Source organism: Perissodus microlepis, chromosome 11 (genome assembly GCF_051167445.1).
Source record: "Perissodus microlepis isolate ML-2025 ecotype Zambia chromosome 11, ASM5116744v1, whole genome shotgun sequence".
NCBI classification, from domain to species: Eukaryota; Metazoa; Chordata; class Actinopteri; order Cichliformes; family Cichlidae; genus Perissodus; species Perissodus microlepis.
In genome coordinates, this window is record NC_140471.1 from 31,509,251 (window position 1) to 31,568,586 (window position 59,336).

At 40.2% G+C, this 59,336-nt stretch overlaps 4 protein-coding genes across 4 annotated transcripts; 3 read left to right on the forward strand and 1 right to left on the reverse strand.

Annotated features, from left to right (window-relative positions):
• Positions 1-4,915: 4,915 nt before the first annotated feature.
• LOC146378227 (uncharacterized) lies at positions 4,916-22,397 on the forward strand. The gene is made up of 14 exons (XM_084942653.1): positions 4,916-4,949; positions 8,554-8,925; positions 9,728-10,072; positions 10,212-10,306; positions 15,435-15,833; positions 16,018-16,619; positions 17,291-17,519; positions 17,600-17,672; positions 17,780-17,956; positions 18,367-18,810; positions 19,942-20,313; positions 21,587-21,935; positions 22,060-22,153; positions 22,302-22,397. Exons 1-14 carry the CDS (start codon positions 4,916-4,918, stop codon positions 22,395-22,397), a joined length of 3,681 nt encoding a protein of 1,226 aa, XP_084798779.1.
• Positions 22,398-35,287: 12,890 nt separating this feature from the next.
• On the forward strand, positions 35,288-38,326 carry LOC146378228 (C-type mannose receptor 2-like). Its single transcript, XM_084944878.1, has 6 exons — positions 35,288-35,403; positions 35,620-35,649; positions 35,834-36,190; positions 36,276-36,629; positions 36,748-36,842; positions 37,435-38,326. Exons 1-6 carry the CDS (start codon positions 35,385-35,387, stop codon positions 37,516-37,518), a joined length of 939 nt encoding a protein of 312 aa, XP_084801004.1. The 5' UTR covers positions 35,288-35,384; the 3' UTR covers positions 37,519-38,326.
• Positions 38,327-46,375: 8,049 nt separating this feature from the next.
• On the forward strand, positions 46,376-52,158 carry ankmy2a (ankyrin repeat and MYND domain containing 2a). The gene is made up of 10 exons (XM_084944725.1): positions 46,376-46,595; positions 47,033-47,097; positions 47,905-48,043; positions 48,150-48,248; positions 48,660-48,820; positions 49,210-49,424; positions 49,818-49,953; positions 50,149-50,277; positions 50,476-50,605; positions 51,224-52,158. The coding sequence occupies exons 1-10, from the start codon at positions 46,529-46,531 to the stop codon at positions 51,361-51,363; spliced, it is 1,281 nt and encodes a 426-aa protein (XP_084800851.1). The 5' UTR covers positions 46,376-46,528; the 3' UTR covers positions 51,364-52,158.
• A 97-nt stretch (positions 52,159-52,255) lies between these two features.
• On the reverse strand, positions 52,256-55,822 carry lrrc72 (leucine rich repeat containing 72). The gene is made up of 7 exons (XM_084944726.1): positions 55,317-55,822; positions 55,150-55,223; positions 54,980-55,049; positions 54,822-54,903; positions 53,990-54,103; positions 53,774-53,863; positions 52,256-53,691 (listed from the first exon to the last, which is right to left on the reverse strand). Exons 1-7 carry the CDS (start codon positions 55,329-55,331, stop codon positions 53,591-53,593), a joined length of 546 nt encoding a protein of 181 aa, XP_084800852.1. The 5' UTR covers positions 55,332-55,822; the 3' UTR covers positions 52,256-53,590.
• Positions 55,823-59,336: the final 3,514 nt, after the last annotated feature.

Sequence of the window (59,336 nt, forward strand, 5' to 3'; positions counted from 1 at the left end):
TTTTGTCTGCTTTGGCTTCAAATTGCACTGTAAATAAAGTTATTTCGGCTGTATTATTAATTTGAGTTGGTTGGCACACTTATAAGAATTCATGACATTAATTGACATTAATTGATGTGGACATGTACAGAGACAGGAAGAAGAAGCAAGGAGGAAAGGCCAAGGGACACTGGAGACATCCAGGTACTATGACAGTTATGTATATTTGTTACATTTTAGGTTCAAATAATATTGATGGTTATTAGGGAAACTTGAATACGTAAAATTAATCATTTTTTGTCATGGTCTGGGTCTTGCACCCATGGTTTTGTGTTTAAAGTGTTGATTTGATTTGAGTTTTGATTCGATTGTTTTGATTTCTGTGTCTGTCGGGTTTCCAGTTTCATTTGGATAGTCCCTTGTTTCTTGTGTATTACGCTATATCCAATTTGATCCTGTGTTTGCCAGCTGTCTCTATTCCCCAAATCACCTGCTTGTGTATATATTGTCTCACTCTGCCCTTGTTCTTTGTTGGAATGTCTGTCAGGTTTCATGTTTTTTTGTTGTTGTTTTTTTTGTATTTTCCAATATATCTGTGACAGACATATTGCCGTACATTTTGGGAGGAACACCCTTCAACTGGTGCGGGAGTATGAAAGGGAATCAAGGAAACTAGCGGATTATAGGAACCATCTCCGTTTCAACCTAAGATGTAGACAAAGCAGAGTTGTTCCTAAGAGCCTGTGCCTTGGATCCACTGTCAGGGGATACAGAGCAGACTTGATTCTACAGAGAGCACAAAATCACCTTTTAAGTGAAAGGATAAGACAGGTCCATTTCACCATAGATGCCCTCCAGATCAAGATCAGCCAGACCCTGCAGGAACTGGAAATCCTTCTACCCTCTCCAATCTTAGAAGAGGTTTACAAGTTTGTGGACAAGGCTCAGCGGGCCCAACACTCTAAAGGAAAAGAAAGACAACGCAGGAAATTTCACACCTTGCTTTCAAAAACACACACTCCTCATCCTGAACCTACACAACCCAGAGAAGAAAACACACCTGAAGTCAGTAAGGAGAAATGGGCTAAGAACTTTTCAGACAGGATTCTCACTGAACCTGAAAAGAGAGTATTAGCCAAAGGACTCAATTTTGCCATTTCTCCACAACAGTTGCCCATAGTGGACCTCATCACAGCCACAGAATCTACCATACGGATTAATAAATTATCACAGACAGAAGCAGAGCAAATCAGGATGAAAGTCTCAGCCACGCTCTCCAGTGCCAAAGTCCCTCCATCCAACCTCACAATACAGGAAAAGAAGGCTGTCGCTTCCCTGAGCAAAGACCACAACATCACTGTTTTACCAGCTGATAAGGGAAGATGCACCATGGTCCTAAACACTACAGATTACCATACAAAGATCACTACTCTCCTCAGTGACAACAATACCTACGAAGCCTTAAAGCGAGACCCCACAAGCAGCTACAAAAAGAAAGTTATAGTTTGCCTTCAAGACTTTGAAAAGGACAAAATTATTGACCGCCTTACATATCACCGCCTTTACCCAGGGGATGCCATACCCTGCATCTACGGACTTCCTAAAATCCACAAGGAAGCTGTCCCACTCAGACCCATAGTCAGTAGCATAAACTCAGGCACTTATAACATTGCTAAACACCTTGCTACCATCCTTGCTCCTCTTGTGGGGAACACCCCACACCACATCAAGAACTCCACCGACTTCACCGACAAGGTCCAGAAACTTACCCTGGATCCAGATGAAACCATGGTGTCCTTTGATGTAGTCTCTCTCTTCACTTGCATACCCACCACGGAGGCCGTGGAGACTGTCAGAAAACGACTACAAGAAGACAGCTCCTTGGAGGACAGGACCAACTTCACACCCGATCAGATTTGCACACTGTTAGACCTCTGCCTCACCACTACATATTTCAAATACAACGAAGGCTTTTACAGACAAAAACATGGCTGTGCCATGGGCTCCCCCGTGTCACCTATTGTAGCCAACCTTTACATGGAGGAAGTGGAAAGGAAGGCTCTTGGCTCTTTCAAAGGAAGAGTACCCAGCCACTGGTACAGATATGTGGACGACACCTGGGTCAAAATCAAGACACAAGAAGTGGAATCCTTCACTGCGCACATTAACGCCGTGGATAAAAACATCAAGTTCACCAGGGAAGACACAAAGGACAACTGTTTGCCTTTCCTGGACTGCGCTGTGCACATTGAAGAGAACGGCAAACTCAACATCGAAGTTTACCGGAAGCCCACACACACGGACCAGTACCTCCTCTTTGACTCCCATCACCCTTTGGAACACAAACTTGGAGTAATTAGGACCCTACACCACCGGGTAGAACATGTTCCCTCTAAGCCTGAAGGAAAAAAGAAGGAACACACACATGTAAAGGAAGCACTCAAAACGTGCGGCTATCCTAAATGGGCGTTCTTAAAGTCAGCAAAGAGGCACAGAAAAGAAGACCAGACACCAACGAGGGAGGATAAGAAGGACAGACGCAACAACATTGTCATCCCCTATGTAGCCGGTGTATCAGAAAAACTTAGGAGAGTTTTCTCCAAGCATGACATCCCGGTGCATTTCAGACCCAGCAACACGCTCAGACAAAAACTGGTTCACCCGAAAGACAAAACGCCAAAACACAGACTTAACAATGTGGTGTATGCTGTACAGTGCAGCGAGGAATGCCCAGACCTCTACATTGGAGAGACCAAACAGCCACTTCACAAGCGCATGGCACAACACAGAAGAGCCACCTCCACAGGACAAGACTCAGCAGTCCATCTGCATCTTAAGGATAAAGGACACTCTTTCGAGGATGCCAATGTTCACATTTTGGACAGAGAGGACAGATGGTTTGAAAGAGGAGTGAAAGAAGCCATCTATGTCCACTGTGAGCGACCATCTTTGAACAGAGGCGGGGGTTTACGACACCAACTCTCTGCCATCTATAATCCAGTTTTGAGATCCCTTCCCAGACGCCTTAACGCCCACTCACATCCTGGGCCATCTGACCTCAGGAATTCGCATGATAAGGTGGGGCCAGGTTTCACAATGAACACACCCGAAACTCTGGCTGATTGGGACCCACACCCAGTTTCACACCTTGGCTCAGGCGATTAGAAGATCATCAGGGGGTCCTTTTGTCCCTCTGTGGGGGGATACTCCCACTAGGTTTATATCTGGGACTCTCCACCATTTGACCTTAGAACTGAAGAAGCTTCTCGGATGAGAGGTGAAACGTCTTCAAGTAAACTTAAAGAAGTCCAGACGCTTTTCTTTGCAAGCTCCTTTGACTATTTTCCAATATAGGTGTTCTGTTGCATTTTGGTTTTTGTTGTTTTGTGTCAGCCTTAATAAACTGCTTGCTTATGTTAACTAGTTCCTGTCCTCCTGCCTCCTTTGCATTTGGGTCCTCTTTCTGTTTCAAGTTATCTGCGGTCTGCAAATACTGACACTTTTCAAATGATTAAAGTTATTAATTGATGTCATTATGCATCCAGAAATTAAGTATGTACCTGGTTTTATAGTATGCCATTCTGCCAGACAAACACCATCTAGGAATCATACTTTTGTACTGACCATGTAAATTTATTTACTAAATTAACATATTTCCACATAGTATGTTATTAGTATTATCATTTAATATAGTAGTATATAGTCTTCATAAAATTCTCCAGTGAGGGAAGGAAATTAGATGAATGCTAAACGATAATTTTTTGTGACCTGGTAGCATCAGCGACAAAAGCTCCACCCTTTGTCACTGATGGGGACACTGCAATTACCTTGACATAAACAAAGAAAACAAGGTTGTTTTACATTCGGTATGAGTAACATTTACATGATCAGGATCTGAAAAGCAAAAGTGCGTAACTAATATAGTATCTAGTGCAGAGAAAATGACAGAAACCTCAGCAGAACACTTTTCAGGAGAATGGCAACTATGGCAGGAATTGAAATGTCTAGCTATTCATAAAATGTATACACTCTGAATAATAAATGTCAGAATAGCTTTTCAAAATGATTATTGGCAGTGTGTCAGTATTGCAGACAGCTAGACATTTCAAATTCACATTTGCCATTCATGTACACAATATCAATGTCAATACCATATGGCAATTAAGATATCAACAATCAAATTCAACAACACAGGAAATCATTCCTACCTGTGGCTGTCTCCCCGTACAACTCCTCCATCTAATGTACACAGTGCAATAGTTAGACCCTTCTGCACATGCTCTACAGTGCAAATAACAAAGTTTACAGTTTAGAGTAAAATGCACCATATATATCTCTGTAATATTCAATTATACTTTATAATTGAGTTCTTTATATATATTAGAGCAATTTCTTATATTTTGTAAACTTTGTATTATGTTGTATTATTTAATTTAATTCAGTCTGTTACTATTTCTATTGTCTTGGAGCAACTATAACCACATACTTTCCTTAGGGAAGAATAAATTATCCTTATTCTGATTTTGTAGTATGAACCTATGTATTATAAGTCCTGCTGCATTAACACCATCTGGGAATCATAGTTATGTACTGAAAATTAAAAATTGTAATGAATTAACATGTTAGCATGTAACACAGTATTAGTATAGTAATGTATGGTATTTAAATAAAATCCTCCAATGAGAGAAAGAAAAATATATTCTTGGTGAACTAGGAGCATTTCCATCAGTAACAAAGTCTCCACCCTGTATAATGCTGTAATTACCTTGACATTAAATTAACCAAAGAACAGGGTTGTTTTGCATTCTAGATGAGAAACATTTACATGATCGGGATCAGAAATGCAAACTAGCACAAAGAATGTAGTATCTGGTGGAAACATATATCTACATATAACAGGAACCTTCAGCAGAACTTTGTCAGAAGAATAGCAACTATGGCGGGGATCATGCATCTTCTGCTGCTGTCAGGTTAGTGTTGTAAAATAATGTTAAAAGTTTTGTCAACCTTTCAAACAGCTTTAGCTTAGTGTATAGTGCATTTCAGTAAAAGTAGCTTTTTTTTTTTTTTTTTTTTTTAGCATTTTCTATTAAAGCTCAGTAATGAAGTGGTAATAGTAGGGTAACAAGGCAGAAACAAGACCGTACAAACAAACGTACCATGTAATAACCTGTTAATTAATATCCAAGAAATATCATGGTAGCAGCAGTGGTTACCCTGTGAAGAGGTTGCTGTGAAACTGACAGGAGCTACTTAGCAGCTGGATGCCAGTAACATAATGTAAATACAAATTTCAGTAATCTTACTGTATATTTTATTTACAGTATTGTTTTACTTTCCTTTACAGTATCTTTAGTGTTTTTCCATTTACAGCATTACTGTAATTCCTTTTACAGTAGTTCTACTGTGATCTCATTCACTTAATTTTTACTGGAATGTCTTGTGCAGCACTTTTTCTGTATTATCCATTTACAGTATTACCGTTGTTATTTCTACTGTTATTGTTTATGGTACTTAGATTGTAGTCTTTCTTAAAGTGCTTTTGTTGTATATTCATTTACAGTACAGTATTTTCATTAAATACTGTAAAACTGTGACACACTGTGAACAGCACTGTAAACTTAAAACGTAACTGTAAAAGTGAGATACTCAATTAAGTTTGGCCTTTAAAAATGCCTTAAATTGATTGTAGAACATTAAAATTAAAACTTTTTTGGAAATTCAGTCTTCAACTTGTGGGTCTCAATAGTCTATTATATTAAAGCACTTTAAAAAGAAAATTATTACAAATTTTATAATATACCAAACTGACTCTGGAAATCACAACATCTGACATTAACCTCTGTGAAAATCTTGCCTCGTGAAAGCTAAAAAACCTGGGCATCAAGAAAAATAAAAATACAATTTTGGCAAAAATATAATTTAATATTTAATAAATATAATTAAATATAATTAATTCAGCCTGCCTCTGGACCCTCTTTACAGACTTTTGGCTGATCTGTGACTTTGACGGGCATTTGGTTCCATCAGTATTCGTATGATTTGTAGAAGATACAGACAGAATGATAGAATGAACCTGCTATCATCTCTCTTCTTCTCCTCCCTTCCTCTCCTGTTGCTACTTCAATCATGAAACTGATCAATGATCAGCTGATCGGCTTTTCTCTCTTGTTTATTTATTGCCCACTTGGCGCCAGAAAGAGGAAACCAGCGGATGTTGCGCTAAACAACAGCAGCACGTTTAAGCTTGATCAGCTGTTGTTAGAATTTATTTAATATTCATTTCTAGTATCAGCTGATGTTTGCTGGAGCCACAGCCGTAAAAGCTGCTGGTCATGATATCGGTTTGGATATGTGGTGAGAGGGAAACATGCAGATGAAACCAGGAGATGTCCTTACTGAATCATCAGAGCTGAACAGGTGATGGAGAAACAGGTTTACCTTTTAGGTGACAGGAATGAGTTGAAGGGAAGTTATCAACTGTTTCTGAGAGACAAATAACACCAGGATCCTTTTCTACGCAGCTGACAGCTGGTAACTGTGCAGGGGCGGGTCTAGCAAAGTTTTGCCAGGGGGGCCAGGTAGGGCATTAACAGGGAAAGGGGGGCACAAAGATATACTTTTCCTTGTTATTCTCATTTAAAATGTCTCGCTTTTATTAAATAATTATCTGAATCTTGCGAACAAAGTTTTTATCTGACGTAAAATGTATAGAAATCATACATATACCAAAAAGACAGTGTACATCACTGTCACAACAGCGTTTGTTTTCATTCAAAGGCTTTATGGCTTTAATACCTGGTGGGCCGGTCTGTAGTGAAAATGCCCAATTTTTTGTCCCAGTCCAGCCCTGCAGGTTAATACTGGCAGTGTCACCATGCCAGCTGACTGTATTTCATCATCAGCCAGTGTTGTTCTTTATACATCAATATTACCAAAGTGTATCATAACGCAGCATAGAAAGTATTTACTTGCTTTCAGGTTTTATTCAAATGTTAGTCTTTTCAGTTGTTTCCCCACTTTTTTCCTGTTTCAAAATCAAACAACAGTTTGTAAGAAGATTATCTTCTTTTTTTAATAGGCAGATAAAGTTTTGCATTGGCATTGGCTAATTTGCCAATTGTATGTTCAAAATGTTCGTATTTTAATATTCAAAAATGTTTTTGCCCAAAACATATGTGCACTATATGTCAGTAAAAATACTATGCAAATATTGATGTCCTCGAATGCTGAATAAACATTGACAAGCACTGATTGTATCTCTTGTACTTTATCAACACAGTATCTAAATACTTTGCACCGTAGTGGTTAAAACCTCATTCTAATAAGAGTTAAAAGCGCATTCGGTTGTTAGGTTTATAGGGTTATTGAATTATGGTTAACGGTTGGTAGAATTTTTTTTTTAACATTATCTGCCAATTACATCTGCCACCCTTCTCCAAATCTGTGCCCCTACCTGGCCCCCCCAACAAAAATTTTCTAGACACGCCACTGCATCTGTGAGGTGTGAGCGGTGTTTGTTTTTAACATAGTTCACGGTGGAGAATAGCTGCTGACATAATGTGGATCCGAAAATCCCTAATTGGCCTACCTGGGGTTGAAAGTCTCGATAAATGCACGGCATTTCGACGGGTACACCGGCTTCCGCGAGTGTGACGCTTATTCTGAGCAATGAAAAATAATAAAATATAATTTTATTTTTGTATTTCAATATCACAATAATCTTCCAATTTAGAACTACAAGTTAAAAATAAAAGAACTAAACACAAATAAAATACACTTCAGCTAAATACTTCTAATTTATTTTCCCAAACCACCCGGAGCTGCAGTATAAGTACAAAAGAGCCGCATGCGGCTCCGGAGCCGCAGGTTGCCGACCCCTGCCCTAGGCCATCTGACCTCAGGAAATCACATGATAGGGTGGGGCTAGGTTTCACAATGAGCTCACCCGAAACTCTTTGGGGGGATGCTCCTACAGGGTCTTTCAGTCAGTAGTTCCCCTATTCACTCCCATTCCACTGCTGTGAAAAAAAAGAAGCACACCATTTATTTAGGTTTAATATGGATTTAGATGAAATTAAAAATAGTTAGGACAATTGCAATATGTTTTTCCTACACTTGTGGAAAACATAGTGTGCATTACTTTAAGTTGTCCCCTTTAACACAAGGCACTGCTGGAAAGAGCCGACTGCCACAATTGATATTACCTGGATAATAACATAATATCTAATCATGTAAATATATTGCGACTATCTGACAAATTCTGATAATTAAGCTCATGGTTTTCCTATTGTTTTTAGGTTTAACATATTGTTTGAATCTTCTACCTTAAAGTGTTTGTTAAGCAGATCTGCAGTGTTCAAAAACCCATTTTATTCTTGTTCTAGACTTAATTTTCAGTGGTACACATGTTGCTGAAATTTTGACAAATTTTACAGTAAACATCTTTAATTACATTCTAAGTAAAGTTTTGAAATATCAGTTTTTGGTGTGATTTTTAAAGATCTGAATACTGACAGTAGTGGGTTTTATAATGGCTTGTCATTAAGTATTTTATATATTTCTGTTCCACAGGCCTGTCTTTTCAATTTTCACATGGCCTCCAGCCCCAGTTTGTCTTCTTTCAAACACCAAAGACCTGGTCTGAAGCCCAGAGCATCTGCAGGGAGCAATATTTCGACCTGGCCACCATTAATCACATGAGAGAGATGGAAATTGTACTTGAAGCTGTCAAAGATAAATATGATGATGCTGTGTGGATTGGATTTTCAAAAGGCAGGACCCTCAGGTGGCACTGGTCTCTGGCAGATGACGACTTCTACAAAGAGGGAGAAAGAAATTACTTGTTGTGGCGCTCAGTAACGAATAGCAACTGTGCAGTTTCCAGCAACGGGAAACTGAATACAAGTCCCTGTGGCAACCAAAAATATTCAGTTTGCTTTGATGGTGAGTCATTTTAAATAGTTGTTTTTGCCATACTCTCATCATGTGTGCATTGTGTTCCGTTTTGCTTCCTCTGTCTCTTTGTCCTCTTGTTATCGTGTGTGTGTGTGTGTGTATTTAAGTCCTCAGTTTTCCCTTTCCCTTGTCACATCGTTGTTGTTTACCTGACTGTGTGTGCGCTCTTCTAGAGTCTTAGTGTTGCCTAGTGTTTCCTGGTCGCTGAGTATCAGAAATAAAGCGACTGTTTCAGTTGAGCCTCATCTATGAGTCCTGCATTTGTGTCCTTCCCTTGCCTGCAACCCAGCAAATCCTGGCAAATTCATGGTTACCTGTTAGAATGTGTCTCTGATATTTAATGGAAATCCATCAAATAGGTAAAGGGAGGAAGGAGACAAGACAAGACAAAAGAAAGGCTGTGGAAAAGAGTTAGTGTTTAATAATAAGTAATAATTAAATGAAAAGTGGTGTATACAGTGATTGCATCAAGCTCGTGCCAAACACTCAAACTGGTTTTCACTAAATGTAATGGCACTTTTTTATTTTCAAATCTTATTTATCCTTCTTTGATTAGTACTGTAATCTTTGTAGATAGGTTTAAAGTTAAATTTAAAATAAATGTCTCTTTATTTTGATCAGTAGTTTGTCAATACATAAAAACTGTCTTGCTTTGATTCTCTGGAATACTACAGAACACACTGCACACTCTTGGCTGAAACCTGAGGACCATTGCTACATAGCAAATGTTTTAACTGTGAATTTTGTGGAAATGAAAAGTCAATGAAGCTAATTTTACTTTACTTTGCAGCGACAAAACAAGGTGCAGATCGGTACATCCTTAACACACAAAACATGGTTTGGACTGCTGCTCGGGATTATTGCAGAACACACTACACAGACCTGACCAGTCTAAGGAATGATGCTGAGTACCAGATAGTCCAGCAAGTAGCCAATGGTAATGAAGTGTATGTTGGCCTCTTCAGAGACCCCTGGGAGTGGTCAGGCCAGACTGACTCCTCATTTAGATACTGGAACCCAGGCGAGACTGTCTGGACTGATGGCACTCAAAACTGTGTTGCTATGCTGAAGGTGAACTCTGGTAAATGGGGAGACAGGGCATGTACAGAAACACATCCTTTCATCTGTGAGTGCAGTGAGTAAAACTCTTTACTAGAAAATTTATATAACATTTATATTTCAAATAGAAAAAAAAATATCTATGTCTTTCTCCATGACAGAAATGTGTAAAATGAAGGATCCAGACTAACTCTGTTCACATCTGTTTATATTAGGGAACAAGCTGAGTTTCATTAAACTGAGGATCAGCCCACAGGACTCAATGCTGGATCTAAGTAATCCTTCGGTGCAAGCAGACATCCTGGAGCAAGTAAGTGATGCAGATCTTTGTTAATGATGAGCAGTTAAATTTGAGTACATCATATATATGTTTATTTAGATTGTGACATGAAATAAGTACTTCATCGCATTAGGACCTTCATGGTTTTGCTATAGTAAATGGAAACATGAATATTCTCTGTTTAATAGATGAACCAGAAGCTACGGAGTTATAACACGACTGCTGTTTTTCGTCTAACGTGGAGAAAACAATCTGATGGAAGAGTTTTTACCAAGGAGCCTTGAAGAAGTGGCTGAAGAGAGAAAAATCAGGGGAAGTGATTAATATGGATGATAAATGTACTTTAACAGAGTAGCATAGAGCAATGTGAACATAGTATAGACACAGTTTTACAGATTAGAATATTTTGGCGCATAACAGCAAAGCCAGATTACAGACATTTGCCAACGAAACTATGTGTTAGAAAAAGTACACTATGATAAGTACACTCTCTCTCTCTCTACATATATATATATATATATATATACGAATATATATTTGTGTATCTTTTTTCTGTTCTTACGTGTGCATTTATGACTGTTTTGCATTGGAAAGTTTTTAAATTTGTTTTTGAGAAAACAACATCTAGCACTTGCTTGGATTAACTCGTTGCAATTCAAGGCAGTACGACTCGGCTCAACAATTTTTCAGTCGAGTTCCACCTAAGGCTGTTTTTATGCTCGCCACGTGGCTTGTGTCATGGGTGTCTCATGTATCACATCACATCCTGTGTTATGCGACACAGTTTTTATTGTGTGTTGCCCAGTCATGCACCTCTTGATTTTTTTTAACTAGTGTCAGATCATGCCTGTTTATACCTCCATCACTGAAACTCAGGGACATACAGACACACAGAGTGAGATGTTGCAACTGTTGGAAAACTTGAGTTTGTGGAAAGAAAGGATGCAAAAAAAAAGCTTCCGGTTGTGACTTCTTCTTGTTCGTATCAGCGAGTATGACATGCATTTCGTTGCCTTGTACTTGTGGCGTGTGCAATGACAATAAAGATGAATTCTATTCTATTCTATTGTTCTATATTGTCTTAGTGGTGACACCTATTTTTTTGGATAATACTGCAACAGCTTCTTACGTCTTAACAGCAGGTATGAATGGCTGGATCTGTGTGATGATGGCGTGGCAGTGAGTAAAATATGATCAGCCTATCTTTGCTGAATGATAGGTACCACAGGCCTTCAAGCTTGCAGTATTTAAACCGTTATTTACAAAGCCATCACTTGACAAAGCTGTCATAGGTGGGTCCTCTGCAGAGGAATGATTTCAGTCGGGTTTCAGAGTTAATCTCATCACAAATACAGCTTTAGTGAAGGTTGTAAATGATCTTCTTATGGCCTCTGACAGAGGACTAATCACTGTTCTTGTCCTGTTAGTGCAGGTACTGGTCAATACTACTGAAAATAACATTTTGTTACAGTGATTAGAGCTTGCTGTAGGTATTATAGGTACAGCACTACTGGAGTTTGAATAATATCAATCTAATAGACTCAAATGAGTTCATGTAAATGAAGAGTACTCTTTACACTAAGGTTAATTATGGAGGTCCACAGGGTTCCATAAGACCCTGTGGACCTCCATAAATGTAGACCTTATAAATGTAGACCTTAAAATAATCTGCAAAGCTCTCTCAAAGAGACTAGAGAAAATAACCCCCCTCTTAATTCATCCTGACCAAACTGGTTTCATAAAAGGTAGGCACTCATCAATAAATACACGTAGATTACTTAATTTGATAGACTACTCATACAGTAAAAACCTTGAAACTCCAATATTTTCTTTAGATGCAGAAAAAGCATTTGACAGAGTTAACTGGAAATTTCTATTTGCAACTTTACACAAATTTGGTTTTGGATCCTCTTTCATTAACTGGGTAAAAATATTATACAATTCCCCAACAGCTTGTGTCAGAACAAATTACCAAACATCCTCCAGCTTCTGTCTCCTGAGGGGCACCAGGCAGGGATGCCCACTCTTCCTTTCACTGTTTGCAATTTTTATTGAACCACTAGCAGCAGCAATTAGACAGAATTCAGTAATTGCATAAAATGCAAGAACGTGGAACATAAAATCAGCCTTTATGCGGATGATGTGTTACTTTTTCTCCAAAACTCACAAACCAATATCTCTGGGGTGATTGAATTGATAAACTCTTTTGCAAGAATATCAGATTACTCAATTAACTGGTCAAAATCTACAGTCCTCCCGATTAATTGCTCCTTCCATAATTCTTCTTCTACACCACTGCAATCGGGAAATATAAAATATTTAGGTATTAATGTTTCTCCCAAGCTTGCAGATCTAACTAAATTAAACCATATCCCACTTTTAAAGAAAGTAGAAGGTGATCTGGCTAGATGGAAATGTCTACCCATATCACTCATGGGAAGGGTTGCCGCTATAAAAATGATGGTCTTACCAAAAATAAATTATTTATTCTCAATGATCCCAAATAAGCCATCACAAGATTGGTTCAGATCTCTAGATTCATATATGTCCAAATTCCTTTGGAAAAATAAACCCCCAAGTATAAGCTTAAAAACACTACAAAAGACCAAGGATAATGGAGCATTAGAACTACCTAACTTTCAGCACTACTTCTTAGCCAACAGGCTTCAATTTATCTCAGAATGGCTAAAACATACCCTCTTAGATGAACCTTGGCTAGATGTAGAACAAGCACTTTTCAATAATATAGAGATTTCAGACCTACCATTTATCAGCTCAAACTTCCAATGACATGAATGCTTCAAAAGCATCAGCATCAGCTCTTCTCTGGCAGCATGGTGGGAGTTTCTAAAATTGACGGAGTCTTCATTAATCCCATCCCTATCTGGAACAACCCTGACATATTACAAAACAATAATTTGATAAACTTTCCAGATTGGAGTGGTAAAGGAATCAAATATTTAGAACATATATTAGAAGGAACAGAATGTATTCCATTTGACAGACTAGTTACACAATATGGGATCAACAAGAAAAGATTTTTAGAATATCAACAAATTAAATCCATAGTAAAAAAGAAATTTAAACCGGGTCAAGTTGAACTACAAACACCACCAAGTGCGGTACAATTTCTTACTCTTAAAACCCCAAAATTACTTTCCAAAATATACAGAATGCTTTCTAAAACAGATGCATCAATATCACTTCCTATTGCAAAATGGGAAGCGGACTTATCAGTTAACTTAGACCAAAACTTCTGGTCTCAGATTTGCTTAAAAACCTTTCATCTAATTAAAAATCCCAGTCTTCAATTAATTCAATACAAAATACTACATAGAGTGCACTATACAGGTCATTGGATGTTCAAGATGGGCTTTACGTCTACCAACAACTGCTCACACTGTCAAACCAATACACCGGACAATTATATCCACGCTCTTTGGTTCTGTCCACCAGTTCAGAAGTTTTGGCGCGAGATATGTGAAGACTTATCAAAGTGTCTGAAATTTAACATTCCAACTTCCCCTTTAGTGTGTTTGTTGGACAGCTTAGATAATGTCACTTCAGAAAAGAATATAGCCCATATGATTTTCACTGCCCTATGCATAGCCAAGAAAACAGTCCTCATGAACTGGAAAAATAAAAATAATCTTAATTCTAACCAATATAGAAATTATCTATTAGATTACATTAGTCTTGATACAGCCTCTGCCACCACATCAGATCAATTGCTCTGGGCTCCTTTGATCAGCTCCATCACCTAGTGGAGGAGGGGGGGTCATAGTTTGGTCCCACCTTCGCTGTTGTGATTGGTGTAGGGGTAGGGACAGGCTTGGGGCGTCGGGGGATTCCCCAGGAGCATCTTCCTTGGAGGGCTCCTTCTCTGGGCTGGGGCCTTGGCTGGGCCTTGAGGGCTTGGGTCCTGGTTGTTGTGTCGCCGGGGTTGCGGGCGGGTGGGTGTATGGGGGCCCAGCCCTGGCGCAGGGTACCGCCAGTGCATCGAGCCATCTGGGGGGCTCTTCAACTGGTGGGGGAGGCTGTTACATCTTGCAAGAGGTCTCCTCTCTTCAGGAACTCACTCTGCAGAAGGGGGAGATATAGGAGAGGTGGAGTAAGATCTCAGCCTGGGCGTCTATTGTCTTGTGTAGTCTGGAAGATGAGTGGATGACAGGGTGGGTGCAGTTTTCTCTGTGGTAGGGTCGGGTGAGCTGTCCCGGGCTCTGTGGGGCCGGGCACGGGCACGTCACTGCAACCCCCCCTGGCTTCTGCTCCGCGGCTGCTGAGTGACCCCTCATCTGGGGCTCTCCTCAGCTCTTTCTGGAATAGTGGCGCAGCTGCCCCTCTGTTGGTCTTCCTTGGTCTCTTGTGTTCTGAGGGCCTCTGGATGTCTGGAGTCTTGATCTCCTCCATACCTGCTTCAAGCCCTGGAGGACGGGGCTGTGGCTCCCCACATCCTCTAGCAGATCATTACATGAAGGAACCTTTTAAATACAAGCGCGTTCATGCTCACAGGTGTACACACGGGTGATCACATACACAAACTACACCCTTTTTGGCTCCTACCTCAAAGCACACTGTGCGCTGTCGATCTTACGTGCTGCACAATAATGTTTAATATTTACTGTTATATTCCCATAGATCATCGTAATGATGTTGTTTATTATATTTGCTCTTTTTTTCTGCTTGTTTTCTCTGTTTTCTTTCTCAACAGGTGATCCAGGTGATCGATATATGTATTTTTTGTCTGCTTATTTTGTTGGTTTTTGGTTTTTTTTGCCCTTTATCACCATTCCTCTTCCCCGCTGTTTTTCTTTCCCTCTTTCTTTCTCCCCTTTCTTTTCCCCAGTCAAGTCTGTCCCATATTTAGCAGGTTAAAATAAAATAAACAATAAAATTGGTCTTAGGTCGTGTCTCTTGTTTAGTATAGGTTCAGTTTAGTGCCTGGTCTATGCCTGTTTCTTGTTTTATTGTGAAAGGTTGTGCCTCATGTCAGTGTGTCTAACTTTGCTCCCCGTGTCTCGTTAGCCCAAACCCTCCCAGCTGTGTCTCCCTCCTATTTTTCATTCCCTGATTACTCCCCTGTTTATATAAGCCCTGTGTTTTCCTGTGTTCCCTGTCGCGTCGTACCTTCAACTTGCTGTGTGTTCGTGATTTCCAGTCCTCCAGCACCTCGGTTTGCATCCAGCCCGGGAGGCAATACAAGCTCGGGACCGAGCCGGCTTCGCCGCTGCTGTATCGCAGTGGCCTCGGTCCGCTGCTGCTGCTGCGGCGAAAGGAGAAGCTCCCTGCAGCGCTGCCGCGGATGCTACGGCAGGAGGACGACCCTACGCCGTCTCCGCCGATTAACCCACTCTCCATGCCTGGCTCCGACCGTTGTTCGCCGGCTTTTTTCCTTGCGGCAATGTGGTCGGACGGTGAGGAGTCGGCATCAACCTCTCTGTCATTACCGATCTCCTCTGAAATCTCCGCCCCCACTTCCAGGAGGAAGCGGCATCGGCGCCATTGTCGTTCCTTGCCACAGCCGCATCCCAGCCTCTCTCTGGAACAGTCTGCCACTGTGAGTAATCTTGACTGTACTTCTCCCACTCCTTCAAGACAAAATCTGGAGAGGTACTGTGTTTTTCCTGCTCCACCTGAGCCTGCATTTGCTTCCGCTTCAGCTTCTGCCTCGCCTGGTCCAGCTTCAGCTTCTGCCTCGCCTGGTCCAGCTTCTGCTTCAGCTTCTGCCTCGCCTGGTCCAGCTTCTGTTTCTGCGTCAACCTCGCCAGCGACTGCCACTCCACCGCCGTCCGACCCAGCTCGGCCTGAAACACCTCGCCTTTGCCGGCCACTTTACAGGCCTTTGGTTGGACGTCTTCGCCGTCGAGGGCGGCCCCCAGAACGAGGTTGTTGCTGCCGCTGGCTTCGCGGCCGGCCTCCAGACCTGCTTTATTGCCGCCACTGCCATCCGCGTGGCCGGCCTCCTGATGTGTCTCGTCTGCGTTGCCACCGTTGCCGTCCGCACGGTCGGCCTCCTGAACTGTTGCCCCGTCATCGCCGTTGCCGTCCGCACGGTCGGCCCCCTGAACTGTTGCCCCGTCATCGCCGTTGCCGTCCGCACGGTCGGCCCCCTGAACTGTTGCCCCGTCATCGCCGTTGCCGTCCGCACGGTCGGCCCCCTGAACTGTTGCCCCATCATCGCCGTTGCCGTCCGCACGGTCGGCCCCCTGAACTGTTGCCCCGTCATCACCGTTGCCGTCCGCACGGTCGGCCCCCTGAACTGTTCCCACGTCGCTGCCGCTGCCTTTCATGTGGCCGGCCCCCTGAGTACCTTGTGTTTGACTTTTGTGCTGTCGGCCTCCGGGTCGGCTTCCTGAACTTTTTGCTTAGTGGACTCATGGTTGACCCAGTGGGATTTGTTTTGAGTTATTCCGGTATCTCGGTTCTTGGGCTCCTTGTGTTTTGTTTTGTTTTGTTTGTTTGTTTGTTTGTGACAACAAACGGGGAGATGGAGGACTTAAATACACAGGCAGGATGACAAAAGGATGGGGAACAGGTGGACACACAGCTGGAACTAATCAGACATAACAGGCCAAGGGGGAAGCAAAACTGAAAACGCTCAACACAGGACATGAGACAATCAAAGTAAAACAGAAAACCAGAGACATTAACAAAGATGCGGACTTGACACTGAGACATAAAGACATGACTGACTTAGGAACAGAGACAGGGGAAGACTAAGAAAAATACAAAGGAAGGAAAAACTAAAATCACTAAGCACAAAGGAAAGATAGCCAAAACCAGAAATAACAATAGCCAAAGTATATGAAATCAAGATCTGAAACATAAATACTGGGTTGCAGACCCAGTACCGTGACACTATGTTTGTGCTCTGTCTGTTTTGCATGTCTTTGTTCATTTGCTCAAGCGCCTGGCTAGTTTAGGTTCTGTGGATTCTTGCAAAGTTCTGTAATAAAGTTGCTTTGCGTTCAAACCTGCTTCTGAGTTCTGCATTTTATGTCCCAAAACCCCCAGGAAATCAAAAAGGGCCACAGTCCAACACAAAACGCGGCCTGACTGCAATTCAAACAGCAACAGCAAAACAGTTCTGGAGGCCAACTTGGTGGGCGGTGACGAAGGCAAGACCCCTCAGGTGACCAACCTCGGGTCAAGCAGAGGCAAAGAAACAGTTCGGGCGGCCTGCCATGGGTCCGGCGTCGGCAGGGAAATGGTTCTGGTGGCCGACCCGGTGGTGGCCGACTCGGTGGTGGCGACGAAATAGCTTAGGTGGATGGCGACACAGCACAGTAGGCGATCTGGGACGTGCTGGACATGGACGTGCAGGCCATACTAGATGTGCTGGACACGGACGTGCCAGAAAACTCACAGGCAGCTTGGCAGACAGCCGGCGTGCAGGGTCAGACAAAGCAGGACAAGGTGGCGCGACGACCTCAAGGGCAGGTGTGGCAGGTCCGGGCGGCTCACAGACCCTCGGTGCGCTGACCTCCGGCTTGGACTGAGCAGGTCCCCCAGGCATGCTGACGTCTGGCATGGGTAGAGTGAGTCCAAATGGCGCAGGGACCTCTGGCTCGGGTAGGACAGTGGTTGGGCCTGCTGGTGATGTAAAAGCCTCAGGTAGTGCAGATGGTAGAGCTGAGGGCGGCGTAGCTGCCACAGACGATGGTGATTGTGGAGAAGGTGGTAGCGTGGCAGCTGTGAGCTGTTGAGCAAGTGTAGAGACAACTGGCAGAGGCAAAGCAGGACCAGCCGATGTGATGACCTCTGGCTGAGCCAAAGCAGGTCCAGCAGGTGTGGAGACCTCTGGCTTAGATGAGGCTAACTGTAGCTGCGCAGGGCAAACAGCCGGCTCAGAATGCAGCGGCTGGGGCTGCACAGTGCAGTCAGTCTGTTCAGGCGGTGCCCGCGAAATGAGGTCCATAAATGGCTGAGTGAACTCTGCCTGTCCACAGCAGATGTCAGGATAACAATTCGCAGAGTAAACCCATGAAGGGCTGCAGGACCTGACAACATATCTGGCCGGGTGCTTCGGGAGTGTGCTGACCAGCTCGCAGGCATCTTCTCGGACATCTTAAATACACCACTTAGCTGAGCTGTGGTACCTGCATGCCTCAAAACCACAAAAATCATCCCAGTGCCAAAGTCCACTGTGTCCTGCCTCAATGACTACTGGCTGGTGGCACTTACGCCCATCATCACAAAGTGCTTTGAGAGGCTGGTGTTGAGGCACATAATAATTCAGCTTCCACAGAATCTGGACCCGTTACAGTTTGCTTACTGCTCAAACTGCTCTACAAATGATGCCATCTTGTCTGCTCTTCACCTTTCTCTCTCCCATCTCGACAAAACGGACACTTATGGCAGAATGCAGTTTATTGACTTCAGCTCAGCATTCAACACAGTCATTCCCCAGAAGCTGGTAAAGAAGTTGGACCTACTAGGAATAAACACCACTCTCTGCAATTGGATCTTTGACTTCCTAACTAACAGGCCCCAGGTCTTTCTTCATAGGAAATACCACCTCCAAAGTCCTCAGAGTGAGTACAGGATCGCGGCAGGGCTGTGTGCTTGGTCCACTGCTGTTCACCCTGCTAACATGTGACTGTACTGCAGAGTACAGCTCAGCAGTCGGGACTCAGCACTTAGGAGCCGTGGGAGGCACCTTGGCAGCAGAAAATGATGGAACTCTGCAAATAAGAAATAATTTTGTCTTTAATGTTTGGAAATATAATTACAAGGGTAAAGGATTACAACATGATCATTTTAAAAAAGAATTACTATAAAGTGTTTTCCAGTAAACAAGGACTAATGCTGTTTTGCATTCTGAGTGGGAAGCATTTGCATGACTGGCATATGGGAATCACAGTTCATGTTTAAAAAAGTAGAAAGGAGCAAGTGACATCCATCCTAGACAGACACTGAGGGCTCTCCAGCTCTCCCATATTTGCCACAAATTGACAAGTACGGCAAGGATCATGCATCTAATTCTGCTCCTGTCAGGTCAGTGTTGCTAACTGTCAAAACAGTGATCCTTTTTTACTCTTCAGCTGGGCATACCTCTGCATTTTAAAAGACAAAAACAAAATAATAAATAAATAAATAAAACTTTAATAATACTGTTTGCTTAAAGAAAGCCTAAAGGTTAGGGTTTAGGGTTTATATTTAAATGATGCTTTCTCTGTGCAGTTAATGAATGGTGAACTAATATAGGCTTTTATAACTCAACAAGTGCAAAAAAAAGATGTTTGGTCACCCTATCTAAAAAAGCCCGAGTTTTAAAGCTCATAAGTTGTCCTATTTTGTCCCTTTGTTTGTATATTTTTAAAATATTATTTTGAACCTTGTACTTCGTTTTGCAAATTAATTATTTATATTTCAGCTGTTTTTTCTTATTCGTAATAGTTGTTTCAATGACCTTAAATTGTTTGTTAGGCAACCCTGCTGTGCTAAACTGTTTTATACAAATGAACTCACTTTATTTTTGTCCTAGATTTCATTTTGACTGGTACATATGCTGCTAAAATTTCAACAAATCTAACAGTGAACACCTTTAATTACATTTTAAATAAAATATTAACACATAATTTTTTGGTTATCTAAGACTTACAGATTGCAGATCTTACAATGGCGATTGACTATTTAATTTGTGGATTATATTTATTCCACAGGCTTGTCTTTTCAATTTTCACATAGTCTCCAGCCATGGTTTGTCTTCTTTCAAACACCAAAGACCTGGTCTGAAGCCCAGAACATCTGCAGGGAGCAATGTTTTGACCTGGCCACCACTCATGACATGAGAGAGATGGAAACTCTCCTTGAAGTTGTCAAAGATAAATATGATGATGCTGTGTGGATTGGCCTTTCAAAAGGCACGACCCGCAGGTGGCACTGGTCTCTGGCAGATGATGATTTCTACAAAGAGGGAGAAAGAAGTTATTTGTTGTGGCGCTCAATAACTGATGACAACTGTGCAGTTTCCAGCAACGGGAACCTGAATATGTATTCCTGTGTGACCAATAAATATTCAGTTTGCTTTGATGGTGAGTCTTTCTTTTACATACTGTATGACACAAGCATACTAATACTCATTAGACAAATTGGATGTGTTATGTCGTGAGGCATTCATTCAGAAAGTTTATTCTGTTCATTAGTGATGTGCGGATTGATCCTAAAATATCGATTCCTTCGATATCAGTCATTTATGTTCTAGAATCGATCCAAGTTACATGGTTTATTAAAATAATCAAATTACAGCATTTACATTTATGTTAGACTACTTTTAATTAACTGCTTGTTAACACAATGTTACAGTGTCTATCAAATAGACACTGTAACATTTCGGACTTGACGAACATAGTCAACTTTGAACTGTTCACCACTCTTCTAACAATTCAGTTTAAATGAATTGAATTCAATTTCATTCAGCACCAGATCACACCAACAGTCATCTTGAGGTGCTTTATATTGTATGGTAAAGATCCTACTAATCTACAGAGAAAACCTAACAAACAGATGACGCCCTGTAAGCAAGAACTTTATGATGAATTGAAGGAAAAACTCTCTTTAAACAAGAGGAAACCTCCAGCAGAACCAGGTTCATGGAGGGGCAGCCCTCTACTGCAACCACATGGAGGTGAAAGAAAGGACATAAGACAAAAGTCAATGTTTAATAATAAAATGTAAAGTGGTGTTTACAGTGACTGTATCAAGCTCATGTCAAACAAATTAGTCTTTTAGTAAATGTAATGCTACTAAAATTCTCAAATCTTGATTATCCTTCTTTGTTTTGTACTGTAATCTCTCTGAAATTTTTTAAAATTGTCTCTTTATTTTGAGAATAAAAGATGCAGATCAGTAGTTTGCCAATACATAAAAAAAATGTCTTACTTGGATTCTCAGGAATACTACAGCAGCAGTCCTCAACCTTTTTTGCACCACGGACCGGTTTATGTCCGACAATATTTTCACAGACCGGCCTTTAAGGTGTCGCGGATAAATAAAACAAAATAAAAAAAAAAAAAAAAAGATTCATTCATAACACAGGGGAAAAGACCCAGAGAAACCGAGTTAACGATACAAAAAATAACGATAAAAAGCCTAAAAACCATAAATTTCACACCCGAGCCACAACTCTCGCGGCCTAATGCCAAATGACTCACGGACAAGCCCAGGGTTTGGGGACCGCTGTACTACAGAACACACTGCACACTCTCTTGGCTGAAGCCCGAGGACAATTGCTACATAGCAACTGTTTTAACTGTGAATTTTGTGGAAATGAAAAGTCAGTGAAGCTAATTTTACTTTACTTTGCAGCGAGACAAGAAGGTGCAGATCAATACATCCTTAACACACAACGCATGGTTTGGACTGCTGCTCGGGATTTCTGCAGAGCACACTACACAGACCTGACCAGTCTAAGGAATGATGCTGAGTACCAGATAGTCCAGCAAGTAGCCAATGGCAATGAAGTGTATGTTGGCCTCTTCAGAGACCCCTGGGAGTGGTCAGACCAGACTGACTCCTCATTTAGATACTGGAACCCAGACAAGACTGTCTGGACTGATGGCACTCAAACCTGTGTTGCTATGCTGAAGGTGAACTCTGGTAAATGGGGAGACAGGGCATGTACAGAAACACATCCTTTCGTTTGTAACTGCAGTGAGTAAAACTCTTTACTAACACATTTAGTTTTACTTTTTTTCAAATAGCAAAAACTATTGTTATCTTCATTTTTCTCAGTGACAGAAATGTGTAAAATGAAGGAGAGTGTTGCAAATACGATTCAGACTAACTCAGAGTTTCATTAAACTGAGGATCAGCCCACAGGACTCAATGCTGGATCTAAGTAATCCTTCAGTGCAAGCAGACATCCTGGAGCAAGTAAGTGATGCAGATCTTTGTTAATGCAGAGCAGTTAAATTTCAGTATATTATATATATGTTAATTTAGATTGTGACATGAAATAAGTATTTAATCACATTAGGACCTTCATGGTTAAATGGAAACATGGGTATTTTCTGTCTAATAGATGAGCCAGAAGCTACGGAGTTATAACAAGACTGCTGGTTTCCATCTAAAGTGGAGAAAACAATCTGATGGAAGAGTTTTTACCAAGGAGCCTTGAAGAAGTGGCTGAAGAGAAAAGAATCAGCAGAACAAGTTAATATGGATGATAAATGTACTTTAACAGAGTAGCATAGAGCAATGTGAACATAGTATAGACACAGTGTGTGTGTATCAGCCTTAACCTTTGTATATATTTCCCCAGCCCAAGTGTACTCGTGTAGTGTTCGTGCGTAGTTAACATAACCACAGTTTTCACTTAGCCACTACTGCACCCCACCTGTATATAGCCACTAAACTCCACATCAGTGTGTATTCACGTTTTGCCACTTCCTGTAATAAATTCTCGTCACGTTCATACGGTGTCTGTGTTGAATCTGTCCAATCCGCCCTATATGGCCCACGCCGTGACAGTTACATGCTTAAATATAAAGTTGAAAAAATGTAAGTGCAACCAGGCTATGGATCAAGTAATTGCGATTAATCACGATTAATTACAGAAAACTGTGAGATGAATAGGTTAATTTTTTTTAATCTATTCACAGCACTAATCTCTCTCTCTCTCTCTCTCTCTCTCTCTCTCTCCACATGAGGACATTTGTTTAAAATTTCGATAGAACACTATAAAGTCACAATTGAGTAATGATGTGCAAAACTTTATTTGGTGTTAGCATTTTTCCTAAGTACAAAAACAAAATTAGAAACAACAATTGGGCCCCTTTGAACAATATGGCTCATTTGAAGTGCTTCTAACAGTTACAGGAACATGTATGTCTGTAACAAAGTAAAAAAAGTAAAAGATTTCTGAACATCGCATGGAAAACAAAACATTTCACTCCAAAACTGCGACTTCAAACTTTTCCCCCCCCATGGGAACATGTTTACTCAGGCCCTCCCAGGAATGGGGGGGCAGCACACTCCCTGCTGGTGGCTGATACCCTCAAGCGTCGGTGCGTTGGTGGTTCTCGGTGTTCAGGTCTGGGTACCCGCTCACTCCCGATGGCTTCTTGGCAGTGTCATGGTCCTGAGTCTGTTGACTCAGTGTTTTGTGTTATTTAATATTATCTTATGTTTTTGTTTATTCTGGTTGTGTATTCTATTCTAAGATTTCTAGTTGCTAGGTTTTGGTTCCCATTTTCTCTCTGTTTCTAGTTCTGTCATGTCTCTGTGTTAAGTCCGTGACTCTGAGTCTTTGCGTGTGTGTTGTGTTTCCTGTTTTACTCTGAAGGTTTGTCTCTCTTGTCAGTGTTTCTGGTTTTGCTTCCCCTGTCTCATCAGCCCTGATTACTCCCAGCTGTGCTCCCCTTCTGTGTCTCATGCCCTCGTTATCCCAGTGTGTATTTAAGGCCTGTGTTTCTCTGTGTCAGTGTTGCGTTGTCCCTCATACCACCCTGTTTGTTCTGTTTACCTGCCTGGTTGCTAGTTTATTTGCTTTCCAGTTTAGTTAGTTCTTTGTTCAGTCTGTAATCCCACAATAAAGACAAGTGTTTTATACTACGTATACACTGCAGGCAAAAGCGCATCAAATCTGACTTTTCTGACCGTATGCGACCTATATCTGATGATGGTATGACAGTTTGCACAGCACAAATCCGATTTTTTCAAATCCGACCTAGGTCACTTTCGTATGTGGTACAGTTTATTTAATCTGGATCCGATACATATCTGATGTTTTAGAAAGCGACTGCTGTTTGAACGGTCATGTCGCAATAAATCCGTCTTTGATGTCACTGACACAAGACAGATGCTAGTTATCAGTGCCGGAGAAGACACCGTGAACGCCTCCTGGCCATCCAGTGTAGATATTAGTTAAACTGTTGGGAAGACAACGTTAGAGAAACGTGAACATTTTATTTGTACTGTATAATCTGCAGATTCTGACAGAAATCTGCAACTTTCTGTCTCTAAAACAGCAATAACAATAATTATTAGGCCATATGTAAATAACAAAATAACTTTAACTTAAAGCAAAATTGGGAAATGTAAAGTCCGAAACAAGTCTTTATATTAAGGGACATCAGTCAAGCAATACTGTTTCGTCTGGGTCTAAACAGAGCGCGTTGTGTGTGACGTCTTCTTTTGCGCATGCGGGCCGCTTTGAGGACCGTGAACTGTCACATTTTATTTTTAGTGTGAACAACCAGACAAGAAAAATCTGATTTGATCACAAAATCGCAAATGAGCATTAAGACCACAGTGTGAAATTAGACTTAGAGTACACCTGTGCCTCCGTGAGTCCTGCTCTTGGGTCCACCTTTCCTGCCTGCCTTCACACAGTCATGAGAGGCGGGGCCAGGTGGCCGTGGTTCAGTCGGGCCCCATCCTGGGGCTGGGGGGCCCTCAGACCTCTGGGCCTGAGGCTTGGTCCACTCTGGCAAGGCTGGCTGCGGGCAGAGCCTGTGGGCGCGTCACTGGAGCCCCTGTGTCTTCCGCACTGTGGCTGCTGGGTGACACCACATCTGAGGCTCTCCTCAGTTCTTTCCAGGAGGGTGGCACGGTTGCCCCTCCGTTGGTCCTCCTTGGGCTCTCGCACTCTGGTGGCCTGGATCTCCTCCATTCCTGCTTTATGCCCTGGGGGATGGGGCTTTGGCTCCCCACACCAGCAGATCGTTACATGGAGAAACCTTTTGAATACAGGCACGCCCGTTCACACAGGTATGCGCACAGGTGTACACATAGGTGCTCACAGACACAAACAACACCTTTCTTGGCTGCTACATCAAAGTACATTGTGCACTGTCAGTCTTGCGTGCTGCATAAATACATACAATATTTTTCCTATACCCCAATCATGCCTGTCCCGTCTGTAATAACTAAAATAAAATAAAATAAATAATAACAAAGGTCGATCAAATGGACTAATACGGCAAGGCCGTGATGATCCACCTGGTAAAGTAAATCCGTTGGGCATCTTTCTTGGCCTTCAGACAACAATTCTGATGGCTAAAAAAAACAACCCAACAAACAAAAAACAAAACAAAACATGGGAACACCTATGTGTGAAAGGCTGTGTAACAGTTGTGATCTGCCTGTAAGCAGAGGAACACCTTGCATGTAACACACTTCACTTGAGTTTTCCCTGAGCAGTCTTTTGCTCTGCAACACGCTGCATTCTTCACTTTCGGCACCCCCGGTAGATGTGCATTAGCCCTCCTGCGGAATGAGACATAGGGCACTGCCTTCACTGGATGCTTTTTCCCTTGGACTTACACATCTGGGTCATCTTCCTGCGCTGAAAAGTCAAAGCTGTCATTGGCATGCTCAGCCAAGAAAGTCATGGCCACTTCCATGCGAAATTCAAGGAACTCCATGCTGTTCTTCTTTGGTGTGCCACATACAGTAAGGTCTTTGCGGTACAGTAGCTAGCTGTTGGCTAAAGGCAGATCCATAAAGTGCATTAGCATTCGCATGTGTGTCCATTTCTTTGTATGGACACACATGCGATAGTAACTCATCATTCTATCAACAAGGTCAACTCCACCCATCTTGGAGTTGTATTCAGGGATAATACTTGGTCGTCAGATTGTCACATATTGTTTTAGTTTTTTGACCCATCTCCAGCAGGTGTCGTCTGGCATGAACAGTAGACATCATACCACTTAGCCATGCAAATCTTTCCATCCGCAGTAGTAACTTGTGCTGAGGTCCAGCTTCGTTTCTTTTTCATTGTTTTGTCAGTTGGTCACTTCTGTACTGCTGCAGCGACCTGATTCTTCATAACTGTAGAATCTGCTTCTTCATCATGTGTTCCACACCTTGGGTGGACATGAAGAACCGATCACAGTAAACATTTGTATTAGGATGCAGTATTTGAGACAGACAATCTATGACCAAGCCTCCCAAAAACAGATCCCCTGGTTCTTTAACCTGCTCAAGGGGTGCAGCTGGCCCTTGATAAATGTTAAAGTCCAGCACAATACCATCTGCTGTTGCGTAAACACAGTTTTTTATGCCCACTGAGTTTGGCTTCATTGACAGATATTGTTGACACGGACAAGCCCCTGTCAAAGGAATCATCTGCTCATCAACTGAAACGCATTCTGGGCGAGCCTGAGATTTGAAGCCTTTCAGAATGTGGTTCAGAAAAGGCCTCACCTTCCAGAATTTATTACACTCTCTCGGGTCCTCTGGAACATTGTCAATGAGCACTTTGGGCGATTGCCTCAGTCTGAAGAATCTGTCAAGAGTGAAGTTTTCAGTGATGGCAAGGAATCTCAAGGATTTGGACCAGTACATCCTGATTGTAGGATATGGTACGCAAGACATCAAAATACAGGCACCAAAAAAATGATCAATTTCATCAGTTGATGTGTTGAGTGGATTCCCACTTCTAGCCAGTGACGTAGCATTAGAACAATCTGGAATCATTTTTGTCAGAGCTTTATCAATATACTGCTCTATGTAGTCCAGTGGGGTCCAGCCCTCTCTTCTGCACTTCCTGGTGTTGTCTCTTCTTCCAAGAGTGACATCTGGGAGTGCGTGATCTGCCAATGTCACAATCTGAACGATATCCTTCATATTCATCACAGAGACGTTTACATCCCCTGATAAGCTGAGTGGGCTGTAGAATGGGGTCCTCACACCCACTTCTGTCCTCCTCACTGCTGCTTAGCCCCTGTCGTGGGGGTTGATATTCAGCATCCCCCACGGGATCGTCAAAGTCTAACAAGTCGTCCACCACAGTAACTCCATTGTTCTTGTGAGAGAATAACACTCTGGAAAAAAAAACTATGGAGATTTTATTTATAAAGCATGCTATATCTGCTTGAACTGTAGTAACCTGTTGCTTTCTACCTAAATCAACCAAAAATACAATTTCATTATCACATGTTGTTAGCAACATAACTCCCTCTGTCCACACAACAAAGCTAACAAGACTAAGTCCCTCTGTCCACATACGCGTACCACATGTTTAGCAACTTTAGTAGCATTTGTAAAATTTGACTTCCATAACACACATTAAACACTTTTGTACATATCTGAACAAGAATCAGCCAAGAAATGTGATTGGATTTTTTACCTGGTTGAAGTGTGGCTCAGTAGTTGACATCTGAACTTCTGGGTGTGTTGTTGGCCATCTTGAATCTAACGTGTAATGAGAAATACTCTTCTGCCGTCACCAGGTGGCAGTATAATGTCCTCATAAGTGGATATCAGGCCCTTATAGAATAAAATTTAGTATTGTGGTCTAAACAACACAAAATGTGACGTCGGCATACGTGGACATCAGGTCCTAGAAGGTTAAAAAAGCATTTTCTAATAACTATAAACATCCCAAATATTGACAGGTCACAGCAAAGTCACGCTACAGACATTTACAAACTACCTTGCATGACTTGGAATTAAAGCTTTTTAACCTGAGTCTTATTCAGCAGTATATTCTGTGGCTTACATTTGGTGTTTTGTGTTTTTTGTTTTGGTGGGAGGGGTTTTGTCAGAAACTGTGTGTTAAAAGAAAAGTGCATTATGATGATGAAAGTTATACAACAGCTCTCTCTCATTATCTCTTTTTTCTGTACATGTGTGTGCATTCATGAGTGCTACACAATGTAAGGTTTTAAGAGTGAGCTCATTTTAAAGTACATTTTTTGTCATCCTGTGATCTCATGTGACATATTCTCTTAATATCTAAGAGCTATTTCCAGGGGGAGAATGTTTATGTTAGATCCTGTTTCAAATCAGGTTGTGATCGTAAAGTCACCTACATAGCACTGATTTTAGAGTAATGTACAATTGTAATCTCATTTAAATTTCCAAACTGCCTTTCGCCAGTAAGGGTTATGGTAAAATGTCATTATTTGTGTGTCATTACACACTGTCCATGAGAGGACCCCTTATCAGGTTTATCTGTATAGTGCCAAATTACAGAGTCACCTGGAAGTGAGTCTGTTAATCACTGGACTGAAAAAATCTTTGAATAAATCAAATGACTCAGTTAATATCTTTGGTTTTATTTATAATTACACCTTAATTTTTCAGTCCTCCTACATCTTTTCAGTCCTCCTACATTCTAAAATTTTTGGAATCAATAGCATTTTGAAATTATAATCCATGTGTTTATTACAACGCGACAGGATTATTGCATCTCTCTCTGTTTTGGTGTCTCCCAGTTCTCCCTGTCCCGTCACCAGCTGGTGAAAAATGCAACTGCACAGTTTTTAAGATCATATTTCCTGCTGTTTTCGCCTCACTACACTGGCTACCTATTTATTTTAGAGTTAATTTTTAAATTCTTTTGTTTGTTTTTTAAGTATTAAAATGCTCTTGCCCCACTCTACCTCTCTGAGCTCTTACATTTGCACTCACCCTCCCAGTCGCTCAGGTCAGCTGATCAACTGCTCCTGGATGTGCCGAGAACACAACGGAAGCTCAGCAGGGACAGAGCTTTTGCTGTGGAAGCACCTAAGATGTGGAATTAACTGTCACTGAGTATTAGACAGGTTTCTTTACTGTCCATTTTCAAGTCAATTCTTGTTTTCTTTGGTCACAGTATGAGAGCTGGTTTTAATTCTTCTTTTAAATTTGAATAATTTTGTTCTAAATGTGCAATTTATTTAGTCATTTATTTCTTTATATTATTATTTATTAAGCTATTATGTATGTATTCATTTATTTATATATTTATTTATTTTGTGTTTTATTTTATTTTATTTTTGTTAGTTTTTTATTCTCTCCTAAATGTTAAGCAATTTGGTCATCACTAGCTGTTTTTAAACCACTTTATAATTAATTATAATTAACTGGCCCATGTGTGGATTACCTCTGGCAAACCTGATCTGAGCCACCAAAGGGCCGTCATTCTTTGCGCTGTGTGGGCCATGTGTAAGTTGTGTGCTGCCATGGGCCAGTTGCAGACACACTGCTGTCCCTGTGCTGGCCCCAGATGTCAACCTGTTTACCTTAATCAAGCCATGTAATAATAACATGTGCCGAACATAATAGTGGAAAAGTAACACGACTAAACTCTATTCAGACAGTGAATGGACTGATTTTTATATAGCCCATTTTTCTACTCTCCCAGATTACTCAAAGTGCTCTGTATAAAATGGCAAATTCACCCAATCGCACACTTTCTCTAAACTGAGTGCTTCCTTAACTTCATTCATACACATTCACACTCATGAAATGCAAACTGGAGGAGCCAGGGATCAAACTACTAACCTTCCAATCAGCAGGTGACCTGCGCTACCTCCTGAGCTACAGCAAATGCAGGTTTGTGAGTGTATACTTTATCCAAAACCTTGTGAGGGTTTACTCATCTTTGCATAACAAACCTGCATTTGAAATGTTGGCTAGCATAGCAGTATAGCATTGCAACATGGCATTTGGGTCTTCTAACTAAAATAGTAAAATAGGAACATAAACAGTGCCATCATTGCCAGACCTGGCCCACATCTGGTTGACATACAATCTGTCACGGCGGCGGTCAGTCAGAAGTGCCAGCTTGATGCCGGATCCAGGCCAGACTTATTTTCTATGAACCTGGCCCACATAAGCCAAACCACAATCGGGCCAGATGTGGCATCCCATCACATAAACAGTGTCATCTACGCCAGGCCTGGCCCATATATGGATGACATACCACTTACCATGCCAGAAGTCAGCCAGCGGTGCCGGCTTGACACCAGATCCAGCCCAGACCTGTCTGCTATGTGGGTAATTATTCTTTTTTAGTCTGTGCCCTAATCTCTGTAGATAGATTTTAAAATCAATTTAAAAATAATTTTATTTTTAACAATAAGCTGTAGTCGAATAGCTCGTCAATACATAAAAATTGTCTTGCGTTGATTCTGGGGAATACTACAGGACATACTCCACACTCTTGGCTGAAACCCGAACCCACTGCTACATAGCAAATGTTTTAACTGTTAATATTGTGGAAATGAAAAGGCAGTGAAGCTAATTTTACTTTACTTTGCAGCAACAAAACAAGGTGCAGAGCAGTACATCCTTAAAACACAAAGCATGTTTTGGGCTGCTGCTCGGGATCACTGCTGTGGAATAAAATGAGGCGCAGGTGGCCAGGATGGGACAGAACAGTTTTTTCATATAATTTGCATTCTCGGAAAAAGTTATTTACATAGTTGCAACAAACACACACCCAAGCTGCCTGGATTTTTTTGGAATTAGAACCGCAGAGTAAAAGCGAAAGAACAAAGCAAACCATCCTTCCAGAGTTGTTTAATGGTTTCATTGCTTGAAGAGAAAACATAGCAAATTCTGTAGTTCACAGATACCAATTTAAAAGACACCAACATGTTAAGTAGGTTTTTAACCTTGTACACTCTTTGTTATTGCTTTGATCGTGGCTGTGTATTGTTATTCCAGTTCTACTGAAGGGCTGATTGTTAAATGAATAAATGTAAAAATATATGAAGTTTGTCTTGTTTCTTTAGCCTTCAGTCATCAATCAACCAAAGTTTTTAATTGGTGCCACTCACATACTCAACTCTGCTGCTCAACCCAGCAAACCTTGTTTACAGAAACCTGGAAAAGCAGGATGATTATGTTAGTTTAAATGAGTCACAATCTCAGATTCACAATAACTGTCACAATCCCCAAAGCACAGGCTGAGGAGGGGCCATTGCAGCATCTTTCACTCCAACATATTAATCAATCAAAGACCCAGACAGTTTTAATTAATTTAAAAGCCTGATTCTTAGCCTTTTTCACCATAATCAGCAAACTGAGAAAACAGTTTTGTTATTTATCACCTCTTACTTAGAGACTCTCTCCGATTTCAGTTTTTACATTTTGTTTTTTTATCCGATTTAGTGCTCAGCTCAGATAAAATAAATTGGGGTGATTTTAACATCCATATAGATGTTGAAAGTAAAATTACAGACCAGTTGGGAAGAACATTATATATATATATATATATATATATATATATATATAGTATATATATATATAGTATATACATTGGGTGAATGTGCAGTAGTAGCAGCAAGCAGGTGAATTCTGTACATTAATATGAATAGACATCTGACTATTTTACAGAATAGACAATATAAACATATTTAAAATTAAAGGAATTTGAAATGTACATTGTGCCTTGGTTTAGAGTGTCTGGAAGAGAGTCCTGTCTCAGTCAATTATAGATGATGTGAGAGGGCGGGTGTGTGTGTTTAGGGCCCGGATGGCTTGGGGATAGAAGCTCCTCTTGAGTCTCTCTGTCCTTGCCCGGATGATGCGGAACCTTCTACCAGATTGCAGAAGTTGGAACAGTTTGTTGCCAGGATGGGACGGGTCCTTCAGTATCTGTGCTGCTCTAGTCCGGCATCTCCTGGTGTAGGTGTCCTGAAGCAGGGGGAGAGCAATCCTGCAGTAGCGTTCTGCTGTACGGATCACTCTCTGGAGAGCTTTTTGGTCCTTCACAGAGCTGTTCCCAAACCACGATGTCATGTTCTGTGTGAGGATGCTCTCCACAGCGCCTGTATAGAAAATCCTGAGGATCTTTGGAGAGACCCTGAACTTCCTCAGTTGTCGTAGGTGATACAGGCGCTGCCTAGCCTTTTTGGTCTGGACCTGAATGTGGCCAGCCCATGTCAGGTCTGAGGCGATGTGGACACCAAGATACTTGAAGGACTGCACCCTCTCCACTGGAGCTCCATTGATGATAATGGGCTTGTAGTCTCTGTGCTGACTCCTTCTGAAGTCCACCACCAGCTCCTTGGTCTTGCCGACGTTCAACTAGAGGTGGTTGTCCTGGCACCATGATGCCAGATTCTTCACTTCATCCATGTAGGCCGCCTCATCGTTGTTGGAGATGGCACCCAACACCACTGTGTTGTCAGCAAACTTCACAATGGTGTTGGAGCCATGGGTGGCCACACAGTCTGAAGTGTAGAGGGAGTAGAGCAGTGGCGAGAGGACACATCCCTGAGGTGCTCCTGTGTTGATGGTGATGCTGGTAGAGACGCATCTACCCACCCTCACCACCTGAGTTCTGCCAGTGAGGAAGTCCAACACCCATGCACACAGATGGCTGTTAAGTCCCAGATCCCTGAGCTTTGTGAACAGTCTGCAGGGCACTATTGTGTTAAACACTGAACTGTAATCAACAAACAGCATTCACACATAGTTACCCTGTTTCTTGTCCACGTGGCTGAGGGTGGTGTGCAGGACGTGGGCGATGGCATCCTCTGTGGTGTTGGAGGAATAGGCTGGAATTCAGGAAATTCAAAGATGGGTCAGTGGATTGACAGGGCACTGTGTGCTTTGAGGTGGGAGCCAAAAAGGGTGTAGTTTGTGTATGTGAGCACCCGTGTGTACACCTGTGAGCATGAGCGCGCTTGTATTTAAAAGGTTTCTTCATGTAATGATCTGCTAGAGGGCGTCCTCCAGGGCATGAAGCAGGTATGGAGGAGATCCAGGCTCCAGACATCCAGAGGCTCTCAGAACACAAGAGACCAAGGAAGATCAATGGAGGGGCAACCAAGTCACTATCCCGGAAAGAGCTGAGGAGAGCCCCAGATGAGGGGTCACTCAGCAGCCGCGGGGCAGAAGCCAGGGGGGGTTGCTGTGACGTGCCCGTGAGCTCCGCCGGCAGCCAGCTGTGTCAGAGTGACTGAGCCCCAGGAGCTCCACCTCTTCAGTGCAAATCTCCTTACTTATCCAGTCCAAGAACAACTAGTTGTCCTTGCTGTAGATTCTGGTGAGGTGGATCTGTGAGCTGATGTGTCATTCACTCATGGCATACAGTTTGCCGTCATCCATGTACGGGAGGGGACTGACAGTCACTTCACTGCTGAATCAGTATCCATATCTGTTCTTAGTGATGAGCTGGCTTGGGCATAGAGACCTAGCAGAACAGTAGCAAGGACAGTGAATCACCAGCTTAATTAACCTTGCATACACAGCTGTGGTTCTGTGAGCTTTGCAAAGTGTCTTTTTCACTTGTTACTTATTTATTTATTTGCCTGTCCCATTCGGCACTGTAGCAATCAGAATTGTTGTCTGAAAGCCAAGAAAAATGCACAACAGATTTTTCCAAATTCTTAATTATTTATTTGATTTTTTTTTTTACTTTTAAGTTTTTACAAACGGAACAGACATGGCTGGGGGATAGGACAGGAAAAGATGTAGACAAGAGAAGTTCAAGAAAAGGAGAGGGAAAGAAAAACAGGGGAAGAAACACAGAAAAGTAGTAGGGAGGCCACAGCAACAACCTAGATAAGTATAAGTAACAGTAAATGATAAATATTGAATCTTACTGAGCAGCACGTAAGACCAAGAACGCATGTTATCCTTTGAGGCAGAACCCAAGGAACATAGTGTGTGTCTTCTGAACATCCGTGTGTACACCTGTGTGCACATCTGTGTGTGTGAGGACGCTTGTATTCAAAAGGGTCAAAGGGTTAAGTGATTATCTGATAGTGGGTGTGGGGGAGCTCTGCCCCGCAGGTCATGAAGCAGGCATGAGGGAGATCCAGGTCCCAGACATCTAAAGGCCCTCCAGAGCGCGAGAGCCCAAGGAGGACCACTGGAGGGGCGGCCGCCCCACCCTCCTGGAACGGCCTGAGGAGATCCTCAGACTGGGCGTCACCCATCAGCCGCGGCGCTAAAGCTACAGGGAGCTGCGGCAACGTGCCCGCAGGCTCTGCCAGCTGCGCCAGAGCGGACTGAGCCCCGGGACCAGAGGCTCAAGGGCCCCCCACCCTTCAGGAGGGGCCTGACCAAGCCATGAGCGCCAGGCCCCGCCAAGCAGCCACTGCAAGTGAGCCAGCCACCAGCAGGGAGTGTGGTGGCTGGCTCAACTTGGAGACAAACAGAAATGAACACTGTCTTCTTGTCTTTTTCACTTGTTAAATATCAGTGTGGGATTTATTTTCAAGAAAGACATCCAACATTTCAGTATAGAGTCATTTGGATTACTGAGCGTATTGCTGCTGTCACTGGGAATAAGAAGCTCAGTTGTCTGAGCAGCAAATATTGGAAAAATCACATTTTATTTTTTACCCTAATTTCTTTTAAGCTACTCACATATTCAATATAAAAGTCTTTATAAAGAAAAGGAAAAGGCTAAAAGAAACAGTTGTCATCTTCAGTGAATAATGCTCATAACCATATCTTGTGACATGAGCTGTGTGCAGCAGTCAGGAATGGAGGACCCAAATGCAGACTCCAGGAGGCAGAAGGTGAACTCAAACAGCCTTATTGCTGGATCCAGTGAAAACTAACCTAACTGAGGAACACAAAGGCAGACATAAAACACAGCCTGATGAGGGTACAACACAACACTGACGAAGAGAAACACACTTTTTTAAATACACTGAAAAGCGGGGGATTGAGACACAGGAGAAGAGCACAGCTGGGAGCAAAGAAAAACTAGAAACACTAACATGAGACATGGACTTTCAAAGTAAAACAGGAGTGACACAGAGACGCAGACTTGACTGAACTGAACTTGAACGAACAAGACACATGGAACACAGGGAAGGTACAGATACTGAAACTAGAATCTAGTACAACAAAATAACCTGAAAAGAACTAAAACCACGAATAACAATAATCAAGAAATATAAATAAAACACAAAACACACCCAGGACCATGACAGCTTAATGCCTAACGCATATAAACTTAGCACAAAAAGTAAGGAAATTCATTTTGTTTGCTTATTTCTTTGTTGTTCATCTTGGCCATAAATCTTATACTGTTGGAAAACTTATTTTCCCTCTGTATGGTGCCATATTTGGAAGTACGATGCATGCAGGTATGTGTCCAGAGGGTATTTGTGGATTGGTACTACCATTATATCTGGCAATATTAAGGGTCAGGTTAAAGCCTTGACTTTGACTTTTCCTTTAAATGGAGAAGAATAATTTGCATTACTTAATCCAGATTTCCACAGGCTTTGCATACTGAAGAAGAATCATTTGCACATACAGGTAAATGTGTCAACCACAACCACCTCTTTCTGATAAACCCTTGTCAGTATCACATTTAGGTCCAAAGACTGAATCAGTTCTAGCATAGTAACAACTGCAGTGCAAACTGCAGAAATTTAGGACACATTTGTTCGTAAATGTAATTTTGGGACAGATCATGAAGCAGTTAACATTAGGTAAGATTCTTCCATTATCTTCTTTCATGTCATGTCATGTTTACATTACTTTTTGATAGATAGATAGTTGACTGGCAACCCTTTCCAGGGTGTACCCCTAGGAAAGCTTGGATATTATTTAAGGCAGAACGTAAAGGTTCTGCATTAAAGGATCTAGATTATTTAAAATATGAGGAAATAAATGTTCTTACATTATTCTTATGAATGTCTTTACAGTCTTGGAAACACACCTAATTCTACTTGCAGGTCAGTGAACTCCCGGTATTTTTGAAAGCCCTGTGACATATCATTTTCTCCTCGGGTAGTATCTCCCACAGCAAATCCCTGTCACCTTCTCAAATGATAAAATTTACTATTAGTTGTTGTCTTAATTTCAGAATTAAGTAGCAATGTGTTATGCTGGCGTAAAATTATGACCTTTCTTCCACAGGGATGTGTTTTCTACCTTTGTGTCCCTACCAGATCCATAACTTCTTATTCTATAGTCCAAAAACATGGTATGAGGCACAAAGCTACTGCAGAGAGAAATGCATTGACCTGCTCACCTTTGACAACATGAAACAGATAGTAACAATTCTTAATTTTGTTGAGAACAAATACAATGATGCTGTGTGGTTTGGGCTTCGGAAAGGCCAGACTCAGAGATGGCACTGGTCTATGCCAAGTAAAGATTTCTACAATTATTTGCCTTGGGGCTCCAACACAAATTACAACTGTGGTACATATAAAAATGGGAGTTTGTCTTCAGACCCTTGTCATTACGCCAAAAATTCTATATGCTTTGACGGTAAGAGAGTACCACAGCTACAATATACCAATATAAGTATATTAAGTTTGTTTGCTTTTCTTTAATTTTCCTTTCTTTTTATCAGGAAAGAAAAACGGTGCTGAGCAGTATATTCTCAGTTCAGCAACAATGGGTTGGAGTGAGGCTCAAAACTACTGCAGAACCAACCACACAGACCTGACCAGTGTGAGGAATGATGCAGAGCATCAGATAATTCAGAGTCTAGCTAATGGTATGGATGTTTGGATTGGACTCTTCAAAGACCCCTGGGAGTGGTCTGACCAGAGTAAATCCTCACTGAGATACTGGCCAGTAGAGCAGAAAATTTGGAATGAAGAAACTGAACGCTGCGGTGCTTTGTTGAAGAATGAATCTGGTAAATGGGGGCAACTGCCATGTTCTAACAAATACCCATTCTTCTGTGCCTGTAAGGCCAACGGTAGGTACTTAATTTACAGCATCTCTTGTTGTTTTTACTGTGCAAATATCTGAACTAAACACACAGAAATGATGAATGAACAATTTTCTGCTTATATGTTCCTTTCCACTTATAATAGAAACCACAGTCAAAGTGATTAAAGTGAGAATCAGCCTGCAAGACTCTGGGCTGGATCTAAATAACCCTACCATACAAGAGAACATCTTGAAGCAAGTAAGTCTTGCAGATCTTTGTTCTAAGTGTTTTGCCTCCTACAGTCTGCTCAGAGATAAAGAAAATACAGTATTAATGACCAACTTGAACCAGGCCAAAACATGTTGTCCAGTCCTTTGGCTGCAGCTCGGGTGGTAGAGCAGCTACTACCTGCAAGGTAGATGGTTCAATCCCAGGCTCCTCCAGTCTGCATGCCAAATATCCTTGGGCAAGAGACTAACCCTATGTTGCTCTCCAATGCATCCATCTGAGTATGAATGTTAGATACTAAGCACTTAACAAAACGTGATTGGGTGAATGAATTAGTTGAATAAAGCGCTTTGAGTGCTCAGATAGAGTAGAAAAGTGCTATGTAAGAACCAGTCCATTTACCATAGCACTCACTTCTTTAATGATAATTTACTTGCTGTTGTTGTTGTTTGATAACATGGCAAGTTAAATAGTTGATCACAGAAAATTTGGACATGTGATGTATCTACAAGATCTGAAGATCACATTATGTGCTTTTTGTTGTTCTGTTAGAACATTTTGTGTAAGATGTCAGATCTAAATGATCCTATAAACAGGTCTTGTTTTTTTTTCTGTTTTCTAGTTGATGGCTGCAACTGGAGCTAACATAAATCTGAAGTGGAGAAAGCAATCCAGTGGAAAGGTTTTCATCAAAGAGATTCCCTAAAGTGGCTGAGAGCTTAACACCAGTTTTCTTATTTATTGATTGGTTTGATTTGATGATTTTGCCAAACATATACCAGTATGCTAAATCCAACAGCACAGAGGCAGTGTAGAAGCATAACCTACGAGTATAAAATAAATAATCCAAACTGACACTTTTTCCAGGTTTAATAAATATAGGCAACTATCTTACAAGCACCAAAATTAGATCTGTTTGACACTGTCTGAACAGCAAAACATTTCTGGATTTTTATATATATATATATATATACATTCCTAACTTGGACTGACATTACAGAATGAAATGTCATTCATTTCATCTTCTCCTAATTTACATAATCCACACAGGTATCCATGTCTGCCAACTTCAGAGAGTAGTGCAAGGATTCCTGTTTGGAACTCTGCAATTAAACAACTCATGTTGCTGATAAGAATTCCTGATAAGTTTGCAATAACATACCGTTCAGGACTGTAGTTTTGCTTAATTTGAATATATATTTGTAATTTTGGCTTTCATGATATTTTAACGATTCGTCTTAAAATTTAGCAAGTATCTTTCTTTTAATTGTGTTCAAAATGAGTGTGCAGCACTTTTGCTTCCTCAAAAACAGTATAGCCTACAAAGAATTATTATTTATGTATTTATTGATTATGTTCAGCTTAATTAACATCTTATAGTTAGATTATATTTTTATCGTATTTATCCAAGAATTAACTTTTTCTTAGGAGTCAATCAAGCATCTAATAAGAGTTTATTTTGTCTCCATGTAAACACTCACCAAGCAAGTTCTGTGTAGAATCTGCACAGCAAAATCTCCAGTGTTAAATTAACACTAGAGAGTGTCTATATGGGTCCACACCTCTGAGTGTTAAATACAACACTGTTGAGTGTTAAATTAACACTTTTGACAGTGTTATATGTTTAAAAGTAACCTAGTCAGTTTTGAAGATTAACAATGGCTAACACTGAGCAGTGCTGATTTTCTAACACTGGAAAATAACTCAAAATGTTAGAAATATTCCAGTGTTAGAAAATCAGCACTGCTCAGTGTTAGCCATTGTTAATCTTCAAAACTGACTAGGTTACTTTTAAACATATAACACTGTCAAAAGTGTTAATTTAACACTCAACAGTGTTGTATTTAACACTCAGAGGTGTGGACCCATATAGACACTCTCTAGTGTTAATTTAACACTGGAGATTTTGCTGTGTGCTGTTGTGGAGATCAGAGAAATATTTTACTGCTATTGTTCATGGTCATCATCATTATCATTGCATTAATAACATAATCTACAGCATTGATATTGTATTCAGATGTTTAAACATATTGGCACCCAATTAGCCTTTATTACAGGTGCAGTTATAACCACTTTAAACTGTTGAGTTAAATCTATAATCTTAAATGCTTTGGAATGCTTTTCATAATCTTAAATGTTTATATGTAGATTACATTGCATTATAAAAGAAAGGCTTAACTCTGAGTACACTCTGTGCCAAAGTAGACAGGGAGCGCAGGCTTTTGCAGAGCGTGCTTGTGAAAGTGAAACTAAAGCAGAGTCTAAGTGTAAGTTACTTTGAGGAGCTGTTGGGAGGATGCTATTTGAATAACCAGGTTATTCATTATTGTCTTTTATTCATTTATATCTTTTGATTAAGCTTTTAGTAGAGGTTCTTGATTAAAACATTTATTCAACATATTACAGATATAGTTTCAGTTAGGTTATTACACATAAGGATGAGCCTCTGGTCTGGTGGAAAGGTTACAAGGTTTAGCTGGTGAGGTGAGAGGTGAAACTGAGTGCATTTCAGGTTGACACACACACACACACACAGTAGATAGACTCATTTATAGGTGAGAGGTTAATCATATTTTGCTTGTGACTGCAAAATTGTGCCTGCAAAAGAACAGTTTGTTGCAGAATGTGTGCCTGATGTTCCAGACGATAAGCGAGCGTCTGGCAGCGACAGGAAGACACCTGGCATGGAGACGAGGCGATGTTGCTTTTTCAAACTTTGTTAAAAGTCATTGTGGTTTTGAAACTTATGCATGTGATGACGCACGAGGGGGCGTCATAAATTTCCCTGATGATATAAAAACAACTGATTGTGTATTGTTAGAGAGAGATCGATGCTGTCTGCGTACAGTGTTCATCTCCCACACGTGTGTTCATTAAAATCATCGTTTGACTTAACCCGGCCGGACCAGTGTTGTTATTTTGGATTTCCTCCTATATCCCTCCTCAATATTTGAACCCTTAACACTGTTTTACATCCTTTACATTACCCACACCCTGTATCATAGTTGTATATAAAACAGACACATGCACGATAAAGCTGAAATTAAAACATCCAAGATCTTTTCCTACAGTTTGCTTTCCCAGTCAAATTTAACCATCTGCATTTTCAGTTTCACAGTCCCTCAGAGTCTTAGAATAATAATAATAAGAGTAAATCCTAACTATGTGAACTGATATGTATATTACAATGTAAAATCTTTAAAAGCCAATGCCCTTTTTTCTTCTTTGATTACCTTTAATATTACCTTAAAAAACAGAATAAAACAGCTTTCCACTGGAACCTATTTGTGAAAGCTGGTATGTAACTTGTAGCACTACGTAGTCTCTATATATGAAATCTTTGCAAAAATAAATTATTATAAATGCAGCAGGTCAAATCAGAACAGACTTTCCTGTCACTGCATCTACTCAAGTAATTTATTGTATTTATTTTATCTCTCATTTTATTCTTGTATACCGTGGCACATTTTTATGTTTATTTTATTTTGTTAATTTATGCGCTTGAATGACAATGAAACCTTGAACCTACTGTTCAGCATTTGTTTTAAGTCAGTGTTTTTGACCACAAGTTGATGAATCATTCTAAATTTATTTCAACCTAGCATATTTGCCATTAACATGACTGTGGCTGAAAACTAAAATGCCTACAGATTTTGACTTTCTTAAAAAGCTTTTGCATCACAAGTTCATACACCATAAACCTCACTACATCAGTAAACACATACATAATAAATTAAAAATTTTATTCAAATTTAAAAAAGAACACACACATTGGTCTCCTGTCTTTAGTATCTTTATTCTTATTATTTTGTGTAAGATCATCAAAAAAACATTAATTTGAACTGTGGCTGATCTAAGTGGGTTGGAGAATTTAACATCTTAGACAAAAAAACGGCCTCAGCACTTGTTTATGACCTCTAAAATAGCCTATTAAATCTTTACCAAAGAAATAAGCAAGTTTCTCAGGACTTCCCGAAAAAGAGCTAGGATGTGCCAAGATTTCTCCTGAAGCTCTTTGCATGCTGATGTCACAAACCTAAATCCAGACAGGAGACTTTACATATAGTCAGGCTTCAATCTCTTCAGAGGAAATCACATGTATTTACTTTCATTCCAGTCGTCTAGCTCTACTTGCCTAAATATGATCATGAGATTTTAAGACAATATTATTTAATCATCAACAAAATACATATAAAGTGAAATGCAAAGAGAATTCTAATCAAACAGACCAAACACGTATGTACCGCAGCACAGTGGTTGGGAAACACTGGGCTATAATACATACAAATCTAAAAAATATATTAATGAGGGGCAACATAAATAATATTTTTGTCACCTCAGACACATCACAGCAAAAACTTTTTTGTGTGATTTTCAGACATTAAGCTTGTTATTGGATTACATTTAAACATTGATTAATTGAGGTATTTTATTTTCCTTTATCTTGTTTTACTTCTCTCTTTTCTTTTTTCTTTTTTTTTGTCTTTTTAATCGTGGTACTTTATTTGTGTAGACTTAGACTTTTCAATTTCATTGAACTATATTCTGCTTTTCAGTTATTTAATTTTTTTTTTATTATTTTATCATTTTAAATTAAAATATAAGAGAAAGTTTAAAGGGTAAATTGATTTTTGCTGGAATGGCAAACAGCTGTGAATCAAAGAGTCCCAAAATACACATTTGTAAGACATTATTTTATCTTCGAAGTATATACTAACTATTGTGCTACTTTACATTAAATAAATGTAACATTACATTCAAAATGCTAAATTGATTAAAATGCTAAACAAGGTTTTTGTTTTTCTACTTTATATACCCTAAATAAAGGACAAATCTAATAAATGGTTGCTGCATTCCAAAGAATCCCCTGTGCTGAAGTAATATGCCTGTTATCTTATTCATGTTGCTTGAGTGTGTGCAACTTATTTTACAATTTCTTACAATTTGATGAGAACAAGTCTTTTTTTTCTTCTTTTATTTGTGTTCTAATTGTACTTCTTCATAAGCACAAAAAAGTAGAAATGTTCAAAAAAGAAAGACAAGAGAAAACAAGAGATATGACAAAAAACAGCTCACATTGTGTTTATGTAACCAATATGTCTACTCACCAAAGAATGAGTGAAGCAATATGGATAACAGCAGAGGACAATTTATTTAGGGTCTGATGCCAATTTACCATCGGTGTCCAGCACTTTAAAGGATTGATGGACTGGAGCACATCCGTCCTTAACATACCTTCTTAAACATCAGCTTGACACTGATACATCAAAGGAAACTTAACCGACTCTTAAGTGCAAATGTTTCAACCTGAACAACTTAAAACTTCCCTGGGATAAAATGTAACAAGAAGACAAGAAGAGGGAGAAAAGAAAAAATATATATTTTCATCAATAGCCACTTCTCCTAACCAGGAGACAAGTGAATATATTATGTAAAGAGTCTTTTTTCTCAGTCCTGGGGTTGTAACACCACAACCTCCTCAGTCCGTAATCAGAGAGTGTCTATTTGACAATAACCAAAATGTCTTTGGATAAAAAAACACAATGGTGTTAGCTGGCCAGCAAAATAAAGAGAGTTGAGCTGTCATTTCTCTGTAACTGATACCAGTCCACCATAGACATTCCTGGTAGAGCTGACTGGTGAGGTATGGGGACCGGATCCTCAAGGTCATCAGGAACCGCACTGTCATTGCACAAGAGTGTTTCCACGGCAGGGATTACAGTGTCGACTGTCTGTGTGCCTTCACCTAAGATCGTGTTGACATTGGCACTATGACGCTTACACACAGTACTCATTGCCTCCCCACCGAGAACTTTAAACTCCTCAGGGGACAAGCTAGCACATTCCAGCATGCTGGAGATTTTTCTGTCTGTCTCCAGAGACTCCTCATCCTCCTCTGAGGGTCCATGAGGCCTCCTAGAGAGCCCGTCAACGTCAGTGTTATGTTGGCCAGATTTGTAGTGTATGTCAAAGTTGTAAAGCGACAGAGCAGCAAGCCATCTGTGACTTGTAGCATCAAGCTTTGCACTGGTTAACACATATGTCAAAGGGTTGTTATCAGTCAGCACCTTGAAATTAGCCCCATACAAATAATCATGGAACTTCTCACTTACTGCCCACTTGAGGGCGAGAAATTCTAATTTATGTACAGGGTAATTCTTTTCACTTTCGGAGAGGCCACGACTAGCATAAGCTAGTACTCGAGTCTGACCATCTTGAACCTGATACAGAGCTGCCCCCAGGCCTGACATACTGGCATCTGTGTGTAGTACGTACGGGAGCTGCCAGTTGGCGAAAGCCAGAACAGGTGCTGAAATCAGTTTTTCAACAATAAGGTCAAAAGCAGCCTGGCAGGCAGGGGTCCATTTTGCCCCAAGTGAGGGTGACTTTGTTCGTGGCCAATGTTTTTGGCCTTGATGCCTGGGGGCTAGTTCTCCCTTTAACAAGTCATTGAGAGGCCTGACAATGCAAGAATAATCCCTCACAAACCGCCTGTAATACCCTGTGAAACCTAGAAATGACCGAAGCTCTTTGGCAGTTTGTGGGCATGACCAGTCTTTCACAGCAGTAATTTTGTCTGGGTCAGGCTGGATCCCCTGGGCAGATATTACATGCCCCAGATATTTCACGGAGGTTTGGAAGAACTTGCATTTAGAAGGGGATAACTTCAGACCAAACTCAGCAATGTGCTTAAGGACCTTCATCACCCGCTCTTCATGCTCTTCCAGTGAGTTCGAGAAGATTATGAGGTCATCTAGAAATAGAACAACCTCCTGGAGGTTAATTCCCTCCATCACTTTCTCCATGGTCCGTTGAAATGTGACAGGGGAGTTAGTCAAGCCTTGAGGCATCCTCCGAAATTGCCATGTTCCACACGGCGTTGTAAATGCTGTCTTGGGTCGATCACATGGCTCGACTTCAAGTTGATAGTACCCGCTCTTGAGATCTAAAACAGTGAACCATTTTGAACCAGAGCAGAGTGAACGTCTCCTCTATACGAGGCAATGGGTATGCGTCCTTTTTGGTGAGGTTGTTTAGTCTCCGATAATCTACAACCATTTGCAGTTCCCCATTCTTTTTCTTAACAAGCACTACTGGAGAGGCATAGGGGCTATGTGACTCCTCTATAATGCCTGCTGCCAAAAGGTCTTGGAGGTGTCTTTTCAAGTCATTGAAATCAGCGGGCGAAACACATCTTGTCCGCTCTTTGAATGGGACATGAGGTTTTAACTCAATGCGATGACTGACCCCCGTCACACTACCAACGTCAAGATCATGTTTCAAGAAAGCATCTGATGCTTCTTTGACAATTCTAGCCTGTATGTGCTCTTTAAATTGTGGTGATATCGGGCTGTCCCCAAAATCAAGGCCAAGAAGCACAGCAGATTGGCTACCGTCCTCGCTATGAGAAGCTAGCAGGGAATGTGCCTGCAGAGGAGCATCTTTGGGCTGGGGGTTCAGATCAGGGAGTGCAACAGGAACTGCCCAATCAATGGGGGAGCACTCAGCAATAGCTGTCCCAGGATACAGTGTGATGCCTCGCCGAGAGGCATTTTTGACCGCAACTTTAAACTTACAGTGGGACATAGGTTTTACATCGACTATCTGGTCATAGATGATAAGCCCCCCTGGAGTGGGTGGGTCCTCTGAGCTACACACAAGAGCTTGAAATTTATCGCTCCCAGGCTTAGTGTGGCAGATGGCTTTCAAAGTATAAACCTCACCTGGTTTCAAATGCACTGGTACTTTGCTGCAGAGTGCAACACGGAGGGCTTTGACCTCTTCTGCTTGGGGGTCAGCCTGTTTGCAACATTCGGTATATGCCATGGCCCAGTTGGTGTCAATGGGTAGAGTCTGCAGGAACCTTGCTCCACCCTTTTTTTGACAGTCTTGTATCATGGGACCTAGCACATATGTGCCCACAAGAAGAGAAAACTTATCATTGTATGATTGATCTGGACTAACTAATGCTATGATGTTGAAACACTTGTCTGTGCCACAAGCACTTTCAGGGAACTGAACTTTAGCCTCAATGTACCCCACATAGGGTACCTTTTGTCCCGCCGCACCTTCAATGTCTAGTACCTCTTTTATAGAGAACAGTTCTCTATGAGAAAGATAGCGAGAATAGAATGACTCCGATATTATTGACACTTGGGACCCGGTGTCAATTAAACACCGACACTGAACTTGATCTAACCATGCTAAACCATCAAAAGGCTCCCCAATTAGACCCTGGGGAAACTGGGAAGGAGCTGGGGCTTTGTACATGCACTGGCTTGAAGGCTTGGAACTACTCTGACCATCAGCTCCTGCTCGTTCCACAGCAAGAGAGCTCCTACTGGTTTAAAGGCAAGCTGGACTGTGGACTATTCTGTCGTTGAGCCATTGAACACTGGCTTTGCCCAGCACTGTGCCTTTCAGACAATTTCTTTTGCACTAATATACTAATATAATAAATAACAAAGAATTTCAAAAAATTACTAAGGCTATCCCTCAAAACATTCTATGTACAGCATCTTTTTCAAAACCCTGACTATAGATCCCCTGACCTCCCTGAACTCTTGGTAAATGGGCATAACATTACAGCTAACAGTCTAAAAAACTCCCAAATTAGGGAATTATTTACTAATGCTTTTTTTCCCTTATAGATCCAATCCAAATTCCATCTCACATCTGTTCTTCGGTGATCAAAAGAAAGAGATCAGAAACAATTACCTAAAACTTCCCATTCCTCCCAAAGCTAAGGAGGTCCACTACAAAATCCTTTCTGGTATTTACCCTTCCAAAGAATTTCTCAGACGTCACTTTGCTATTGATAATAATTCTTGCTCTTTTTGTGATGGGGATATTGAATCACAGAACATTTATTTTATAATTGCATATTCTGTAAAGCCCCGTGGAACGATGTGCACTACTGGCTCTTCCCAAAGATTCCAAATTTATTTGAATTTTCTAAAAATGATATTATCTTTGGTTCTCTAAGAAAAGAAAAGAAGCTTGAAAATGTTCTAAATGTAATAATTATTATGGGCAAATTCTTCATTCACAAATGTCGTTTTCTGAAAACAAAGCCGTCCTTTTTTACTTTTTAATTAGATCTGCTAGAAAACCCCTAAGGTATAACGTCTTTTTTGTTTGTTTGTTTGCTTTGATTCTGTTTGGGGTTTGTTTTTATTTATTTATTAGTTGTTGTTTGTACTTCCTGTTCATTATCTATCTTCTATATGTTGGAATTCAGCCTGTTCTGATACTATTTCATGTTGGGAAAATAGAATCTTTGTAGAGATTGCCATAATTGTTGTACATTTCTGTGCAATTTAAAAAAAAAAAAAAAAAAACAACTTTCTATACTTCCGTGGAACTCATCAGTTTTTTAAAGGGGGGTTATCTCTTGCACTTCACTGTTGTGACATGTGATGAGAAAATGTGACATTATATCTAATCCTCATATTTTTTAGATTTTTTTGTTGCATTGTTCTAAAAAGTCAAAAAGTCCAGACGGTGGATTAAATGTTGACGTATTTTTGACTGTGACACATATCCTCCCTACTAGGGGTTGGCAGTGGTACATTCCAGATGACAGCTCGTTCTGAGCTAGCCTTCATGCCTGAGCATCAGCATACTGTCGGAGCCACGGACAGTGTAGAGTTATTTGAAAACTCGGTGGTATATTTGTGCCATTATAGTCTCGTTTGAAGCTAATATTGGCCAGAATGTCTGCTTTAAAGAAAGGAGACTTGTCACCAAGTGAAAAGGAGTTGTTTGAGGTTATTACTGCAGGTAAGCCGGCTAACGCTAATCCCTGAAAACACAATACAGCAGTTAGCTCTTGTTAGCTCTTTTGAGAAAATGTGACTGAATTAAATAACTGAACCGCAGTTAAAGCCGTGATGCATGTTTGCAGCTCCTTTATTAATAGCAGTTGACTTTAAAATTAGCTGTGTCAAAGCTTGTGAATAGCTGATGTTAGCTCAAAGCTAATCATTCAGGCTAAAATGTAGTCCCACCTCACTAATGCCAACTTGCAGGATAACATGAGTTTTAAACGTGATCTAAGTGGACCGAACTACATGGTAGATTAGAATGATTATGCAGTGTATAAGTTGGACTATGGCAGACTAATTTAGAAGAAAAATCTTAATTTAATATAGTTTAGTAGCTGTAAATCGTAGTGTTGTGTGTACTGAAATAATACTGAGGGGTTTTTTTGTCTTTAGGAAACGTTCAAGAGGCCTCAAGGTTGCTGGGCTGTAAGGATGTTCGAGTCAACTGTTTGGATGAGGTAAAAGAGTATGTCTGATCGCAATATCGAGAAAACAAAACATGCACATGTAACAAAGCACGTTATCTGTCTCGTCTCTTTTACGTATTTCATCGAATGTTGACTTGCAATGATAATTTTTAGTTACGTTTAATTTATATTAACAGCGTATGCTCTAATAATTCTTTTTTGAGTACAAATACTAAATCTGGTGTCATAAATTGACAACTTACTGGACATTTTCAAAAGCTCCTCTCTACCTCGTTTACAAGGGTTAGGGGGGCGGGGGCATCGATTTCGATTATTTCTTGTGTCTTATCCTTGTGACAAAAATCGCATTCATCTCTAATTACGATATAATCATCAGGCCAAAAGGTTCAAATGGTAAAATAATAACTACATCTGAGACACCATCTGTGGTTTCTTCTAAAAAGTAAGTCTTTTCATTTCAGGACTGCAGTTTATTTGTGGAGCACACATGATGAGCTATTTAAGACAAGGTCAAACACGTGTTGCTGAATAAAAGGACAAATTATAAGTCACCACTCTGAAGGACTTTAGAGGACGTTTGTCCTGTCCACCTGTCAGAAGCAGATGGTTGTAGTTTGATGTTTTTTTAACTTTACTGTACCTGTAGCAGATGGTGAAGGTAAGTACAGATAGATAATAAAAACAAGCATTTTAACTGTTTAGAAGCAATTGTAGTAACCTTTTTTTTTTAATCTATTAGTTTTGAATTTTTTTCTGTAAATATTTCCTTATTTCTAATCTTTGCTTAAATGCAATAAATATCAGCAGCTTTTCTTAACTTTTTTGTCTTATCCACAGTATGGGATGACTCCTCTCATGCACGCCGCTTACAAGGGAAAAGCAGACATGTGCAAGTTGTTGCTTCAACACGGTGCAGATGTGAATTGTAATGAGCATGAGCATGGATACACAGCGCTGATGTTTGCTGGCTTGTCAGGTAAAACTTGTGTGTGCGTGTTGGTTTTAATCGTTCCAGCAGTATCACTGAAGAATCAGTTGTTTCTTTATTAAGTGTTGTGACTTTCCTTCTTTTGTGCCTGCAGGAAAGACTGATATCACATGGATGATGCTGGACGCAGGGGCAGAAACAGATGTAGTTAACTCTGTCGGAAGGACTGCTGCACAGATGGCAGCTTTTGTTGGTACGTTTGGAGTAACGGTTAGCTTTTAGGTCTCAGTGGTCTACACATAAAGACAAAAAGACAGAGACAAAACCTTTTTAGTCAGATTTTTTTTTCTTCTTTTTGCATGGAAGAAAAAAAACTAGAGATTGGCATTAGCTTCAGTTTTTTTTATGTATTTCTTTTTCTTAACATCCCTTACCTACCTACTTGACCTACATTAGATACAAATTATTGGAACTGACTGATCTTGGGTATGATCACTTTTTTTGATTATATCACTTCATTTTTTGCTAGCTGGTACATTCCACCATCCGTGCCCTCCATACACACTGAAGAAATCTTAGAATTGCCTTTAGTATTTCTGTTTGACTGGTCATTTGTTGTACATGTGCTAAAACAAATAAACAAACTAATTTGTTCTCTCTTTAGGGCAACATGATTGTGTCACAGTGATCAACAACTTCTTCTCCCGTGCCAGACTAGATTACTACACTAAGCCTCAGGGTTTGGAGAAGGAACCCAAGCTACCACCCAAACTTGCTGGACCTTTGCATAAGGTCATCATGAGCACCAACCTGAACCCTGTCAAGGTAAAGCTTCCCTGGTTTCTAAAAGGTCATGATATAAAAATATATAATTGATGCAGCTATTGTTATTACCCACTGATACAGATTAAAGTGCTGTTGCAGTCTTTTATTTATTCATTTGCAAATATTACTCTGATTTCTTCTGGTTATGGGCATTGTGCAGCAAACTTTCAAATACATTTCGTCACAGAGCAATGGGGTATAGTTAAAAACAGCCAGATACTGGTTTAGCTCTGATTGACTGGTCAACAGCAGGGATGTCCTGTGGTGCACTTGGAGCTATGAACGGAACTGAAAACAGATTTTTACATCACAAATTATGAGCAAAGACATTAAATGTAAACTGCATTTCTTTTACTGAGAAGAACCTCGGTGTTTGGTTTGTTTTCCAGATGGTGATGCTGGTGAAGGAGAATCCTTTACTGGCGGAGGTGGAGGCGCTGGACAAATGTCGCCGTGTGATGGAGCTTATCTGTGAGAAGTGCATCAAGCAGCAGGACATGAACGAGGTGTTGGCCATGAAGATGCACTACATCAGCTGTGTGCTGGGAAAATGTGCCTCCTTCCTCAAAGACCGTGAGGACAAGCTAGATGGTCTCCTTAAGAGGTGTGTGATCTAAAAATGATCTTTGTTAGACCTACGATAATCTAGTGTTTACTTTCTGTGTGTGTGTGTGTGTGTGTGTGTGTGTGTGTGTGTTAAATAAATGTAAAGGTAGCACAGGTTAGAATGTGTTCTTAATTAATTTTTTTAATGCTTCTAAGCAGCTTTTCATGGTAGGGCATTTGTTTTTGTCAGTGTTGTGACCAATATGGATCGTAACAACACTGATGGTGACAGAATTGTTGGTTATTCTACCCACTCTAACACCCAAGCCTGATCCTGAGTGGAGCTATGTCTGTTAAAACCAAAAATTCCAAAATGCAGTGAATTTTATTAGTTATTTTTGAGATGACATCCACTGTACAGTTATAAATACCTCTGATCCTTGTTTTCCAGCTTGCTGAAGGGTCGGGACTCTGATGGTTTCCCCGTGTATCAAGAGAAGTTTATCAGAGAATGCATTCGCAAATTCCCATATTGTGATGCTACTCTGCTGCAGCAGCTGGTGCGGAGTATCGCTCCTGTAGAGATTGTGAGTTTGCAAATCCAACTCACTGGAAAGCTAAATGGATCAAAAGGCTAAATTAAGCGATGTGTGTCTTTTCATGAAAAAAAAAAAAGTCAGAACTTTGTTTTGAATAGGTTTCATTCAAGCTTAATGTATTTTGTAATTAGCTGTGTGTGGTGGTTGATTTGTGTCTTTTTTTTCTTTCTAACATCATTGCAGGGTAACGACCCCACAGCTCTGTCAGTGCTGACTCAGGCCATCACCGGTCAGGTCGGCTTCATGGACGCAGAGTTCTGCACGACCTGTGGAGAGAAGGGAGCCGAGAAGAGATGCTCCATCTGTAAAATGGTGAGCGTCAGAGCTACAACAGATTGTCGGTTTTACCTCAACAATGAAGCCTGTTGTTGTTTCTTTGTTTTAATTTGATGTGAAATTTTTAATTATGACCTTTCCTGAGAGTCCTTTCTTTAACTGAGTGCTTGGATTGTTTACCTTTTTTGACATAAACGGTGTACAAATAAAGTTGTTGTTTTTCTTTCTCACCAGGTGATCTACTGTGGCCAAGCTTGCCAAAAGATGCACTGGTTCACCCACAAGAAAGTTTGCAAGAAGCTCCAAGAGCAGAGAGAGAAACAAGAAGCAGAAGCAGCCAAACTGAGGATGCAACAGAACAAAGGTATTTTCTCCATCAGAGAGTTAAAATAAGTCACACAAAATAGTAACACAAACATTTGTCCCACAGAAGCTACTAAATGTAGCTTCTGTGTTAAATGTTACAAAATGTGTGTAATGACAGTGTTCTAGTAAAGTAGCATCAGTTCCATTTTAAGGTCAATTTAACATCAATATCTGACTTTTTACTTAAAATTGTCTGCTTCAGGATCAGTGTGAATAGAGCCATCATGTTTCAATATTTTTTTTTAATTATTATTTTTTTCTTTAAATTCCACTTTTGAGAAAACCCTTAAAAGCAATTTTCTGCTTATGGATTTACAAAAAAAATTATTTTCAAATTTTAAAAAAAAATATATATTTTTTTTTTACATGCTTAAAAAAATACAATTTTAAAAAGGGAGGCATACAAAATAACATCACTAATTAAGAGCTCATTTGAATTTTCTCCCATATTTAAATAAACTCACAGTAAAAGCATGCTGTGAAAGACTTTATATTAAAATATGATCAGTTTAATATAGAACTTTAACTGACGGTCATCAAGAGTTGATCAGGAATAAAACACAAAGCTGCATGTGATTAAAATAGGTTTGAATGACTTGTCTTGTTTGTCTTTCAGAGGAGAGTAAAGCTGTGCAGGATGCCACAGACTCCATGCAGGAGCTTTCAGTAGACACTAGCAGTGAGGTCACCCCTTCAAACACTGCAGCAGAAACGGAAACATCAGACCCTGCAAGCACCCCAGCTGCTGGCAACTGATGAACATCTGACAGTTGAAGACAATGACCATCTTCTCTAGGGTCTATCCACACACCACAGATAGAGAGCAAACTGGCCATAAGAATAAATGCCAGATAAAGACTCGAAGAAGGACTCATATTTATTAACAATCTAAGACTCTCACCATAACGGAAAGACACATCCGAGGAATGCCGCAGTCTTTGTGTCCTTTTTCTAAGTTAACTTTTCATATGGAATTGTTATAATATCTGAATGTGAACACTGCATAGGCTAAAGTGTTTTTGGTAGACGTCACTGGGAGGGATTAGTAATGGCTCACATCCATTATGGAAAGCAATTCTGCCTTAAACTGTAGCAAACTGTGTGGGAATGAAGTAGCTAATCAGAGTTGTTTCTTTGCAGTTATTTGATGTATTTCTGGGACGTCTTTTGTACTGAAAACATTATGGGAGCTGTGAGTGAAAGGCATGGCTGAAAAATGTTGACCAAAAATGTATATTTTTAAATATAAATAACATCAGTTTATTTTTCGTGAATGATGAGATGTGACTTTAATTCTCAGGATTTTCCAAATTCCGACTAAATGGAAACATTTACTCCAGCATCCACTGTTGAACAAGGACATCATGTCAGGACGTCAAGTGTCAGTTTGTCTTGAAAGATCTCACTGTTGTAATTTTGATGTTCTTTCATTTGTTGTGCACCATGAATTATTAGGGAAGCTGAAGTCAAAATATCAAGTTCAATAAGGCTGTGATTGTTCTGAGAGCTGGTGACTTCAAATACATTAAACAGAGACCAACTTCACTGAAATATGCTGTAGATTTGCATTTTTTAGGTGTATTTATTTATGTTTGTACACTCACTCCTGAAATTATCAGGGTGTGTTTAGTGCAATCGATAGCATGTAAATCCTGTGAAACACACTTGCCCCTTTACTTTTTTTGCACATTACTTTTGTGTTTCCAGCTGTGCGCGATGTGCCCTATTGATTTGTTTCGAGTCTTCCTGAGGGCTTGACAAACATATTCAGCATAGCTTTCCTTTATTGTTCAAAATGGCAATTAACACTTTAAACCTTTACCTATAAACATTAAAAGTTACCAAGATGCATTCTGGGAGTTGACACCTTTTCATAGTTTAGTAAAGACATGTGGAAAATCATTTTGGCATAAGCATAAATGTCAGCGATGGACGAGGAGGGAGAGCGGTTCTGCTAATCAGAAGGTGGTTCGATTTATCCAGTATGCATGCCAAAGTGTCCTTGAGCAAGATACTAAAACTCAAATTCCCCCTAATGCATAGATCTAGGTATGAGTCCATGATGGGGTAAAGACATTCAAGGATTAGAATAATGAGCTGTATTGATGTGCAAATTTGTGAATGGGTGAATTGGAGAAGTTCTTTGAGTGCTGGTATTATTTATCAAGTGTATTACTTTGAGTTTTTTTGGTCAGATTAAAGTGGAAATATGTATTTATGATATATTCTGAGTGACTATAAATCAGTTTTTATTCTGTAATTGTTAGCTTTAACTTTGCTAATTAGGACCAAGCATGAAAACATCGTGCATTTCTGCATCACTAAGTATATATGTGACTCACATTGTTTGTGCTGCTGTAACTTTACTGTATGGTTTCCATTGGTGGTATTTAACATCCAGAAGTGACGCACGTGAAAGAGCATGGAAATATCTTTTACAAGGAATCTGTGGTTCCGAGTATGTTGTCCAGGAAAGAACTGGTTAAAATGCGACGCTTCCTACTGATTTGAAATAAAGTCTGAGTATATCCTGTTCAGCAGACAATAAACCACATTCTCCTGTCCATTAACCCATTAAACTCTCTTGTTTAGTGCACACTTAAGATGACTGTACAAACTGTTACTGCCAGTTTGCATCTATCATTTCATTTTGCATTTTATTCTGTTTGATATTTGTTTTAATTTCTTTTCATCTCTGGGGTCATCTGTGGCTCACTTTGTGTCAAATAACATTTTGGGGGTATTTCGGATTTATTTTTACGGTCATCTTCTTCCTGTGATTGTTATTGGTCTTGGGGGAAATCTTCAGTTGTAGCTTCTTTTTTTTTTGTCTCAATCCTTCACTGTTTTGGTTTACTGGTACTTTAGGCTATTCAAATTTACGTTTGCAGTGCACCTTTTGCTCTATTTTGAACATATCACAGAAATAATGAGAATGGAGGAGAAACTTTGCACTGTGTAATGACTGAATTTGCATAGGAAGTTAGGAAGACTGGCGTCTTCCAAAAGCCACAGACTGGAGGACGCGGTGACAATCCTGACTGTAAATCTGGAACGACGTCTTCCTCTCTGCTGGCTTCACTTCTAATAACACAACAGAGACAGTTCCTGTGTTTGTAATGACAAACCGCGTGTCCGATATGTCAGAACGTTTCAACATCCTTACCTTTTCCATCTAAGATCTGGAGTGAGGGCAGGCGATGGATTACATGTTGGCGATAGCCAAGTTCATGAGAGATGGGATTGAGGAAAAAAGCTGCATTTTAAAATACACAGTATAGTCAAACATCCACATTTGCAGATGGATCTTTAAAGCATGAACAGAATTTCTCAGGCCAGGTTGTTGATCTGTGATGGGTGTGGTTGATGGTTCAGGACTCACTGGCATTTTGGAGCTGCTGCATCCTCCTGAGCTCGTGCATTGTGTCCTCCAACCCTCTGATCAAGTTGTTGTGAAGAAACAGGATTTGCAGGCAGGTCAGATGACTTAGAGCACCTGTGTGGGAGAGAAAGTTTTAAAAAGTCATCACTAGATATGTCTTCTTTTCTAGAACTTTTTCTTCAGGTCCCTACAGCATATCTATATGCACAAATGCGCATGTCGAGGTGAAAAAATTACTTTTAATAATTAAAAATAATTTAAGCATTAATTCCAGCACATTTTAGAGTAAAATGTTTTTTTCACCACTTTATATTCATCTGATTTGTGTAGTAACTTTAAAAAAAATCAAATAACTAATCTAAAAATACATAAGTAAGTATATATGAAAGAAAATAAATTGTTAAATGTTAAATCATTAAAAAGATGGGACTGTGTTATAACAGAGGAAACTATGTATTATTTCAAAATAAAAGTACAAAAGTGTTTGCCACAAATGTGTTGTAGCCTCCCCCAGTATTTCATGGAGTTTCAGAATTTAGCTTAATAAGGACCTTATATACATGATTTTTTCTTGTAATTCAGGTGATGCTCTTTCTTAAAAGAAAGACTGCAGCACTTGTTTCAACACCTAAAAATTAAAGTACCTAACTAAATATGTTGCAAACTGTGAGTAAAAATTGAAAAATATATTATACACATATTTAAAAAAAAATCTGCCATTAGACTTTCTTTTGACCCAGTAAAAATCACGTTTTTTGTGTTTCTTTTTGTTGTTGTTGTTGTTGTTTTTTGTTTGTCTCTTTTTTCATTCAGGGGAGAATGAGAGGTTAACCTGAGACAGACTTGATGTTGTTATTTTGAAGGTAAAGCTCAGTCAAGCAACAGTTGACGGAACGGCAGCTCAGCTCTCTAATCTGTAAGAATTAGAGAGAAATAAATTTAATATTCTGTTCCATCCTGTATGCAAAAAAAAAGCTGTAAGTAGATTACCTTGTTTTTGTTCAGCCACAACGTCCTCAGAAAGTGAAATCTTGATAAATCAGGAACACTGGTGAGTTTTCTGTTTAACACAATACAAACCGTCTAAATAATCTCTGGAAATTTTTCCTCTGTAAGTTAAAGATATACATATATTTTAGAACAGTAAATGCTTTTCTTACTTTGTGGCAAGGCTGAGTTGACAAACATCGCGGTCCCTTCTTATTCCACGCTTCTGGAGAGAGTCTTTGATGACCTGTGGGTAGTAGGAAAAGGAAAAAAAGGGGTAAAACTTACATTCATGGCTGTGAAATGGTTGTGAGTGGTGTTGAGGTTAAAGCCGATTCACCTTGCCCACCTCCATCTTCTGCTATGTTTCCTGACCAAGGCACACCTGTTGCCAGGATACACCTGTTGAAATCACAACAAACACAAAAGTTGCTCTTCTATTTCAAAAAAATGTGTGATTGTGATATGTGATGTTGTTGGTTTTGCTCTCATAGGGCTGTGGGAGATTTACGCACTTTTTGTTCATTTTTGCACAGGTTAAAGAGTTTATGTTTGTAACATCTGCAGGACAGCCAGAGATCCAGCAGAGGGCAATGCTTCACCAGACCTGAGTGGCAAATTCAGTAGAATTCATTTAGGTTAACACAGTACATGTAGCAACCTAAATGATTAGTCAGATTTTTCTATTATCGCCAGCTGCATTTCAGCCACTTAGTGCAGTGATTCACATTTAAGTAACAACAGTTTAAGTCTCCATATGTGGAAAGTCATGTTTAAAGTACTTTTTTCCCATTTACTTTATCTGAAATTTGACTGTTTGTTTTTATTAACGTGCTTGCATGAAGTATGTGTGCAACAAGGATGGCTTTTTGACCCCAGATACTGTTTAGTGTCTGTTAGTCATAAGTAGAAACTGTCTTTTGTGCTCTCAGACAGGTAACTGTTATTTCATGTGACTGGGCATGAAACAGAGCACTAAAACCCATTTGTGAAACTGACAACAGGAAAATTTGCTAAGTTACTTGTTCTACATTTCTTTCTTTGTCATGGCTCATTCGTCTTCACATTGTTGGAAATAGTTTTACTTGCATAAATGTAAAATCAGGCTACACTGTTACATCTTCAACATTACATAAATATTTTAAATAGAAAATATGTCTATGTAAAGTTTTAATAATCATTTTCATTTACAAATATTTACATTATTATTTTATTTAAGTCCTTCATAGACTTCCATACATAAAACTGAAATTATGGCTCTTGAGGAACTTGTGTTTGGTCACATCTATTCTCAATCTAATCTTAATTGACTTAATCACTTTTGATTAATCAAAGTACTGATATACTGTAAATAGCCTCAGCTTGCGGTCAATTTGATGGGTGTTCAATCACATTTCATAATCTTCTTTATCAGTTGGAACAGGCTGATTGTAAAGTGTTTGCATTACAATGAAAACTGTCAGTGGGAAGCATGATGATGACAAGAGTGATACCACTCCCCCTCTTTTGTTTGTATTATACATACAGAAGCTGACTAGCTTTGTTTACCACAAATGCCTGAAATGCGAAAACAGCTTGTTATAAATGGTAACTTAAGACAGCTAGCAGCATTTCTAAAACTCACAAATAACAACACATTTATTTTCCTTACATTGGCGTTTTCTACCTTTCCTTTTCACTATAACATTTCGAAAGTGTAAAAAGCAAACTGGCTAAACTCAGTATTGGATTCCACTACGACACCATGAAATCTTGTTGTTCTAAGCACCTCGGAGGACCTGCCAGTGTTCCTCCATAAATTTCGTTTGTCACATTCTTTTATCTTTTTGTGTAATCCCAGATTATGATGTTGAAATTTAGGGCTGGATCAGGTGACCCTGAATCCTCCATTTCTTACACTGCATTAGGCCTAGGCTGCTGGGAGTTCCCATGATGGACTGAGTGCTCACTCAACTCTTTTCATTTCAACATCATTTCATTTAATCATTAGTTATTATTCATTTCTTGCCGTCTTCCATAGTGTGTGTTTTATGCTGTCTTCCCAGCCGGTCATGGCAGATGACTGCCCCTCCCTGAGCCTGGGTCTTCCGGTTGTTTCTTCCTTTTGAAAGGGAATTTTTTTCTTCCTAGTGTCGCCAAGTGCTTGCTAATAATAACAGTGTAAATACCAGACAAGAGACTACAGGTAAACTCGGGAGATAACAGCAGTGACTGAGACACCAGCCACGGTTTGTTCAGCTTCTGCTGAGAACTTTTCCAAACTGTGTTGCCACATTGACCCTTCCTTCTTGGGTTTGTTCCAGGTGTTGTGCATACCTTTTGTACCCCTCCGGTTGCCCTCGCCTCACCTCTCATTACTGCATACGGGCACTTCCTGGTCATGCACACACTCCTGCTTGTCAATATGCTGTTAACCTGGCCACCTTTCATTTCCCATGAGGGTTGGGGGAAGCGTGTTCCTGCTGCTGAGTTAGAGCGTGTGCAGAGAGGGAGTCGCTCTCACCTTTTTTTTTTCTTTTATATGGTGAGGACACAAAAGGTAGAGCCTATCATGTTTACCCTTCGGCATTCACCCACTCCCATAAGAAGCTCAGAGGGGCGTCAAAGTGTAAATAGTCCTCTGAGAAGAGTTTGCCACGTTGTCCTTTATTTTCTCTCGGAAGTAGAGTGAATGAGCCCCCGGTGTTCCTGTTTGAGGAAAAATAAAAGAGAGAGGAAACAATAACAGAAGCTCAGTGTCAAGCTTAATGACAGAAACCAATCACCTGCGGAAGGGATAGAAAGGAATTACATTTATGCAGGTGTGGTACTACACTGCAAAAACACCACTTATGAATGAAGCTTCCAATTTAATGTCCATCTCCAAAGTCATATTAATCTGTCTTGAGAATTGTATGTAGTCAGTAGCATTGATCATGTTAGAAAATCCTGAAAGGTGTTGAGCAGGCCAGTCAACGTCTTTCTCACAAACTGGGAAAACCATTTCATTATGAACGTTTCTTTCTCTCCTGCACAATTTAATTTTTCTTTTCACTCAAAGTTTTTTCTTACTTTCCTCCCTTATTTTGTCTTGTTTCTTTCCTCCATTGTTTTCTCCTTTTATCTTTCCCATTTCTGTTTTTCCTTACTTTACACACAATTTGTTTTTCTCAAGTCTCTTGATATTCGTTTCATCCTGCTAATGTTTTTTCTATTTGTTTTTCCTTCTTAATTTCCTTTTTCCTTTCCATTTTATCGTTCTTCTTTCTCTTTCCCTTTTGTTTCTGCCTTTCTGCCTTCTTACATTCATTCATTTGCCCATCCTAACCCACTTCTTTCCTAAATTTTTAACAATTCTTATTAATTTTTAAACAAGTTTCGAAAATTTTTATTTTTAACATCGTAGTCCATCTGAGTATCTCTTCCATCTCACTCAGCAGAAGTATGACATCCTCAGGCTGTCTCTCCTGAAAAGGGAGACCAGCCCTAAAAAGTGTTTGTGTTATAATAAAAGCAAACAGGTAAGAGATCTTGCATATCAACTTTCATTCACATGAGCAACAATTAGTGCCTGTGCATGACACCGCTTTTCATATCTGTTAGACAAGCCTGGATTGAGTGTTCCCCACAAAAGTAATTATATCTCTTGTTGTTTTGTACAGCGAACATACAAAGACTCCAGTTAGTCTGGGCACTTGAATCATTAGACGTGTAACTGACAGGAACTGAGGGGTCGGCAGAGGGAGGATACAGCAAATTACCCACACACAGTATCAGCTTTCATCACTGAATTCAAGGCAAGTCCCAACGTGGAGTATGTCTAATGTGACAAACTGAGCAGGAGGTGCAGCTTAACCTGGTGTCTTTAACCGTCAGCCTTGCAGACATTTGAAGTTAATTTTCTAGTATCACTACTGAAGATGAGCACTTTCATCTGCACTTATAATCATCAGGTTTAGTCATGAGTGATGCATTTTTTTCCTTTTTTAAAAAAACTTTCTGTGATTGGTCTGGAACACAGAAAGTCAGAGAGGTTAGATTTTTATTTTATTTTGGAGAACATGCTGTAAAATTGTTCATAGTTCAGTCATATTTACCTTTATTTAGAGTCAAAGAGGATATTATTATAATTAATCCATTATTTTTATTTCCAGCTCAACTCTATTTTTATTCTTGGACTTCATTAGAGGAGTATGAGTCACCATTCTTATGTAGCTTATACTGAATGTTGGTTCGGTCCTTAAGTTTATGCACAGTTTGAAGCCAGCTGTTTTAGCTCATGTTTTTTTAAGCCCACCGTTCCTTTAAGCCTGCTTTGGCTACTCCTCACAAAAAAGAAGGTTTGAACAGCAGGTGGGTGAGGCTGTGTGCCTGAGGTTAC

What these genes read in the sequence shown, in the direction of transcription:
- LOC146378227 (XM_084942653.1), top strand. Translation starts at nt 4,916, where the DNA reads ATGGCGGGGATCATGCATCTTCTGCTGCTGTCAG. An exon ending in ACCCGGTGGTGGCCGACTCG is followed by an intron (nt 17,520 to 17,599) that starts GTGGTGGCGACG and finishes ATGGACGTGCAG; the next exon opens with GCCATACTAGATGTGCTGGA. An exon ending in TTCGTTTGTAACTGCAGTGA is followed by an intron (nt 21,936 to 22,059) that starts GTAAAACTCTTT and finishes AATACGATTCAG; the next exon opens with ACTAACTCAGAGTTTCATTA.
- LOC146378228 (XM_084944878.1), top strand. An exon ending in AAATTCTATATGCTTTGACG is followed by an intron (nt 36,191 to 36,275) that starts GTAAGAGAGTAC and finishes TCTTTTTATCAG; the next exon opens with GAAAGAAAAACGGTGCTGAG. An exon ending in AAGAGAACATCTTGAAGCAA is followed by an intron (nt 36,843 to 37,434) that starts GTAAGTCTTGCA and finishes TCTGTTTTCTAG; the next exon opens with TTGATGGCTGCAACTGGAGC.
- ankmy2a (XM_084944725.1), top strand. Translation starts at nt 46,529, where the DNA reads ATGTCTGCTTTAAAGAAAGGAGACTTGTCACCAAGTGAAAAGGAGTTG. An exon ending in GTTTGAGGTTATTACTGCAG is followed by an intron (nt 46,596 to 47,032) that starts GTAAGCCGGCTA and finishes TTTTGTCTTTAG; the next exon opens with GAAACGTTCAAGAGGCCTCA. An exon ending in GATGTTTGCTGGCTTGTCAG is followed by an intron (nt 48,044 to 48,149) that starts GTAAAACTTGTG and finishes TTGTGCCTGCAG; the next exon opens with GAAAGACTGATATCACATGG.
- lrrc72 (XM_084944726.1), bottom strand. An exon ending in TGTGGCTGAACAAAAACAAG is followed by an intron (nt 54,904 to 54,979) that starts GTAATCTACTTA and finishes TAATTCTTACAG; the next exon opens with ATTAGAGAGCTGAGCTGCCG. An exon ending in CCAGATCTTAGATGGAAAAG is followed by an intron (nt 53,692 to 53,773) that starts GTAAGGATGTTG and finishes TTGTGTTATTAG; the next exon opens with AAGTGAAGCCAGCAGAGAGG.